This window comes from Lactuca serriola, chromosome 8, assembly GCF_051521515.1.
Source record: "Lactuca serriola cultivar US96UC23 chromosome 8, Lser_US96UC23_V15, whole genome shotgun sequence".
Classification (NCBI taxonomy): domain Eukaryota; kingdom Viridiplantae; phylum Streptophyta; class Magnoliopsida; order Asterales; family Asteraceae; genus Lactuca; species Lactuca serriola.
This window is the reverse complement of record NC_136415.1, coordinates 115,353,380-115,425,468: the sequence shown is the minus strand read 5'-3', so window position 1 is coordinate 115,425,468 and position 72,089 is coordinate 115,353,380. Positions and strand designations below refer to the sequence as shown.

General features: G+C 35.6%; 5 protein-coding genes across 5 annotated transcripts in view; 2 read left to right on the top strand and 3 right to left on the bottom strand.

Moving 5' to 3' along the window:
* Window positions 1–2,087, bottom strand: part of LOC145070608 (Polyketide synthase, enoylreductase family protein) — a 2,803-nt gene extending 716 nt beyond the window's left edge. The window contains exons 1-8 of the mRNA XM_079017558.1: window positions 1,862–2,087; window positions 1,678–1,775; window positions 1,058–1,189; window positions 811–954; window positions 633–735; window positions 439–538; window positions 248–324; window positions 75–153 (exon numbers count right to left, since the gene is read on the bottom strand). Of these exons, the coding sequence (XP_078873684.1) occupies window positions 75–153; window positions 248–324; window positions 439–538; window positions 633–735; window positions 811–954; window positions 1,058–1,189; window positions 1,678–1,775; window positions 1,862–2,037 (909 nt within the window). The 5' untranslated portion in view covers window positions 2,038–2,087. The remainder of the gene's footprint in view (window positions 1–74; window positions 154–247; window positions 325–438; window positions 539–632; window positions 736–810; window positions 955–1,057; window positions 1,190–1,677; window positions 1,776–1,861) is intronic.
* A 16,131-nt stretch (window positions 2,088–18,218) lies between these two features.
* LOC145070397 (uncharacterized) lies at window positions 18,219–19,645 on the top strand. Its single transcript, XM_079017342.1, has 2 exons — window positions 18,219–18,460; window positions 18,948–19,645. The coding sequence occupies exons 1-2, from the start codon at window positions 18,241–18,243 to the stop codon at window positions 19,370–19,372; spliced, it is 645 nt and encodes a 214-aa protein (XP_078873468.1). The 5' UTR covers window positions 18,219–18,240; the 3' UTR covers window positions 19,373–19,645.
* Window positions 19,646–19,662: 17 nt separating this feature from the next.
* On the bottom strand, window positions 19,663–21,626 carry LOC145070396 (uncharacterized). The gene is made up of 3 exons (XM_079017341.1): window positions 20,587–21,626; window positions 19,954–20,496; window positions 19,663–19,871 (listed from the first exon to the last, which is right to left on the bottom strand). The coding sequence occupies exons 1-3, from the start codon at window positions 21,400–21,402 to the stop codon at window positions 19,770–19,772; spliced, it is 1,461 nt and encodes a 486-aa protein (XP_078873467.1). The 5' UTR covers window positions 21,403–21,626; the 3' UTR covers window positions 19,663–19,769.
* A 3,858-nt stretch (window positions 21,627–25,484) lies between these two features.
* LOC145067318 (putative respiratory burst oxidase homolog protein H) lies at window positions 25,485–30,201 on the bottom strand. The gene is made up of 14 exons (XM_079014485.1): window positions 29,832–30,201; window positions 29,582–29,744; window positions 29,202–29,250; window positions 28,985–29,098; window positions 28,068–28,871; window positions 27,888–27,977; window positions 27,675–27,790; window positions 27,439–27,541; window positions 27,258–27,340; window positions 27,031–27,178; window positions 26,834–26,950; window positions 26,608–26,736; window positions 26,436–26,514; window positions 25,485–25,972 (listed from the first exon to the last, which is right to left on the bottom strand). Exons 1-14 carry the CDS (start codon window positions 30,199–30,201, stop codon window positions 25,863–25,865), a joined length of 2,475 nt encoding a protein of 824 aa, XP_078870611.1. The 3' UTR covers window positions 25,485–25,862.
* A 3,126-nt stretch (window positions 30,202–33,327) lies between these two features.
* On the top strand, window positions 33,328–35,305 carry LOC145067317 (uncharacterized). The gene is made up of 7 exons (XM_079014483.1): window positions 33,328–33,442; window positions 33,540–33,588; window positions 33,710–33,835; window positions 34,182–34,272; window positions 34,406–34,563; window positions 34,649–34,943; window positions 35,120–35,305. Exons 1-7 carry the CDS (start codon window positions 33,328–33,330, stop codon window positions 35,303–35,305), a joined length of 1,020 nt encoding a protein of 339 aa, XP_078870609.1.
* Window positions 35,306–72,089: the final 36,784 nt, after the last annotated feature.

Genomic DNA, 72,089 nt, shown 5'->3' with positions numbered 1-72,089 from the left:
AATACGAAAATATTACAAAATTTAGAAAAATCAAATGAGTCAAATGTGAATGAATGATAAAATTGATTACTTACTTTAAATATGAAGGATGAAGTTGATACAGTTACAGGCTTCTTAGCCATTCCACCATAGGTCACCATTGTTCCACCTTGCCTGAAACCATTATTCGTATTTTATTCCAAAGAAACCTTAAAATTATATGAAATTTATATAATTAAACACACACACACACACGCTCTACTCTTACCTTAAGAATTTAAGAACCAAAGAAGCAGCATTACCACCAACACAATTAAATCCCAATGCAGGTTCGGGTAAATTATCCTACAAAATGAACAAGTGAAAAAAAGAAAAAGAGTAAATCATATCATACCTTGACAGATAAAACAATGAAAAAATAAAACAACACAGTTTGTAGGTTTTTCAGATGAAAATTACCAAAAAGCCCTTGACATTTTTCACATCAAGCTGGCTCTCGGTAAACACGACATCAGCACCAAGTTTCTTGAGTTTCTCTTTCGCATCATCTGACCCTGGCCTACATGTGAATAAAATCCACCAATCGAACAAAATTACAAATAATCAAGCACTGAAGTATACAAAATGGGCAAAATGGGAAATTGTTTGCTGACCTGTCCCTTATAATATTAATGGTATGGATGCCACGGAGTTTAGCAAGCTGAATCACACACTGTCCAACCATGCTAGTTGCTCCATTTTGCACAATTGCATCCCCTACTTATGTATAGACATAAAATCATTACATAAAAGTACACTAAAAAGTAATGATAAAAACAGACATTTTAGCACCTGATTTGAGATCCACATAGTCTTCTATCATCCTAAGTGCAGTCAAAGGATTTATTGTAACTGTGGCAGCATATTCAACTGGTGTATCTCTATCGATTTTGTGCCAGAAATCTTTATCTTTAACAACATGTGTCTGCCATGTCCCTAACAAGAAAACCTTTATTGATTCAAACACATGATTTGTATGTGCATGGGTTTGTAACTTGTACTACAAAGCTATCATCATTGATTGAAATCAAGAGTCTACCAGGTGATGGTGGAGATGCCATAACCAAATCGCCAGGAGAAAGACCTTGTACTGCTGAGCCTATTGAGTGAACTTCGCCAACTCCTTCATATCCTGCAACAGTTGGGAGTGGTGGCCTCACAGGGTAGACACCTACATGAACATGTAAAACCCCAATGCTCAACATTATGTGTATATGTAACATTATCAAAAGTTACAGTGATTTCATATTGTTGGATTGCTGATTTCATTGATACTAGATGCCAAAAACACTTTCGTTTCAAACTAAATCTGTTACTGGAGAGGAGATGCATTTCATCAGGTAATGCATTGATTATTTGAATAAATGTAAGAGGGAGTTTCTAGTATTTGGTTGACTTTTTGGTATTTCGATTCAAAAGATAAGAATTAGGTTAAGCAACTAGCATCCTCGATCCGTGATTCATGGAGATTTGAGGCATATGTGACAATCACATCATCCTCTTTCCAGTTTTAACAATCAATCAAAAGAAAATTTAAGGATTTATAAAGGAAAATTTACGCATACCGGTAATTACGAGTCATCGTCTAGTGAGAAAATTCATAAACCGGGAACCAATAGCAACAACAAATGAATAGGATTAATAAGTGTCATTTCAAACCTTCGATTCTATTAATGTCAGATGGATTGATGGGGGCAGCAAGCATTTTAACACAGACGTCGTTTGCTCCAACTGGAACCGGTGGAAGTTCGATTACTCTGCACACAAGTTTTTTTTTTTAATGAGTTCATCATTTGGTAATTAAAACTGTAACAGAGGCCGAATTACTTAGAGAGAATATAACTTGGTGACAGTATCCGGAGGACCGTGTTTCTCGTAGAACACTGCTGTAGACGGCGGCGACTTGAGGGCGGAGAAAGCCCTAACGATGCCGGAAGTATGAATACGAGGGCTGAGGAGTTGCGAGTGCGTCCACGTTCCATGGATGGCTTTTAGAGTGACAAACCTCGTACATGCCATTTCTATGGAGCTTAATCTCTCGGTTCTGCAACTCTCCAAATTGTTATATCAACACTTTGTTTGTAATTAAATTAATAATAAAGGGAAAATGACTTAAAAATATAATAATGTTTCAAAAACATACAAAAAAAACATCATTATTTTTTTTAGAATGTGCTTTAATAACCTTCATCCATCAAATTAGGGTTCAGATAAAGAATCAATGAGTTTCAGAAAAGACTTGGATAAATTAACTATGAAATACAGGAATCTCAAATGTTGTATGTTGTTGTTCTTTGTTATGTTTTTTATGTATGTTATGTTGAAATGAAATGAAAATTGTAATGTAATGACTTTGGTAATGTATTTAGAAAGTTTGGTTAATTAAAAGTCTTGTATTGGAATTGATTCAATGTTTTATGGAAATAAATTTAGTTTTGATAAAGGAATGGGACCAATGATTCTTAAATATAGTTGAGTGCTCATACTGGAATGGAAACAGTGATTCCTGAAATGGAATGGAATTATTAATTACTGCTTAATATTGATTCTTCACACAGGAATGGAATTAATGATTCCTGATTAATTGTTATTGTGTAAATTGAAATGGAATTAATGATTCCTGGTTAATATTGATTCTTCACACAGGAATGGAACCAGTGATTCCTAGAATGGAATGGAATTATTGATTATTGCTTTATATTGATTCTTCACACATGAATGGAATTAATGATTCCTGATTAATAGTCATTGTATATATTGATTCTACACCAATCACTCTTCTACACCCCTCAATCATCCACAACTCTTGGAGGCTTTGTGACAACTGTCAATTTCCAGTCAAGTCAAAGTCAACTAAAGTCAACAAGTCAAGCCGGTCAACTCATCTAACCCTCGTATACTAGGGTTTTCATTTTGTTTCTTCTTAAACAACTCGCACTCTTAATGCAAAGTATCACTTAGAGTTTTCATGTGTTCGGAAACTCTAAACCCTAATCAGGGCAAGTGATGAAACTACTCGATAAAACATTATTCCTTAACCCTCGGGGCATATGACAGTCATAACAAGACTTAACGAGGTTTGTGAACCTTGAATTACAGAGCCAAACACTCAATAAGGTCTCAAAAGAAGTCTCTCTCAATCTCTTTCACTCCATCTCTCCCAAATCTCTCTCTATATGTGAAATCTCTCCCAAATCTCTCTCCATATGTGAAATCTCTACCAAATCTCTCTTTGTATGAGAAATCTCTCTAGGAATGTGGAATCTCTCCCAAATCTCTCTCTATATGTGAAATCTCTCCCAAACCTCTCTTTGTATGAGAAATCTCTCCAAGAATGTGAAATCTCTCGCAAACCTCTCTCCATATGTGAAATCTCTCCCAAATCTCTCTTTGTATGAGAAATCTCTCCAGGAATATGGAATCTCTCCCAAAGCTCTCTCTATATGTGAAATATCTCCAAGTATGTCAAATCTCTCCCAAATCTCTCTAAGAATGTGAAATCTCTCCCAAATCTCTCTCAAAACCTCTTTTGATTTATTTTAGTCATTTAGGGCATCTCGACACTTGACTTGGTGAAAAACCACTCGAAACGGGAAGATTCCATGGAAAATTAGCCTTTTGGACCGAAGTCCCTCTATAAGGACCAAGCCCTTCTTGAGCCGAAGCCCCAAGGACCGAGTCCGAAGTCCTCTGGTCTAGCTGCAACCAGCGAGCCGCAGCCACCGACTGCAGCCACTTTAGCTTCAGACCGCATCGGATCTCGCCTTCGGACCGCAGTCTTGCGACCAAGCCACTTCGGATTTAGGCTGCTGATGACCTAACCCCCTCCTGACTTCTGATTTGCCACTTTTCTACCCGGTTTTCGACCACAACTCCGTTTTAAGTCCGTTTTTAATTATTTTAATGCAGGATTTTCTCCAAAAATCATATTATAACATATAAGACACTAAATATTCATAATTTAAACATATTTTTTATGGAAATATTTATTTAAGAATAAAATCTAGTGGGTGAATATTTGAGGTGGAGTGTTGACTTTACCTTAGTGTTAGACATAAGCAACCACCCCCATACCCACTCCATGACTAACCCACACCTCTCCCCACCATACTTGGTCATTCAAGGGTACTTTCCCCACCATTTGACCAGCCATACTCTTAGTCAAAGGCTGAAAACCCACCCTCTCTCCTCACTCTCACTCATTTCTTTCATTTCCACCAAAGATCAAACACATCTTTTCTCTCAAATTCTCTCATACAATTCCGAGATTTCCAAGTCATTTTTCAAGCTTTCCATCTTCATTTAGTAAGTATCATCACCCTCCTTATGGTTATTACATTCCTTTCACTCAAATTATTGATTCCTTACACAAACTCCATCATTATTGTGTTAGATTCTCAAATCTTCAAGTGATCCTTCAAGTGTTCTTGAGTTGAACACTTCACATCTTCAACAATCACCCACTAAAATCAAATAAGGTGAGTTCATACCCCTAAATTTTCATGTTTTCTTAAGTTTTTAGGGGGGGGGGGGGGGGGCGATACAAGTTAAAACACTAAGAACACAACTAAACTTTTTCAACAACTTTCATCAAGAAAGTTTAACTCCATTCACAGACTGTTTTGGTCAACTTAAACATTTTAGTTTTCAAAACTGTATTAGATGCAAATAGTTCAGGTTTATACCTTTAAAATGACTACTTGCACATCTCCATAAGATTTTTCTATGATTTATGATGATTTTTACAAAACTGCCTATCATTTCAAGAAAACATCTGGACCAGTTTGTGATTATGGTCTGTTTCACCCAAGTTGGAGATTACTAAAAATCATGATAAAATTTATGAACAAACTAGACTCATTTTCCAAACCCTCAGAATTTACAGATTCTGATTTGGACCTTTAATGATTTTTCTATGAATTTTCTAAGAACATAATAGAAATGGTAATTCTAGAAAAATGCTTTCACTTTCATTTACACCTTGTAACTTGTTGAGCAAGGTGTGTAACCTTCATGTTATGATATGTTACTACCATATATGTCGTTTGTCTTGTCATATAGACATACATCAGTTAACAAATGGACTTTTGCTATATTAAGCATAGTAATTGATAAATTGTTATAAACAAATCTACATCCATTAAATACAAACATTGGTAAACTATGACAAGTATAGTTTGTGCTCACTACCCCAACAAATAATTGATAAACTATAATAGGTATAGTTGATGATTAATTTACATAACAAACACATTACTAAAGGTATTACATATACAAAAAGGGTTACTACCACTAAGAATAATTATGATAAACTATAATAAGTATATTATACCCCCCCCCCCAAACGAATACGCTAGCTATAATCGGTACAGTTAGGGCGTATATACATTACAAACAATGTGATAAACTATAATAGGTATATTTTATGTTTCATCTACACTACGAACTTATTATAAGAAGGGATTCACCATCACCACCACTTTTGATAAGCTATAATATGCATAGTTCATGTTCACTACCACTATCACTATTTGATGAACTGTGATATGTATAGTTTATGTTCACCATCACCATCACATTTGATAAACTATAATATGCATAGTTCATGTTCATTACCACTATCGCTATTCGATGAACTATGATATGTATAGTTTATGTTCACAGCCACTACTGCTATTTCATACACTACACTATGATTTGGTTTCAGTCTTTGGTTTTAAGACTATATTCAATCTAGAATTGTTAGGTTTCAGCTATAATTTCTAAGTGTATATGCTAGAGTTATATAGAATCTAGTCGTGATTGACTTAGAATTGGTGGGTCCGCCTTATTTCCTGTTTCTTGTTTGGTTGTGGGCCTAGGGCAGACCCATTACATTCGACGTTTTATCTAACCTTAAGTTTATATAACTTATATATACAAGGAGATTATAGAAGGAAACTATAGGGAATTCTAGGATGCACTATTTCATAACATAGAAACTTACATTTCACATTTTGAGGAAAATATCGGATTTTCTGGAACAACTTAATTGCTTTTACAAGGAAAACAGTTTAGTTCTCAAATAAAACTCTTATGAACTCACCAACCTTTGTGTTGACACTTTTTCAAACAACTTGTATTCTCAGGAAATTACTAAACAGGCAATCAACTGCTTTCGAGGACGGGACGCTAAGGCAATAAATTCAAAACTTATTTTGTCATCATGATGTATTTGATTTTGAAACATGTAAACTTACTCTATGTTGTAACTCTTTCAATTATATTGATGATGGTTGTGTTTGTTTTCTTCACTATTATACTCGTTGTTATGATACTATACATGAAGTCATCCACCCCCGAATGTTTCCGCCGTTCTGGTTTGGGGGTGTGACAGGCTTGAAAAATTTTCTTCTAATGAAACGATCATCAGATGGCTGTAGTTGTATCACTTCATCATCAAGCTCATGCTCCACGAACTCATCATCTGAAAGCTCAGAGTATACATCATCATCATCATCATCATCCGTATTACCATCTATCGATCCATCTTCAGCTATCTCTTATTCAATCCACTCCATAACTGGATATTGACTGTGATCAATGTACAAATTGATCATACCCCCATTCTCATATCCAGCATCAAGGAAACGAACATAATCATTTTCATCTTCCAAGACTCTTAACCCATCTCTCAGTGAACGTTGTGGAAGACAATAGTACACATTGATTGTTCCATCCTTGACCAAGTTCTTCACATACGAGATGAACTCCATGAAACTCATGTTCTGAAATCGACATTGCTAACAACCATTTTTACTGGATTGAAATACACAATTGGTTTGGGGACAAAAGAACCTGTATGATTTACTTCGATTGTGAAGTTGGAATCTATTGTGATTCTGTGGAAAGGATGAACGAACGAAGTAGAAGGAAAGAACCCTTGATTTTGGGGGAAATAACGAAGGGTAAGGGCACAATTATTCTCATAAATCTTTTAACCGGCTAACCTATAATACCCGATAACATGGTATTTTTTTCACTAAAAAAATAATAAGGGTGTTTTTTGTACGTTTTTGAAACATTATTACCTTTTTAAGTCATTTTCCCTAATAATAAAACATTAATTATTGGGATATTAATTAAAATAACCATAAACTGAAATGTATCTAATGAAAATGATTTTTTTAATTGGCAAAATAACCAAACGGAATATTTCAGACTCAGGTCTTGCCTACTCAAATATGGATTTGATTGACCATTTTAAAGCAATTCCAAAATATACACGGAAAAAGAACATCTCGTGAAATATGACATGCGATCATGACAATATTGAGATTTTACTGGTTAGTTTTTGTTTTCTTAATTGGTTTTTGCGTTTTTATGGAGTATTAACTAAAGAAAATGTAGTCTAGAATGCACAAAACATGTTCAGGATAGTTACTTCATATCCAAACCCTTAGAAAGATACTTATTTGTCATTATGACAATAACATAAAATCACTTAATGTGTGGATTTACCTTTTTGTGGATTTTAGGTTCATGTAATTTTTTTTCGATTTTACCATTTTGCAGATTTACCGAGTAAAATCGAACATTTCTATCTTAATGAACCAAAAAACCAAACTTAAGGGCGTTATGAACCAGAAAAAATGTAAAATCAAACATTTCTGTCAAACGTAAGAGTTTTAATGAACCAAAAATATACAAAGGGTAAATTAAAAAAAAGGTGTAAGTATCAGGTATTAGTTAACCTAAAACCTACAAAAAGTTAAATTCGTACTTTATTCCTCAATTGTTCACAAGCCAGCTACTATGACCTTTACACTTATTCTTACCAACTTTATACTTGATACATGAATGGTTGTATTTTCACATACTTGCTCACTTCTTTTTATTGAGAAATCACACACTCCCCATGTTTCTAACTCCTTATTTCTATATGACACTTTGTCATTTCATCATCTATTGGGACTCTACACCTAACCTTAGACTCTTCTCATGAGTCCACTATCTTCTCACCATTCTATCTAAATTCACAATCTTTCTCTAACTATCCCTTATACACATAAGGTCTAATATTTCTTCCTTTTCTAATAGTTACTCACAAGTTTACTGTTACATAACATACACATATCTACATACTCTTAAGGGTCCATCTTTTTGTTGGATTAGTGTCTAAGTCCATAACTATTTTGGTATGTACTTGACCCGATGGTGCATGGTCCTTTTGGGTTGCCTTCACCAAAGCAACTTGATAGGATGAATTATGGAGAGAAAGGATTAAATATGATTTATTAATATATTATGAGAATAATATATTAAAGGAGAAATCATATTGTTTAATTAATATTAGTCAATAATTAATTGGTAATTAGTTTTGTGACTAAAAGAGATTAATTAAACTTAAGGGACTGGAATTGTAATTATGAGATAATTGCAATTTGGGCCATGGATTGTCTTATATTAAGGAGTGGACGAATTCTATGGGGAAACCCTTAAGGAAATCGTTCAAGACCTTAATTAAAGGGATCCATGGGTTGCTTAGGGCTTAAGCATCCAAAATTAGGGTTTCCTTGTTAGATAACCCTAATAGCCTCCTATATATAGATCCCTTAAGGACCAAAAACGGGGCTAAGCTTTGTTCTAGGGTTTCACACGTTTATGGGCAGCCTCCATCCTCTCTCCTCTTCATCCTCTTGCTTATGGTGTTTGTGAACCATTAGAGGAGTGACATTTGTGACTCTAAGCTTTCTAAAGTCAATACAAGGAGATTTGGGATTGTTATTGCTACATAACAATCAAGGTAACATCTTAAACCTATTCTCATGTTAATATGATTACTTGAATGCTAGAATTAGGGTTTATAGTCTTGGATAACTTGCATGTACAATAGAGAAACCTAGATCCAAGAATTAGGGTTTGTATGAGCACATAGGATGTTCTTAGGACCAAAACCCATCACTTTTCTCACCCTAGGAGCTACACCTCATCTTCCTTCTCTCTTGTGGATACACTACCAATGTATCCTCTTATTATACATCCTATATACCTCTTACTTCCTCAGAAGTCATAACACATCTTCTCATGTTTCTTAGTCCTCACTTGTCTTCATTGGAACATTCTTACTACCATTCTCTTAAGTGTCAATCATGATTCTTGACGTGCCACTTTCTTTCTATCTATACATCTATCTCATTTCTCTTCTAATCTATCTCCGGACAGTGCTATTACTATAACATCAATGACATGGTGCAAGCTCTACTTTTCATATCTCTTAAACCATCCATATAATAATAGACTTTCTTCTCTGCATGGCTACTTGCTTGTAAGCAATACCAATCTACTCTTGTACTCACTAGTATACTCTGTGACCCTTTGTCTCTTTGACTCTTTCATTCTTGACCCGAGGGTCTTTCCCAAGATAGACTTTCTCTATCTTTCCTTTCTTTCTCTAGGTATACCAACACTCTTTACTCTTTCTGTCCATTTTCTTGCCATTTTTTCTTCACATTTCTATCTCCGTTTCTTCTTGTCTCTCTTTTTTGTCCCTCTTTCTATCCTCATTATCTATCTTTACCATCTATTCTTCATAGGGAAACATACTCTATCTATTGTTCATCCATAAGGACACATCAATTCTAATTTCTAACACATCTTTCTTTCCTGATACCCATGGTATCATTCTTTCTACATACTCTTGACATCTCTTTAACTAGAGAGCCCATTCTTATCATTTCACAAAATGAAATTTCTTTCTTTCTCTTCAACATTCTAGACCCTAAAACCTCTTAGTGGGTCAATCTGCTAAACTTATACTCTTAGCCCATTCTTATCATTTGAAGCTTTTGAGATCCATTTGAGATTCAAAATTGAAGAAGACGTCTTGCAAACCCATTTATTTGAAGAAAAAAATCCCATCTTCTGAAAATGGTATCAACTTCTTAGTTGGAAAACAAAAATTACCAAATATCTCATTGAACCAACCAAATACCCTTTTCTCTTTTCTCCGACTTCTAACATCTGTATCTGAGCATATTTTTGAAATAACATGCTTGATTTGTACTTTCTAAAATTTTTCACAAGCATGAGAAACTTGTACTTTTGGCATCCAAACCTTTTTCACCTTACTCTTCTTCTTCTTCTTCTTCATTTTCAGATTTTCAGACTTCAAATATGATTTTCGGATTTGAACCTGTTCATCACATTTCATGATCTGAACATTAGAAGTCTTTTGAACACAATCATTTAGAGTTTGGTAAATCTGAACATCTTGAATAATATGTTTTCTATAAGTCACCATTCCTTCAAAATTATCATTAGAACATAAAAAATCTTCTGTTTGAGTTCCAATAGAACAAAACATCTTTACTTTCACGATTTCTGAATTTTTGCATTGAGATTTGTCTTCATAACTACTAGATTCGGATTGTAACACTTCTGAAAAACTTGAATTACTTGACTCCCCCTCAACAAGAACATCTGGAGTCACCTTTTCTTCAGAAACTTCAAAAACTTTAGGAACTTTACCAAGAACATCTTCTTTTTCTTTTTCTGCTCTTTTCATCTCTAAAATATGTTGTTTATTTTCCAGATCTAAATGTGCTTTGATAATACGAACTTGTTCCAATAAAAACTCATCTTCATCCAAAAATTTCATATATCTTGATTCTCTATTATGGAAATATGCATTTTTACAAATCTTTCCATCTACATAGAGATTATACAATTCAATGGCACTTTGCGAAGGTTTTATCATACCATATACAAGATACCAATGATTGTATTTGAAAGACTAATTCGGATCTGTAACTTTCATTCCTTGTTCTTTAATCGAAGTAAACAACTTTGAAATTGATGAGTCCATCATATCTTCAACAAGAAATTTGAACTTGAAGAGAGAGAAAATAGATTTGATAAAATTTATATAGAGAGAGAAAAAGCAAATATGAGATGATTTCTAGAGAGAGAAAACGAATCAAAGCACATATCTGATAATAAAACTCGAATTTCTTCTTATATTTCACTTTCAAAACTTGAATCAAGAATAAATCAGATGATAGAATGTGTATAAAATAACAGATCGGAATTAAGTTTTGCAAAGACAAGAGATATTTCACTTCTCTTTTAAGAACACTTATAAAAACTTGAAGAACAAAGTGAGATTCATGAATTTTTTTTCCATATCTGATCGATTCTTGCAATAATCACTGAGATCTACAAGAACTCGCTCTGATACCACTTTGTTAAGACGAAAAACAAGAGGATGAACGCAAAATCTGAAGAACAATCATGAATCAATCACCATAAAGTTGCAAGTAATGTGTCAAAGTTTTTGTATATCATTGATTTTGGAAAATTGGATGTATAAAGAAACTTTTTGAGGAAAAGCTTACCTAACAAGCTAAGCTAATGACTATATATGGGAAAAAACATTTACCAAAAATACAAAACCCTAAAAAGTCTCCAGTAATTAACAAAAATTCCAAATTGTAACATCCTGTTTCGGATCATCCGTGATCAGGGTTTGTGGACTGCAAACCGGGCTTGAGGAGGTATCGGGGTTGCGACGAGTTTCTAGAAGCATAATGGATATCTTCAACTTTGCGTGAGTTTGACGTTCATGTGAATCGGGGTTATATCGAGGAAGCAATGGAAGTTTGAAGTTGTGGCAGGATAAGTCCCTTATTTGAGATTGGTGGCAGCTGAGTACGCTGGACGTACATATGTGTACGCTTAGCGTACTCGTGTGCGTGATTTTCAAGCGAAGCCCCCTAGTACACTGGGCGTACTAGGCACGGAGTGAAAACCCTAATTTTGGTTGTGTTCCTATATAATGAATGAGATGGCCTCATTCCTGACCACCATCCTCAGATTTCAAACCCTCCTAAACCCTAAACCTCTGTTCATGGAGTTTGTGGATGCATTTGAGAGCCTCTGAGTGTTTTATGTGTTCTTGGAGAGAAGAAGAAGCTTTGAAGAAGAAGGAGTGAGAGTCCAAGCCCTTGGATCTGAGCATATCTATGGTGGAAGCTTCATATAGAGGTATAAAGCTTCAAGCTTTCTCACTATTTTGATTTGTGCATCATAGTGGAGTATTTTAGGGTTTTTGTCCCAAAGTTGGAGACTTTATGAGTTTTTGAGCTCCAGAGACTATGACCAACCCCTTTGAGTGTATATAGTGGTGTTGTGTAATAAAAATCAGGTCTTGGATGTTGAAATCGAGCCATGCAAGAGTTATGTGCATTTTGAGCTAAGAAAGTGTGTGTTTTGGGTGTTTGTGACCTCTCCAGCCATGAAAAGGCTTAAAGTCACTGACTTTATGGAGTAAGAGCCATTAAGGAGTCCAGATCTGGGATTTGAGTTAATGTCTTAACGGGTTAAGACCAAAGGAGTAAAAAAGGCAATCCTGGTCGTACGCTGAGCATAATTCCTGTACGCCCCACGTACTGACCAGATGTCCCTGATGGCTAGTCCGAATTCGTTAGGACGTTGAGCGTACCAAGAGAGGTACGCCCCGCGTACCAAGAGAGGTACGCCCCGCGTAACCTTACTGTGGACTTTTGGGCTTGTTGCAATGGAGTGTTGGACCAGAGGAATATATATATTAGTGCTTGGGCCCTTGAGTTGGGCTTGCCATTTAGTTTTGAGAGTGGGCCTTAGGTGAGCCCATTTATTATTGGGCCTTGGTGGGCCCAATGGGTTTTAGGCTATTAATGGGCTGGTTAACGGTCTTCCTTTAGACCTAATGAGTGAGAGTTTGGACTTAGTTCCTAATTGGGTTAATTGTTGTTTTGGCTTAGAGATTAGAGGTCGATGCGTAGCAACAACGTTTATAGGGGCTATTCATCATCCAAGGCGAGTCTTCTCACTATACTTTATCATGAGTGGTATTTTTGTGTGACTGAGATGTCTAATGTGCTTATCTGTGTATTGTGATATCCTGCATTATTTCTTTGTGATTTATGTTGTGTATTACTCAGAGTTTACAGAGTTAGGACCGGAGGGTCCACAGAGTTAGGACCAGAGGGTCCACCATAGTTGTGGGACTGGAAGGTCCCACTAAGACACATTGACCGGAGGGTCATACAGAGTTATATCCTCGAGTGGCTAAAGAGTTGTATGTGGTATTTTGGGGAACTCACTAAGCTTCGTGCTTATCGTGTTATGTGTTATGTGTTTCAGGTTTTTCTCAGGATCGCGGGAAGGCACCGGCTCGATTGTACACCAGAGAAAGAGTTATGTTTGAGGATCCTGGATTACTAATTAAACAATATGGAGATGTGTTTTATAAATTAACTAAGTGAGATTTTGTGGAATGCGTTATGACAAATTTAATGATTTTAAAAAGAAAAATTTGTTTGGAAATTCACGGTGTTACAAGTTAGTATCAGAACCTTGGTTTGAGGGATTCGGATACACCTTCGGGTATATCTAGACTCAAACCGAGGATTTGAGAAATTTTTTCAAAATAAATGATTTTTCTAAAATGAGCAAGAGTTTCTAAGAGAAAAACGAGGAGGAGCAGTGTGTTTAGGTCCATTTGGTGAAAGTAGAATGTTAAAGTAAGGTTTGGGTTCTTTTGAGCCATATAAAGGTTCAAAGTTCATAACTTTATGGATTAAGACGTTACTATAGACTTGGATCAGCAATTTGGGTGTTGGAATGCATATATTAAGTACTTAAGGAAAAAGTGCTTAATGGGCGTGTACGCGATCATGCATGCAACGTAGTACACAGGGCTTACGCCTGGTACGAGCAGCGTACCAAGCCTGATCTTGGGCTTTTGCGATTTGGGCCATATTGGATTATTGTGATTTTGGGCCTTATTGGGCTATTAGCCTTTTTGACTTTAGGCCATTGTTATACTTTGGGTCTTCCTGAATTTGGGCCCAATGGGTTTTGGGCATCATTTAGGAATTTGGGCCATTTTGGGCTTTTGGAGCCATTGGGTTGGGCCTCGATAAATTGGCAAAGAAAGGAAGGGGTAAAATGGCCTTTTACCATGGGAGTTGGACAAATAAATTAGATTCATAGTTATGTTTTATGGCCCAACTATTAATTGGGGTGTTATGTGAATGATTAGCACGGGGATTTTCCAGATCAGCAGTCCAAGCATTTAATTGATTTTCAGCAGTCTGAGGTGAGTCTCCTCACTGTGCTTGACAGGTCGAAGGCACCAATTTCGGCCCATGATTTATTATGTTTAAGATGCTAGTTGTTTGTGTGACTCTTGCATGTGTATTATGTGATATGTATACCGAGTGTAGTCCAATGCCAAGCGAGGCCTGATGGGTGTATTGTATGCTATTTATCTTAGTGATTATTGCATGTGTTTATGTGTTTGTATGAATTTCGGCAGGGCCTGATGAATGTGATGGGCGGGGCCCATCTCATGTTATGATAGATCTGTTCCGAGCAGGGCTCGATGCCGACGAGGCCCGATGGTTGTTGGGCATGACCCATTGTATGTTTGATATATATGGTGTGAGGTATTTTGAGGAAATCACTAAGCTTTGTGCTTACGATTTTCAGTGTAAGTTTCAGGTACTTCCGGATCGAAGGGGAAGGGCTATGGATGATCGTATCACACACACACACACACCATGTTGTTCCACATTTTGTTGACTTGATGTATTTTAATGATTATTGACACACTATGATTTTTTATGGTTTTATGAACACGTTTTGGATGATGATTTTATTATTATAAAAATGAAATTTTTTGTTTTAAATTTTAGAACGTTACACTAAACTAGCAATGGTGTTGGTTTACAATAGGAACTGATGAGAATAAAGGAAGAGGAGACAAATAGTATTATCTGTGGAAGATGAGACATCGGTGAATGAGAAAAGGAAGAGGATAGTTCCATAATGGGAAAAAAGGGTAAGGTTGAGTGGGTGACAGATGGGTTGTCCGTTGGAGGAAGGACGCGTGGTTGTCGTAGGAAGGCAACCAACACTTTTAGATTCCAAATCGACGATGGTGTCTTCTGATTTGCATTTTGGAGCCTTGGAGACATGGTGTGGGGTGGGTGGGAGATGTTTTTATATTAAAATTACTTAAAAGAATATATTAAATATAACAAAAAAATGTATAAAAGTGATTTTATGTGCGCCAGAGACCAATGACACAATATTTTGAAACTATAGGAACCATCTGTGTTACAGAAAACGAAAACGGTTAGGAACGAAACTTACAAACCTAAAAGAGGACCATTTATGTAATTTTGTCTTATTTTAAACTTAGATATAATTATATTTTACATGCTTTTTCCTGTAGAGTGGACATTGTTACATTTTGTGTTATTTCTATATTTTTATGTGATTAAAACACTCTTTTTTTTACATTAACTTGATAATTGTACTATAGTAAAATAGATGTGTGCCTGTGTAAAACGACGACGATAAATAGTTTTTTTGTCGAATAGTTTTCTTACGGAAAAATAATTATTAGATTTTAATAAAAAATTACCATTTTTAATAAATAAAATATTTATGTTTAAACTTTATATCTATATTGTTTGTTTATACATTTGATTTAGTTAACGAATATCACTGTCCAGGTTAAGAAATTCAAATTAATTTATATACATAGATTTAATATGTGTTCCAAATTAAATTTGTTAATACCCTTTCTTAATTTAAGTTATTAAATTTTTGACAAGTATTAATGATTTATTTATTTATAATTAATTTGTAAAAAAAACTTTATATCTTATACTTCTTAAAATTTAAGATATGACTAATATACTTTATATAATAATAATATAAGATTTAAAAACCTAACCTAATTAGTATCCATCCAAATCTATTCCTAATAAAAGACTCTTAAACCACCCACATAGACTCTTAAACCACCCACATGTCAACCTTTTAAGCACAATCTCATGCCACATGTGATCTTCTCCTAAGCCATTGATTTTATTCCCCGCTTATTTTTTCATCCAAAAACATTATTGAAACCAATTTTTAAATTGGAAACTATTCTATTATTCCAATAAATTAGCAAAATATCAGGCAATAAATCAGCAAACATAATCTTTTAAAAAAAATTAAACTGATGACCCAATTACTCCGCTATTATATTCCTCTGTAATTTTGTGATTTGAACATTCGTCTATATTCAATTTCTTGCATCCTACGTGCATTTAATTTGTGGCATCAATTTCAATATTCATTCTTCTACAAGATTTGAAGATACGTATTACACTCATAATTCTAAGTGCTTAGCTTCAATTATTGGGAAGTCAAAATCATGTTTCATTTTGGAGTTTCATGCAATATCTTGAACACTCTTTAACCTTTTCTCCATTCCTTTTGTTTGTGGATTTTGATGCACGGAAATATCGGGAAGTCAAAATCATGTTATACGGAACCATTTATTCCGACAACATAATGCACACTAACTCTTTGACGTACTGCTTTGTTCTTTCGACAAAGAAAGTAGTAAAATTTGTTTTGTTTTTTTTTTTTGTTTTTTTTTTTTTCATAATTGCTTTTGTTTTTATATAAATTTGTAATTTGTGCACTAAATTTGCACTAATATGTCACTTTGAATTGAGTTGTGCTATTACCAATGCTCACACTTTGACAAATAGTTGCCTTGCTTTCCGGCATGAACAACCAGTTAATATTTGAAGTTCATGGAGATTGAAGAATGGTTCCAAAATAGCCAAAAAAAGATTACTCTTGGTGGTAGCATCATGAATTATCATCTTTAAAGTTTAAGCATTGGCCTTTTTATTATGAATTTGAATCATCATGCATATTCGTGATATTGTTTTTAGTTTTCTGATTAGTATTTTTTTTAAAATAACATCTTATATGATGAAAATAAACAATTTTTAAAAAGCTTGCATTCAAACTTTAATTAGCTCTATTTGGGATGAAAATGAAGATCAAATAGAATCCAAAAGTTTATTATCAATGTCCGTCGTCATAGTGTTGTGTATGTCTTACACATGTGTGTTTGTATGTGTTTTATTAATGAAATTAATATATTGTTTAACGAAATTTCCTTGTGACCACCAACCACAATGGTTTCTTATTTGTTGATTAGGAAACTTGAAGACTCTTCTCTGTTGGTGATTTTTGATCATCAATGTTATTTAACTGTAATGAGATTACTTTGTGTTGACCAAAAATGATCTTGATAAATATTAAACAAGTAAGGAAGGTGTGGAGTACACACTTGTTTAAGTTTGATCAAGTTTCAAAGTACACTGTCATTTAGGGGCGAAGCCCCTGAACGAACGGGGGTCCGGGGGCAGCGCCCCTGGGAGCGGGGTCTAAGGGGCAGAGCCCCTGGCTGGGATCGAGCTGCCAGGTCAGCGCATAATTTTTTTTATAGGGTATGTTATTATATTAAAAATGCATCAGAAAATTGATTTTTCAGATAATTGACCATTGGTTTGACCCTTATCCATATATCCGTTTTTATGATAGTTTTTATGGTTTTATGACAGTTTTCAGACAAAGATATTAAAGTTGGTTTTGGTCTCATTTTCTGGTACACACGAAAATATCATCAAACATTCTCGGTTCTTGTCTCTCTGAGTCTTATCCAATTGAGGATTTGGGAGTACCACCAAATACTTCGATTTGAAAGTGATTATCACAATTCTCAGAATTTCCAAGCCTTTCTACACCCAAATTTCTAACATTCTCAATGGTTAGCTAAAATACCACTATATTATCTATTAATTCCTCATTTTAGTTAGATCCTATTGATTACATTTAGCCCAATAAAGTAGAAAATGCAAAATATAGCTACATACTTTTGTTTGTTTATCAAATTAGCATCTTACTTTACCTATATTTTTACAAATATATTTACCGTGGTTTCTTAGGGTTGAAACCTAGTATATAATAAATATCTAAATTAATAAGAGAAACATATGGACACTTTTGTTATCAAATTATTGAGGTTAAATAATCGAAACAAAATAGATCATTCTTTTTGTGTGAAAAACTTGTATACACGTTATAGTTAGTGGGTCATATTAAATTTCGAGTCAAGACAAACGGAGCCGGGTTCGATTTACACTTTTCACCCGGTTCGACTTGTTCGCTCTCACTTGTCTCGTGGTTAGCACGTGCAATGATTTTTGGCGCCTAAAAACGTTAAGAGGCGATAACCAAAACTTTAATTTGGTCTCCATCGATTTGCTGAAATCAAATCAAAACACACACTCATTCACTCACCCACAGACCTCCGATCGAAACCCTACTCTTTATTGGATGCAGCATTTTCAGATGCCCAAGCGATCATGGCGGAAGAGGTCGATGTCTGTGACGGACATCACCGGCGAGCTTCCCATCTACAATCCTGCTTCCACCATTGGCCGGAGAGAGAGTCAGAGCTGGAGCACGAGATCAGTAGTTAAATACAAACGGATTCATCTCATTCCTCTTGTCGTTATGCTGTGCTTCTTCATCCTCTGGTGCTTCAGTACTTCCGGTATCTCTATCTTATCTCTGTATCCTTTTATTACCTTAACATCAATCGTAATTTTAAATCTCGGTTTATTTTTCTTCCTCTTAATTATCGTTGTTGATGTAATCTATCTATCACTATGTCTGTGTTACATTTCACTATAGTTTATTTGTTGAGGAAATTCGGTCCTGATAATGACTAATTGATTGTTGTAATATTAAATAATGGCAAATGCGGAGATCAATTTGATTATACAACGATTTCAAAACCCTAGGAAACTGTGACCATATGTTAATGATGAGAAAGTTCTAGGTGCTAAACACTGGAGTGAGTTATAATCTGTTTGTTGTTATCTAGAACTGTGGATAATATGTGTGGTCAATTCGAAACAATTCTAATGATGCTTTGTGCTATGAAAGTTATTTTGAAAATTTCCTGTTGTAGTGTTTCTTATCTAAATTGTTCAAATCAAATATCTATACATCTGATGTTTATTACTTGTTTTTGTTAGTGGAGTTGGAAACCAAAGATGGGAGAACTCATTTTGTCCCAAGAACCAAGAAGCCGAAGCAAAAGAATGCAGAAACAGATGTTGATCTTACTGTGTTGGCATTAGAAAGTCCACCAGATGGTTTCTTGTCACTTTCGAATGGACCATACGCCTCATTAGCTGTTCTTCATCAGCCCCATGTGTCATTCTTGGATTCTCATGATCACAATGCACCATTAACAGCTTCTCATGAGCCACATGCCTCATTTCCAGTGTCTCATGAGCTAAAACCTCCATTGTCAGTTTCACATGATCCAAGTGCCTCATTCTCTGATTCTCGTGAACCTAACAAGTTGTTATCAGATCCACATGAGCTAGAAGCATCATATACAGTTTCCCATGATGCAATCTCATATCCAGGCATAAGCAATGAAGATGCACCATAGTGTATTAGAAAAATGATGGTCAAGGTAAAGGATCCTCCTCCAGCTTTTCACATAAGTCTTGTATGGGAAAACTGTTCAACCACTACTCATTTCCTTTTATCCATTTTCTACTACAATTAGACTAAAGTAGTAGTATACATAGAAGAAGAAATAGAAGATAACTCCATGTGGTTATACCTTAGCATTGAATAAGACAGTCCAAGGGTATAATGAGTATATCAACTGTAGATGCAGCATTTGTTATCGTAGGTATAATACAAAGTTTGATCTAAAGTTTACACACGAAATGAGAAAGATAAATTTTCTAAAATATTCCTACATTGATCAATCAATATTTCTTTTCATAGTCTGCTGATGAATATGTTTCTAGAAAACTAGGGCACCCCTTGTAAATAGTCTACAACTCAACAACCTCATTTTCATGACAATTACCAACCCACAAATATAAAATCCCTTTCTTATTAGCTGGCAAGACTCTACAACAATCCTTTCTTGGAGCCTGCAACATAAATAAAATAGAACTTATTGAATTTGAAATGAAAGATAATGAAAAAAGGATGAGAAAACAGAAAAAGACGTACCCTTGTCCAACGAAGACTATCTTCCTTCTTTAACACCACGATAGTATCAATCGATTCAGGGGATTCCATTTTCCATTTACAAAAAGGGTAACGCTCTTTATGAAGAGTATAAATCCCAATTATTCTCCCCCTTTCTTTATCATACCTCGTTGAACTCATGTAATAAACAAAAGGCTTCTGACATGGGTTCCTTGCAAATGGCCTAGTATTGAACGCATAAGCTGTATAATCAAGCTTTTTGTGCCAATTTAGAAACGTGCGAGTAGGTGTTTCAAGCTCTCTAGGTGATAGAATCCCCCTTACAATTTGAACTGCAAAACCCCATGACACCAGAATCGACCATTCCCTTTTCTTCTCATAGCAAATGGATTGCTGTATGACACTAGCGGAATCGAATTTTGCTGATTCCAGTAAATGTTTGATTCCTAGGGGTCTCGGCATTCCCGGGAATATCGGGTCGACAAAATCGAGGTGGTGGAGGGAGACTAATGGTGTTACTGGGTGCGCTGATAATAGACCTAACAGATTCCCATGCACATCATACTGCACATTGGAATGGAATCAGTAATTCCAGAATGGAATAAGTAATTCCAGAGATTTAAGTTTTAACTTTTAAGAATTTATAAGACCAACCTGGTGGAATCCGGGTTCTTTTGTGAGTGGGATATTTAGTTCAGCCATACACGCGTGCATTCTGTCGTCACTCCCGTAGTACCCAGGGTATCTTTGAAGACATCTGTCCTGCATCTTTTCTAACTCCACCGCCAATGGGTAGCTGATGGCGAACCCACCGCCGCCATACGCCATCCCATATGAAAACAATATGTTTTGGAAATGACTTTCTGACGTCGTTCCGATGTAATAAAATTGATTATGGTCGTATTTAGATAAAATTCTCACTAGGTTTTCAACGACGAATACAGTGTCGTCGTCTCCCATCACAAACCACCGTACATTCTCCATACCCAACCGGAGCGTCTCCGACACCACTCTGGAAATACGTATCGCGGATCTGAAACCATCTGGGTTTGTGTACGGAAACTTTGAGGTGTCGCCGGAGATGTGGATGTCCGGTAGGTTTTCGTTTTCTGTGGTTTTTACACGTTTGTCTAACCAAACAACACCTCTGGTCTCCCCCCGCCGCCACCATAGCTTGAGGTACTCTTTCCGGGACCGCCATAACCGGGAAGAGGCGGCGATGCCGAACGCGATGTGTTTGAGTTCGGTGTCAAACCGGAGTACAGATTCAGATGTGGTGGTGTTGCTATTGAGGTTTTCGGTGGTTGAGAAGTGGTTGCCGGAGTTGGTGGCGGTGGGGGCGGGTTCGAAGAGGACGGTGGAATAGTAGAGGATGTAGACGAAGAACAAGGAAAGGAGGAGCCAGGAGACGGAGGTGCGGATGGTAGGGCGGTTAGAAGGGTGGCGGTGTGGGGTGGAGGAGGGTGCCATTAACGTGGTGGTGATTGGGCGGCATACCCATTGCTAGAGGTAATAATTAGCGACAACTGGGTAATAGAATATTTGCAGAAAAGGGGTATGCATGGGCGAGTGAGTGATTTTCGGACATTGTGAGGGAGACAATCAGAGATTCGTTAAGAAATTTGTAATTACCGATCAAAAAATATAGGCTCCACTTATTTTGCTTATCACCATATCCTTACAATATTACCATGAAATACGTTCACACCTGTGCTCTAGCCACTACACTGTCAATGCCGCCACTAGGCCGGGGGCGGCGAGAATGATGGTTTTGAGTTGTTTTGACTTTCGAAGAATTACCGGCAATGAAGCGGTTAACATTTTTAAGGTATAATGATTAAAAGGGTAATAATACACATTTTGTTATGGAGTTTTTTTTTTTTTTTTTTTTTTTTTTTTTTTTTTACCATTCATCTTGTTAAACTGTACATATTTAATCTTTATGACCTGCTACTAGGGATGAACAAAAGAACCGACCCGGCTGGAACCGGCCCGTGAACCGAACTTTGTGAAAACTAGGAACTGAATCGGACCGTTGGTTCTACTGGTTCCGGTTCTTGTTGTGTCTTAAAATGTTGGAAACGGTCCTTGAAAAATAGCAACACAAGGTTCCGGTTTTTGCTGGTTTTACCGGTTCCGGTTAGGGATGTCAAAAACCTCCGTAGGACCCCACTCCCGCGGGACCCCGATATCGTACGGGATAAAATTTTTAAAAAAACCGGGAGCGGGAATGGGGCGGGGGAAGAATTAAACCCCATTTATTTTCGGGACTAGGGTCGGGAGTCGGTATTTCTGTCCCGTACTCCTGTGGGCGCCCGACTGTACATTTATGTAAAAAATATATATTTAATATAAAATACATATACAAAATAGATTTTCTAATTTTAGGTTTAGTGTAGGTTTCACTTTTCCGTTTCCAATTAATGGATGTTGAAGATGTAGCGAATTGATCATATATGTTTGGACATGTAAGTATTTTATATTTGTAATGTTGGATTTGTCGTATTTTATATTTGTAAGATTGTTGGAATTGTCGTTTTGTAATGTTGGATTTTTAATTTTTTAGTTTCTAAAACATTAGGTTTTAAGTTTTTAAAGTTATTAAAAATAGTTTTTTTTAGCCTAAAACAAAGCAGTTTTTTAGCAAAAAAAAAAAAAAAAAATCGAATTTTAAGCTTATAAACCGGGGGAACGGGGGCAAGATCGGGGGCGATGGAGGTAACAGGGACTATTTAAACGGGGGATCCGGGGGCGGGGGTAACAACTGATTTCGGGAGCGGGGGCGGGGGCAGCTATTTCCGCTCCCGTTTGGTCCCGTTGACATCCCTAGTTCTGGTTGGTTCCGGTTCCTGGTTCCAAAAATCCACAAGAATATCGTCCTGGTCCCGCCCGACCGGTTCCATCGGGTACCGGTTCCGGCCGGTTTCCCGGTCCATATGTTCATCCTTACCTGCTACTCTAAGTAAGCCGATAAAAATGACTTAATAATTTTATATATTTCTTATTTTGTACACATTTAGTCCTTAATATTTTTGTACACATTTAGTCTTTAATATTTTTTTTGTTGCAAAATAAGTCATTTTTGCTTTTGTACTCATTCGTACTTATGAATGCTTTCTTTAGATTTTTCTCACGACATCTTACGCGAGACAATCATTAATAAAGTGTTTTAGGGCTTTTCATGTTTATGTCCATCGCGATCTCGACTACTTGGTTGTTTAGGTCATATGTTATGAACGTCATAACTTCTTCATATGATCTCAAATTTAAATGATCGTTATATCCTTGCATTTGTATTTTAGTTTACTACAACTTTTGTTTAGATTATCCCCGTTAAAAAGTAATATATTTTTACTTATGATCTTTATATCCATACGTTTTTTTTATGAATGCATGTATATAAAGATCGTTAAAATCTGATATTGTATGAAGAAGTTTCGACATTTAGAACACAAGACCTACTCAACAAAATAGTTGAGATCGTGATGAACATAAGCATCAACAACGCAAACACCTCTTTAATGATTGTCCCACGTAAGATGTCGCGAGAAAAAACTAAAAAAATCATTCATAAATACTTGAGTACAAAAAATAAAATAAAAGACTTATTTTGAAAAAACAATATTAAGGACTAAAGGTGTACAAAAATATTAAGGACTAAATGTGTACAAAATAAGAAATGTATTACCCTCTTAAGCAATTTTTCTTGGCTAACCTGAAGTAACCGGTCATAAGGACTGAATGTTTACAGTTTAACAAGTTGATGGGGGTAAATGTGGACAAAAAAAAACTCAATGACCAAATGTGTACAAATCAATTTGTACACATTTAGTCAATTAGTTTTTTTTTTTTTTTTCGTTCACATTCACCCATTCAACTTGTTAAACTATACAACTTTTTTTTAGATTACTCCCGTTAAAAGTAATATATTTTTACTTACGATCTCTATATCCATACGTTTTTTACGAATGCATGTATGAATTATTATTATTATTATTATTATTATTATTATTATTATTATTTTGGTATAAAATCGTAAGTAAAAATATATTGCATTTTAATAGGAGTAATCTTAACGAAAGTTGTAGTAGACTAAAAAATCGAACACATGAATATAAAGATCGTTAAAATCTGATATCGTATAAAGAAGTTACGACGTTCAAAACACAAGACCTAAGCCAAACCACAAGACCTACGCAACCAAACAGTCGAGATCGCGATGAACATAAACATCAACAACCCAAACACCTCATCAATGATTGTCCCACGTAAGATGTCGTGAGAAAAACCCAAAAAAATCATTCACAAGTACTGAATGGGTACAAAAACAAAAATGACTTGTTTTGAAAAAAAAAATTATTAAACACTAAATGTGCACAAAAATAATAAGGACTAAATGTGTACAAAATAATAAATATATTATCCTATTAAATTATTTTTTCCTAAATATGTAAAAATCAAAAAATATATTAGCTTTTTATGTCATTATTTTTTTATTAAATAAATAAACTAGGTGTGAAACCCGTGTATTACACAGGTTGATTTAAAAAAAAGATTAAACATTAAAGTGTAAATATAAAATATTTTTTAATGTATAACTTTAAAATAAAGAAGATACATATTTATTGCAATTTAATATCATATATATATATATATATATATATATATATATATATATATATATATATATATAATACTTTACATATATAAATATATGACTTTAATTTTAAAAATTGAAATAAACCAAAAATTGACAAGTGGATAATATTTATTTCAAAAATACCACAAAATGACAAGTGTCAAAATTAATGAGAGGTTGACATGTGGCAAAAAAACCTTCATTTATTAAGGAGGATATATTTAATACTTTACATATTTAAATATATGACTTTAATTTTAAAAATTGAAATAAACCAAAAATTGACAAGTGGATAATATTTATTTCAAAAATACCACAAAATGACAAGTGTGAAACTTAATGAGAGGTTGACATGTGGCAAAAAACCTTCATTTATTAAGGAATTCCTGCAGAGTGGTCACATTTCAATTCATTTATTTTATCGAGGGACTGCATGTACACATTGACAAATATTATAGGGGCAATTTGTAAACTTCAGTTGATAAGTAATTCACAACAAAGTATAAATTAATGCCAATTGGGATTTGGGAAACTGTTCACCTCCGAGAATGCAGTTTTTAGTCGGCGTCTACTTACCTTTACAACCATCTCCGACTCCGGCGTTTTACCAGCTCGTATACCTCAATGAATGTATTTAAGAAAAGCGAGAAGGGGTAGCTTGAGGAGTATCAACAACAATGATGTTGAAGTTCGAAGCTGATGATTGGGTCTGAAAATTAGGTATTTATTGTTATTTTTGTTGTTAAATTGTTAGTTCGTTACTGATTGAAGAATTATTTTCAATTGTGAGAAATTGGTTTAGTTCTATGCTGTTTTGATGGTGAATTTGTAATGCCGTTATGCAAAAGGAATTTAGTTCATTGGTATACCTTTTTCATTTGCATACCTCAATCACTATACCTGAATTGCCATAACAGTGTAAATTAACCAATTAAAAAGTTAAACTCAAGGTTGAGGGATTTTATGAGACGATACAAATCATTGCCTGATAAACTAAACTAAGCATAGATCCTCATTATTTTATTTTATCTTTCGGGATCAGGAGAAGAGGCAGATTTGATTAAGCTACCAACTTGGGTCTTCAAAACACAAAACAAGGTTGCCCAAACATGCAACAATTCTCCAACAGCAGCACAAAGATCTGCTACCAGTCTCTATATATAACAAAAGCTCTTGTTCTCAAAAAATAGCAATTAATCCCGCTGTCATTAGAACTTTGATAGAGACCTGCAGATCTACAAATGATCTCATGTCATAGCGAAAACTGTTGGTACATTTTTTTCGTCTTTTTTTAGAAATTCTCCTTGTGGAAATGAAAGCGAGTCGTGTTTGTTAGGCTAAATTCTTTGCAGAGATTTCTTAGTTGTTTTGTAAGTGCCCGGGCCCCGCAATAGAAAACACCTGCAATTCGATGGAAACGGAAATTGTAAAATGATGATAAGCACATACAACGTAGATCTATTGAGATTTGTTGGCTAATATTTAATATGGAATTTTTATAAAAAGGTGGAGTGGTGCTGCTCTCAAATATGGTTTTAAGTATTTGTTTGTTTCATTCTTTCTTCTCTTGCCTCATGGTTTAGAAAGGTGTGAGTTGAATCTTTGGAGGGTGTGGGTGTAATTTGGGGCTGGTTTGAGAGATTAGTCTATGTGATTGTAATAATTTATCTGATAGTGAATTTTTCTCTCTAAAGACTAGTTTTTCTCTAGTTTTCGACATTCAAGTTCTTTTTCTTTTCATTGGACGCATTATTGAGAATCTATGAGACCATTTTACCAATAGAGCCCGACACTAGAACCAAATATATAACCATTATGATAATCAATATTAGAAAAGATAGTAGTAATGAGTGTGATGCTTTACCTATTTTAGAACCTTTATGCGTAGTTGCCAAGGTCTGGAATACCTTTCTCCAGTTAGGTCTTGCAAAATGTGTTTTAATCTGCCGTGATTTGTTTGTTGTTAGAAAATAAATCCTTGAAAATAAAGAACAGATTAAGTTTTAAGTCATCATATATTTCAAGAAAGTTTATACCTTACTCTGAGAGACAACATCAACTCCATCTTTAGCAAGTTGCAGAGACTGCACCATAGAAATAAGTGCAGATCTCACGTCACCTTGTTCATACACACTCGTTAGGTAGTTATGCATTTCAATTATGTTCTGCAATAATTCACATACATGACCTATTAATTAAATGAAATGGTATGCACTGATAACGAAAAACATAAAATACTAAAAGTTAAGGTTAATGACCCACATTGTGATCATTTTCTGCAATATCATCCATTACACCTTTGAACCATTCGAAAGAGCCTTGCTCCCTTGTTACCCAATAAAAGTAAGCTCTTTTATTCAGATTAAAATCCCCCAATCTCTGCAGTTAAAACAAGTGTACTCTCAAATTTTTTTTTATTATCTAAAATGTTTCCTTTTCAATAGCTATTTTTTACTTACCGATTGTTTTAGGTGGTGTAGCAGGTCGTTTAAAATACTGATGAATGGAGTGGCTCCAATACCCAAGCCAATAAGTAACAGGACTTGGTAATTCCTATAATGTTGAGCTGGTGCTCCATAAGGTCCTTTGATGTAGATTTTAGGATACCTACCAAAACAAAAAGTGAAAATTAAAATAAATTTATGTAAAAATGGGTGATTTAGCCTTAGTTTTTTATGGAACTCACTTTACTTGTGATTCTTTGGCATTAGTTTCGATTCTGACAAGATTTCCTTCTACACTGTTCTTCTGCTGAGCCTCACAGCTGGCCTGCATTTCTGTGTTTTAGAATTCAGATTAAGAGAGAACATGCAGTTGATGAAGAGGTAGAAGTGAATGGAGATGTATATATTAACACATTGTTTGACCTTTGCAAATTCTTCTCTAAGTGCTTTTGTCCAGTCTCCCAAAGTACGAATATGCACACTTAGGTAGTCATCTCCAGGTGCAGAAGTGATAGTGAACGGATGCCTGTCATATATAGTAAATCCACATTTATGAATAATTCATTTTTGTCAATTCAAGATCCAAGTAGCATGGTTGCAGTCTCATCTGTCTCTATATATGTTGGATTTTATCCTATATGAATCTAATTGACACTTACCATTCAAAACGTGATATTCTTGGACATTGTACAAAGAGGTACATTCCACTCTTGTACTTGAATCCTGTAGGTTTAGTCATGTATAATGCTAGCACATTTCCCGTGTATATGATAGCCTGCATTTACACAACATGTACAAAAGAAATTAGGGTTTTCTAGCTAGTAGAGAACAAGAAACATAAGGACTTGCATGAGAGTTATATATATAGTCACCTTAATGGTATCAACTTTCAGTGTATGATCAGTTGTAAGGATTCTTTCACTAGCATAACACACCATTGGAATCAAGAGATACATCCACGTCTGAAATTTTGACAAAATTTTGTCAAACTTTTCATCAAAAGCAAAAATCATTTGTGTGTGTATGTACAGAAAAGCTGTAAAGTGACATACAGTTTTCCTATACCATCCAACGGTGAGGATTAAGAAGTAGCCATGAGCGATGAACAAGAAGTAAACGATAATCAGCAGATGATGAGTGTACCAAAAGGAAGTAAACCCAGCCAAATCACTAAATGGCCTAGGCAAATTATTGACATTTCTCCTAAAAGAACTTGTAGCGAAGAGGAAGGAAATAGCCATTAAAATCATCATTACAATTCCAGTCCACCCGGGGATGCTTAACAATAGGTCCATGTAAGTTGGTTGTTCTGTAAACAAAGCTCCAAAAACAGCCATGAACTGGTTATTAGGGCAAGTCGACAGCCTTATAAAATTGCACGACAAGTGGGCCACTGTGTGAACCACACTCCCTATTACAATTGCAAGGGCGATGATTTTATGGAAGTTGATGTTCTCATCAACAGGTAGTAATTTTCCAAGGAAAGTTTCTCGAATGGATGTAAGTGTTCTTCTGCATACAGGAAGGAGAATGAGAGCCATATTGAACTTTAGGGTTTCACCCGCGCCTTTTGCAGTGCAGCTGCAATATCCCAGGACTTGAAACGATGGCATCAAGTTATACTGGTGGAATTTCCACATGAACAGTGCGATGTTCATTTCCCAAAAGAGAAATAATACCCACATTACTTTCCAATGTTCGAGCCCTGATTCAAACATTTTTGTACAGAATTTTCTCATGGGGTTTCTGTAATCTTCTGGAATCATCGTTTTTGCTAGATCGGTCGTGTCCTCAGCGGTTAACTTGCATGTTTCCTTAGATGTCGTGCTTTTTAACAATGTCTCAAGTTGCCACATCTGTTAGATAATCAAATTAATTAAAAGAATATGATTATTAGATGTTTTAAAATTATATAAAAATATAAGTAGTAAGTTGATCATCAACTATATAGTTATTAGGATATAATTACCTCTATGTGGCCGTGCTGGTCAGGGTCGAGTCTTTCCATGATTAGAGCTGCATATGTTCCCGCTTGTTTCTTGAAAGCCGAAAGTTTGTTGGCTGATGCACTCATTATCAACACCTTCAACATAAGAAAAACCGAAAACTTTAAACAATGATATGTGATTTAGATTGAGAAGAACAAAGAAAATTTATCAGAAATGGCTCCTTTATATAATATCTACCTCTTTTACATCCTCCTCCGTTAGCAAGCCGTCCCCGTTCTTGTCACACCTGAAAAAAACTTTAATTATTAGCCACTAGGTTTTAGTTTGACATTTTTCTGCAAAAAGATTATTCTTCTATTAATATTAATCCTAGAGCTACCCGAGGAGTATCATGTGAGAGGTAAATCAGATCAACAACAACCCGCTTGGGGGCTAGCATAAGTGCCCCATTGTCCACAAGGAACCAAATCCACATTGGAATTAAAACTCTAATACTGACAGATGTTGAGACTTAAACTCTTCACGTTTAATGCAAGTATACCAACTGAATTTCCTCTAGGAGCTTGTTTGACAATCTACATGAAAAAAACTTGAATGAAATCGAAATGTGATCTTACATGTCGAAGAAAATATGAACTCGAGTATCAAGATCCTCTTTTGTCAAATCTTCCCAGAATATTTTCACTTGTCCTAACGTGATCCCTTCGGACACATCTATCCCTTTCCGTCTCGCAAGGGCATCAAACAATTCTCCCGAGAACTCGCTCCCATCTCCCATTCCTTAAAAAAAAGCATAAATAGTTAATCGAAATAAGTCCATAAAGAAACTATTCAAGATTCAAAAAAAAAATCTTGAATCAATCTAACCGATACAAATCCCAAATTTCTCTCTTTGTAGCTTCCCATTCTTTGAAAACCGATGAAACCGTTTCTCAACACCCATCCATGCATCCCCTTCTTTCCCAGTTATGACCCTATCAAGAAATCGCAAGCCACTAAGACCTCTAGCTGCACTTGATACTTGCCTTTCCAACATTGGTCCATCACGCCTCCTTATACTAGTAGCTCTCTTGCTTGCGTTTCTGCTTAGGATGCCCGGGACCGATAACCTCGTGTCCTCTAACTGAAGCATTGATTTCCGAGTCGAAAATTCTCTTGAAAGACCTCCACTTCGAATTGAAGACATTCCTCTTTGATCACTCATTTGGGATCGTTGTTCAGATGGATCAAGATCCATTTTATTTACTGTTGTGTTGTGTCTTTCAGAATGTAAAGAAAGTTATACTTGCATTCTTTATGTTTCTGGAGTTCTTTTTTGGGGGGCAACGAATGAGATATAGTTTGAGGAAGTGAATGGGATACAATCTCATTGAGTAATGAGTGGAAACACTTATAATTAGTTTTGGAGAAAAACATGCATCTACTCCTATTCTTTAGGATTTCCAGAAGACTTGAAAAAAAATCGACAAAAGTTCCATAAGCCAAGTGCTAAATAGATGGAATTAATTAAACAAGACAAGACTCCTTCTTGTCTTTACTTTCCGCAAAATCGTGGTTTTCATACATTTCCCATGACGATAGAGGGCTGGTTTTCATTGTTATTGTAATATCTAGAAGAGTTTATTAATCTTTGATATTTTTTAATGTTCTTTTTCCGGAAAATGTATAAGAACGATGGATCCTTTTAGCAGCATCAATACAATGGCCATTCCGTCACTTATGTTCAAACAATCTTTAGTCAGTTTATAGAACCTATAGGAAATTAACTACAGTATCTGTGACCCTCGGAACCGTCAATAATCACTGTAGGGAGCCCTTACCGACGGATTATGTCTGTCAGGAAAAAATGCCTTGCTAACCAATTCAGTGACAGTTTTATCACCACTAATTACTCACTACAAAAATAAACATCTATAGGGACGACAAAAGTCGTAGCGATGGACGATCCTGTAGGGACGATATATATATATATATATATATATATATATATATATATATATATATATATAGAGAGAGAGAGAGAGAGAGAGAGAGAGAGAGAGAGTTGACCAAACACTTTTGACTTTTTATGCTAAAGTGACAACAAATCGCCTCTACCGGTAAAGCGGGAACGAAAAAATGTTGGTGGGATTCCAAAAAGCTATAGGGACGACATATTGTCGCAAAAAGAAATTAAATTAAATATATATACAAGTTTTTATTTTGTTTAATTAGAATATAGGGGAGACGTTGTTTGGTTTAAGGGTATAGGGACGACAAGTCGTCTCCATAGGGGTTTGATGCTCACTGAAACCAGAAATGTATCCATTTCTCATTAATTGATCCTCCTTTGGCTCTCACTCTCTCAAGCGGCGATTTGCTTCATGCCAGCCACCACAACGACGACCAGGTAACCGCCGGCCTCCACAATGACCACCATCTTAGCTGCGATATTGGTCTGACGATTACTTATCTCGATCACATAGCCCCCCTTCACCTTTCTCTCTCTTTCGATCACAAGTTTTCTTCTTGTCAACTATCTCAAAGAAGACCAGTTTCCTGTCGGCCTCTACTCCTTCTCTTCCGGCGACCTCATTCCCCTGAGATTCCCCGCTTAATTAAGAAGACGAGGAGATTGGGAGAATAACGAGGCTACCTTTGAGTTTTTTCTTATTCATTAGTTTTTTTGGTTTAAAAAACGTGGATACCGATAGGACTAGGGTTTTTAACAATTATGCTTCTATCTTTGATTTGTGTCGTATTGAGGGGCAGAGAATGAGGACCGGGCATAGAACATAGGTCGAGAACTTCAGTACAAATTCAAGCATTCAGGTTTCTGTCATAACTTTAAGCATATAGTATCTTAGATACTCTTCTCTCTAATAGAAATTTGGAATTGAACTTAAGGATCTCACATATTGAATTCTTGTGTATCGTTTCTTAAAAATGTTTTTAACTTCTTTCATGTAACTTTATCTTTAATTGATAAATAAGACCCGTTTTTTGTCTTCTAAGTTAGAGTCAATGTTTTTTTTTTTTTTTTTTGGTTATTTTAGTAGTTTACTATTTAGATTTATGTATGATCAATTTGTTTGGTCTTGAATGTTTAGTTTTCTTAATTTGAAATTGCTACATTGAAGGTGATTTTCATAAAATTATAAAAGAAAGGGTTTTAGTACTTGCTAAATTGTTAGATTAGAATGAAGTTACCAACAATTCAACTAATTATTAGGTTCACTGCCTTATTTTGTAAGGTCGGTTACATTCGATAAGTCTGTGAATATGGAAATGTTGAATTGTTAATAGGAATGGGGTTAGATTGTTTGATTTTTTTTTTGTTTTTTGTTTTTTGTTTTTTTTTTTTTTTTTTTTTTTTTTTTTTTTTTGTAAAAGTCAATTTAGCTTCAATTGAGTAATTATTACACAACTTCATAGCTGTTTGGTTGAATTGCTAAATTGCACCTTTCTCAGACATCAATGTTGTTGGAATTTCTGATGCAAAGTTCAGTGCATTTGGGATAATAAATATAGTGAAGTTCGCTATTTATAATCATACTAGTTTATAACCCGTGGGAACCACGGTTATAAAATTAATCAAACTTTTATAGTAAAAACTCAAAATTATTAATAAGTTATTTTAAATAAATTATTAATTTAAGAGATATTTTTTATTAGTTATGTGAAATTATAATCATTGATTCAAATACATATATAAAATTAATTTTTAATATATATTAGATATTTTTTTATTTGTGAATTAATGAAAACAATAATTTAAAATTTAAAATTTAAAATTTAAAATTGAATCACATTAATGAGGAGGTCTAATAAATTTAAAATGGAAAACTAATAGATTGACAAGTGACAACACATTAATTAAAATGTCTAATATAGTGACACATGACAAAATAGCTACTCTTTTATTAGTATAGATTTGAATTGTTTTCTAAAATTTTATGTTTTCCACTAACAACACATTAATTATGATGTAATTGAGATAATAAATATTATTTTTCACATTTAATTGTTGTATAGCATTTATGACATTTAAGGGTTTTAATACCAATTAAGCTTTCTACTCATGAGCTTCCATTATTTTTAACATGGAGTAACTAAAGAGCCAAATATTTTTTGATTTACAAATATTTTATACTAATAAAGAATTCAAAATAATTATTCCGTTAATATAGATGTACCTAGTCTTATTAGAAGTAATATTTCAAATTATATTTGAAAATTAAAACTCCACACTTAATTAATATTAGTATAATGTAATATAATATAAGTTGGTTAATAAGATTAAATAAATATCAAAACATAAAGTGTAATCATATACAAACTAAATTTCAATATTAAAAGAATATATTTAGTTCTACTTAATAACATGACTTTTGTACACAAGCTCGCAACTATACCCCATGAAATTCTTGAATATGTTTTCTTCTTCACACCTAACGAGACTCATGAAGAAAAGGTCAACAACAATACACTTTTGACGGGTAATGCTTCTATCTTTTTCCTTTTATTTCAGAATTTTCAATGATTCATATTAATGGATTTGTTTTCATTTTATTGTTGGATTGATATATGTTGTAGATATTATTGGATGTGTGGTTGGTGCCGGTGAAATTGAATATTATGACCCGTTAACACATTATTTAATTTGACTCATGTAATATGAATGTATCATTGATATACAATATGTATCATGAAAATTATGTGTTTGTTTATTGTTATAATAATACTTCTTTTTCACTTTTGAATAGTGGTGATAAGAAGGTCATGAAGGTGAGGTCGTGGGGGAAGACTTCAGAAATATTTGATATTAAGTCTTACGAGGATGTCCGCACACCACTTATTGCAATTATAACATCTACTATCGTTAAAAAAAGGTGTGTTACAAATGTTATATTCCTAAGAATTGGTGTTTATTTTTATAGTAATATATTTGTATAACATTCAAAACATATTTATAGGTGAGTTGAAGTACGCTTCAACCACAGCTACTAGGATATACTTCAATCGGATATACATAAAGCCAAAACTATAAGTTCAAGGTTTGTTGTTACTATTACCATGCCAGATAAATATTTTTTTTCTAATATTCTTCATTTAGTCATAAGTTTTTATTATTATACAAAAAAACCACATATATGTATTTTTGTTAAGACTAATGATATTTGGGACTATTATTTTGATAGACATAAATACTAAAGTTTGTGAACATATCTATGTTAGTTTTGCTGAAAGAAATGAAGGCATTAGAAAGTTAGAGAGTCAACAGACCGTACAAGTTCCTGTAGCTAAGCAGATGTTCATTAATAGGAAGGTTATTTCAGAAATAGTCGACATGGCATGGATATCTGACGATCAAGCATACTTTCCCTTATGTAATAAATTTAAATAAAAAAACAATTGCATATACAACAATAAGCATTTATAAGTAATTTATTATTGTACAGGAACATGTGTTTATCGTGCTAGCAAAGATAGTAGGCATTGATCATGGTTATGGATGGTGTTATGTTTCATGCAATCAATGTAGCAAGAAATTGGTGCCGGACAATGGTTCATTTGTTTGCAACACTTGTAAGAAAGAATGTTGTTATCCCATCATTAGGTACATAAAAATGATAATCCTTTAGCTTTCGGTAATACGTATGTGAAAAAATAAATGTTATGTTATCATCATTTGTTTTTACTAGGTATAAAATACATGTGTGTGTTACTGATGAGAGTGGGAGCACAACATTTGTTATCTTCAACCAAGATGCTGAGAAATTGATTGATAGTTGTGCAAACAAGTTTATGAATCGATTAGGTGTTGGGAGCAATCAATTTCCAGAAGAGATAACTAATTTGATAGGGAAGTCATTTGTGCTCAAAATAAAACTTACAGACTACAATTTGAAAGATGGGTATGAAAACTATACGGTGGTCAAAATTTTTGAGATCGACGAAAAACTAGAAGCTAACTTTTGTGGTTTCTCAAGCTTCACAGTATGTGTATTTCCATTATTGTTTGGATTGTTATGTTATTTAGAAAGTTAATTAGTTTCCAAAAAACTATGTCTATACATTCATATATATATATATATATATATATATATATATATATATATATATATATATATATATATATATATTTATATTTAAGGATTCTTTGGGTTTGGCAGGGTGTTGAAACAAAAGGCAAGAGAAATGCTAGCACAATGCTTGGTATGCAGTATGATGATTCCCCAAACAACAATCATGCTTCGACTGAAATGAAGGGGTCTATATGTGAAGGAGTTGGTTTGGAAGATCCTGTTACTCCTCAAAAGGAACCTCAACAGCCGAAGAAATCAAAAAATGTCAACTAAAATTTCACCAACTCCCTTTTATTGTCTGGTCCATTCATTGGCCGTAGTGAAGAATAAAGTTTGAAGAATAAAGTCAAGTTATTTTTAAGTTTTTTTACAACTTTCACATTTAGCAATATTGTTAAACCTTTTCCCGTCATTTTTATTGAATGGTTATGATTTTCATATATGGTGGCCTGCCAAGATTAATTAAGTACGAAATAAGATTATTGCATATATATCATCAAGTACGGGTTTATCAACTTCAAATGGTCGGCTTCCCTACCAAAATCTCACTGTTTCGAATTACAACATTGACCAACATGGCTTTACTAAGTCATTAACAAAGAATCATTGCTATAGTTGGGTAAAAAGTGAAAGTGTAATGGTAATAGTTGTTACTTGATAATGGTGGTTGTGTTTTGAAGCAATCATTTGTACCACACACATTAAAATCAAGTGAGATTGGAAGTATTGTTGCATTGGACAATTATGATTGGTTGTAGTTTCAATCCCTTCTTTAGACACAGAGTTATGGATAAATTGAAAGACACATAATGTAGTTGACTTAAGTCATGAGTATGGTTATTATACTGTTGCCAATTCCACAAAACCATTGTTGTTTTTAAAATTATGTTAAACTATGTCAAAGAGTCAATTTTACTTATAAAGCGGTTTCATAAATATGTTGTTTTATAAAATTGTTAACATTTGTTCCTTCATCACTCATTTTACATTATATTTTATAGTTCAACGGTTTCTGTCCGACTCACAAGTCCACCAAATTTCTTAATGGGACAATGGTTAGTTAACTTCCGATTTTTAAAATAGGAAACTGGTCTACATCACCAATACATAATGACACAAATTAAATTAATAGTAGTCATAAAAGATGATATCTTCATAATGATGCTTAATTGTTACATTAAATATGGTCTTAATAGTTAATATTATTAATGGAATTGATTAGTATCATGTATCTCCTATTATGTAAAACCTATTTATTTACCCACTTGCATAATATTTAGAGGAGACATTAAATATCCTCCTACTTTTGTTCCTACAAATCTTCCTACCCAATTAAATGATTACATGTGTCATCTTATTATACTTAGATATCATTAAATGAACATTAAATGTGACACATGTCATCATTTAATTGGGTAGGAAGATTTTTAGGAACAAAAAGTAGGAGGATATTTAATTTCTCTATTTAGAGATCAGATGAATTATATCCCATAAAACTCTAAACAGTTTTTAACTAAATCATCAAAACATAATGACACCGATTAATATATTTTATTTCCTTATTGAAAGTATAACAGTATGACTTTCTATCCCACTAAACACAAATTATTAGACCTTTAACTCATATTATGTAAAACCTGTTTATTTACCCACTTACATAATATTTAGAGATTAGATGAATCATATCCCATAGAACTAGAACTTGAAACAATTTTTAACTAAATCTAAATACCATACCAAATTTACTGGTATGGTATATGAAAATGAGCGTAGGATACCTGACAAGATTACAAAAGATGTGTTGCGCAAGAAATCAATGGTCATGAAGTTGAAGAATCAATCGAGACAATTAGATGGTGTTGTACGTGGACAAACGATGGGACTTGAAGATAATATGGCCGATGTTGATAGGCTTGAGAAATATAGATGTGCAAGGATGCGTCGTCGTTTCATTCTAGATTTAAAAAGAGTTAGAAACATATCCACACGAGCAAAGAATACCCAATCATGCAACACTCAGCAAAATACAACAAGAATTACAAACATATCTACATCAACAAATAATACCCAATCATGCAACAGTCAACAAAATACAGAAGGTAAGTTTATAAAATTGGAAGGGGTGTCATAATAAAAAATTCAATAATCGAAAACAAGTGTTAATCGTTTTATTCGACAAAAAAACAAACTAATTTTCCGTATCAACAACCAGGAGGCTTCTGAAAACCCTAAAGAGGTTCCTAAAACTGCATATACCATGGACTATTCTAGAATTTATTCTTTTGTTTAATTATTGAACAATTACAATTCAACCCCTGCACCTTTAATTAATTCCAATTAATCCAGAATTAATTCCAAATTAATCTGATTAATTCTTAATTAATTATTACTAGTTTTAATTAATATATTATTCATATAATAAATTAACAAATCATTAATTAACAATTTCTAATTAATATATTAACAAATCATTTATCTCTCTCCTTTGATTTAATCTAAGTTATTTCATGGTTATGAGGGCAACCCAAAAAAGACTTTACATTTATTCATCAACGCTACACCAATTAAGTTAGGACCTTAGACACTTTAATTCAACACATATATGGACTCAAACAAGTGTCTCACACTTTGAATCTTTGCTTTCGTGAAGAGGTCAAAGAGTTTGGATTTATAGAAGTGAAGACGAGTCATGTGTATATGTCAAAGCTAGTGTGAGTGTTGTATTCGTTCTAGTATTGTATGTTGATGACATACTACTAATAGGAAACGGTATCCTAACGTTTCAAAGTGTTAAGAATTGGATTGGTAAATGTTTCTCTACGAAGGACCTAGGAGATGCAACATATATCCATGGAAAAAGAATATATAGATAGATAGACTAAAACGTCTAGTAGGACTTAGCCAAAGTAAATACTTGGATAAGATCTTGAAGAAGTTCAAGATGAAAGATTCTAAGAAAGGGTTTCTACTCATGGAACATGGTATAAACTCGAGTAAAGGTCAATATCCTAATACTAGTGAAGAACTGGATAGGAGGCAAGTCCTATATGCTTCTACTATAGGATCAATCATGTATGCCATGATATATACTCGACCTGATGTCTCATATGATTTTATCATGATGGGTCATTATAAGGACAACCCTGACAATATTCATTAGACGGCAGTAAAGAACATTATCAAGTATCCGAGAAGAATGAAAGATATATTCTTAGTCTATGGAGGCAACGGAGAGCTGAGATTAACATGTTGCACAAATGCAAATTTCCAAACTAATAGAGATGACTCTTGTTTACGATCAAGATGGGTATTCTTGATCAATGGAGGAGCGGTAACTTGGAAGAGTTCCAAGTAGAAGATAGTGTCAGACTCTACGTGTGAGTTCGAGTATATAACAGTTAGTGAAGTTGCAAAAAAGGTTACATGGTTGAAGAACTTCATTGGTGATCTTGGTGTCCTTCCTAGCATAAATCATCCCATTGAAATCTTCTATGATAATGAGTGTACGTACAATCGCTTTAACTAAAGAACCTATGGATCATAGGAAGTCGATACATATACTTAGGAAATACCATTACATTCGAAAGCAAGTTAAGGATGGAGATATCATTATGAATAGAGTATCATCGGAAGAGAATCTGACTGATCCCTTCAAGAAGCCATTATTAAGGGCCAAGCATGAGAGTCATTCTAGGTCCATATGTCTTATAGTTTCAAGGGATATGGTTTAAAATGTTTAGTTGTTAGTTTGAAAATTTTAAAATTTAGAACAATATAAATTGTAACCAATTTGGTGATTATTTTGTGGTAACTTAATAATAAGTTGGTTTGCTACCATTTGTGTGTTCATTTATTACTTTGTTTCATTTCAAATTTTTGGAACCCACTTCATGAGTATTTGTTTACTCAAACCTCCATAGTTGTTCATACTCTTGGATGTAAGTAAGTGATTTAACATTGTCATGGAGTGTTAGTTGATTGTTCAAAGTGATTAGATATAACATAGAGATTGTGACTAATACTCATGAATACTTAATGGAGATTTAAGTATTGGAACAACCTGCACTTAGATATTACTTCATGGATCAAACCACAAGTAATTCTAAGATAATAATATCTCTTATTCTTCAAACTGAGATACATGGGGTTTTTTCTTTACAAGTTTGTTATGCATTGGTTTAATCTATCGTTGTTCGTAACTAGTAGTCATATAGAGTATGTCCATGCATGATATGATGATCAAACAGAAACTATGTAGTCAGATTTTATTTGTTCCTTCCTCATTAATAGGAGAAGCGATATATATGAGCGCCTCAATGATTTGGTGCTAACATCTAAAGTGTTTGGTCGAGCCCTGACTAAATTTACGAGATTCAATTTAGTAGTATAATGTATTCATCACAAATATTTATTGAGAAACTTAATCTTGGACACTAAGATTGATCTTTATCCATGTCTCAAGTTCATATAGATATCTTGTAGAACAAAGGAATAGTTGGTCACTTATCTTAGAGTTAAATCCAAATTCATAGTTCGACAGTTACATTGGATGGATACCTCTTTGTGGATTATTTGAGAAGTATTAGACCTCGAATAGTTGATGAGTTATCCAAGTGGGAGACTTTTAGAAAGATTAATATCAAATTTCATTAACTATTGGTAATATTTCTAACAAATAACAATGTCCTTTTAGGTCGCCCTCATGACCCATTTGAGAAATTCAAAAAGAAAGGAAAATATGAGAAATAACTTTACAAATTTTTCATGGTTTTATATATATATTAATTAGATGAATACCCATGTGTTGCGCAGAATACAATAATATATTTGAGATCTTTACAAATATATGTTATTCAAATATATCAGTAACGTTGTTGTTAGCTCTTATTTAATAAATCATATAATAAGTTAGTATAAACATTGTTTGTTTTGAATTATTTGATAATGTAGACATTTTTTAGAATTCTATAATCTCAATTGTCTTAATGGTCTCTACCCGCGGGTTACTCATGAAAAAATTAAATATAATACATGGTTTAATGATATTTATAGTTGTTGTTATGATTAATTAATTTTAAAAAGTTTATTTGCTGAAGATTTTAATTTCTATCATTGTAATTATTGAAACACCAAATATTAAACATTGAAATTAAGAATGAAGTCATAAAACATATATCATTATACATAAATGTCATAAAGAGTTTTAAAATAAGTCGATTAGTAAATATGATATTTAATTTTAATTACATATTTTGCAAGGCATACGTTTGACTTTTAGTTGGTGCGCCGAGAATCCTCTTCCATAATTTGTACCTAAAAAATTAAGGTGAATAGGAATATAAAATAGATATTGCTAAGCATTAATATAAATAATTAAAAAGGATATCTGGATCTCCTACCACCGGTTAAAGACAACATCCATCTCTAGTGGTATCGATTCCTATGTGAAATTGAAGTAGTCATTCTATACACACCTTTTTTTCTAATTACATAAACAAATATGAGTAATCAAACATAAAAATGTTATCTTTATGTAGGAAAAATATTTTAGTTAACTAACAAATTAAATAATATAAGTTTAAGAGTTAGGAGTTTCAAAACATTACTATTTTTATTAATCAATCAATTAAGTAATGCTTGTTGAAATATTTACAATCATTATTAAAAAGCATTTGAAATATTAGATTTTAAATGAATTTTGGTTGAAGTGTTTTGACATCTATTATATATATATATATATATATATATATATATATATATATATATATATATATATATATATATAGAGAGAGAGAGAGAGAGAGAGAGAGAGAGATGGAAAGTATAACATATGTATGAGTTTTAATTAATTATCTTTTTGAAACGGTACAATTACAAAACAAAAAAACATATTGATAATATTTAATTAAATATTTTCGACACTTCCCTATATAATATATGATCAATATATTAACGATTAAACTACAATATACAACGACTATATTATAATAATCCAAAAATGAAGAAAATATAAAAACGAATTAGTATAACAAACTTACAAATTTAAAGCTCTAATATAATAGCATATCTCCAAAAGTGGTTATAAGACCTCAACCTAACACAAAAACCTTTAAGTTTGTTTTCTTTCTGAAATTTGTATATGATTTGTATGCATGTATTCCCAAAAGATTGGTCTTTTATAGTAAAATTTTCACTAAATACTAATTAAACATAATATAACTTATAAAACTTTTGAGTGTTAAATCATAATTAAGAAAATTTTTGAGTTGCATTAGTTAAAAAGGGGGGGTTTCAAATGAATGTGATTTGAGGAAGTTAAAAAAGGGGGTTTCAAATGCATGAGATTCAAGAAAAAATGCTAGCTTTATAAGTATGTATGTATGATATATATATATATATATATATATATATATATATATATATATATATATGTGTGTGTGTGTGTGTGTGTGTATTGTAAAATTTACGATTAGTCCCTAGGCACAACCCAACCGATAAAATGCGTCCAACGATCAATCTCTGCCAACAAAATGAGCAAAACAATAGCAAACGAGGAAATTTTAATATTTTTGAAGAAGTTATATCTCAATGCAAATTATTTGAGAAATAATTAATGTTGTATTAATTATATTAACCTATTTTGTTATGTTATTAGTAGTATTTACGATATGTGTTATGATATTAGTCATATTTAGTTTTTTTAAAATTCAACGAATTAGCAATGCATGTAGGGTCCTCGTTTAATCTTCGCGTAGCCGATTAATCCCTTAACCACAATCCAACGACTAGCTAACGTTGAACGTTTTTTTACAACCATTATATATATATATATATATATATATATATATATATATATATATATATATATATATATATATATATAGAGAGAGAGAGAGAGAGAGAGAGAGAGAGAGAGAGAGAGAGGTAAGTTATTATGAGAATGCTTAAAAGGTTGAGAACACGAAAACATATCACATCCATCTAAATCTTATAAGTAATGGCTAAGAAAATAGGTCCATTTATGTCAATTGATAAAAAACATGTGTTTAAAATGTAAATTTTTTACATACAATTTTTTGATTCCTAAATATTAGCCTTCTGTCTATTCCTATCTATATGTTTAGAATAAAAGGAAGAAAGGAACCCTAACTCTTCGTTACAACAACGATCGTCTTCTGCCAAAATGTTCGTCACCACCATCATCTATGGCCACCTTATCTGAACAACCACCACCGCGTCGTACGACTTTTTTTTACCTCTGGCACAAGCCTAATACTCCTTCTTAGTCGCGCCCCATCGATCTTCACATCACATGTATTCCCTTTCTCTCTTTCTCATGTGCACCACAGACAACCACCATCGCGACAAAATCATCATCACAGGCTCCTACACCTCTAGCATCTTTTTCCCCGTAACCTGCAATTGTCGTTACCATCACCCTCAACTATTGGTGTTGAAAAACGACGAGAAGACGCTTCTTGCAGTGACAACAATCACCCATCATGAAAACATGTTTCAATATGTTGTATACAAACCCTGGCTCGGTCCCTCAGCATACACGAGGCAAACCCCACCTTTTCTGTATCAGGGAAAAAGCTCGTGCGCTGGGCATTCTCCATGTCTGCCCCAGCGTCGACTAGCTATCGGGTCCCTGACCTCGAAAAACTTAGGCGCTCCACACACCTTGAACTCCCTAAATGAGGGAGTTTGGGCCCGACCTGGCCTGCAGCAATATCGGCTCGGAAGAACCTGAGCCGCTCATCCATGATCTCCATCATCCCTTCCTTGATCGTCCCAAAAATCACTGGGGTAGTGTCAAGGATGCCCCTCGTAACCTCGGCTGCAATAAGCTCGCGCAGCCTCTCATCAATGGGCTTAGTACCATCTCCCGACCCATATATGTATCATGATCCTGATCCCCCAGCTCCATGTCGTGTCACCACCATACTGAACTGCAATACCATAAAACATAATGATCAGGATGTCCAAAAAGGGGATCCTTCCACACCGGTTCTCCTTAGAGCTTCCAGATCTAGCATTAGTTCGGGTACAGGTCCTGTGCTTTTAGTAGTACGGACCCAATACTACCTTCCACACCTACCTGAATGTTCCCCCAAAGATCTACATGATAAATCTAATTCGTCCTAGCACAAAACATATCTCACAGGCTCCTGCATAACTCAAATCCTAGGCTATCCTAAGATTTGCTCAATCCCATCAAATCAGAATCATAATAGACATAACAGGTTGCCTTATGCATGCAAATTATACATAGAACAGGATCATATAGACTTTCGAATAACAGACTATACCCTAAGACCACAACCATACAAGGAACAGGAAATAAGGCCAAATCAATCATTCTGAGGCTATAAGACCCTAACATTATACAATTTTGAAAGCATACACATAGCAAGATTCATACGATTATCATAATCCAAACATCAGTATAACATGGCTAACATATTGGGGAACTACTTACTTGGGCTCGGCTGATCATGTGCATTGCACTCTCCCCTTTTTCCATATTAAGAAGTTGTTAACTTTTAATTTTTTGAAAACAATTTTACCATTTCCTTCATTTGAGTCCTAATACACTCGAGAGTGTGCCCGAATCCCTCAAACCAAGGCTCTGATACCAACTTGTAACATCCCAAATTTCCAAATAATTTCTTTTCATTTTTAATTAATCAAAACGTTCCCATAAAATATGAAATCTCAATGATAACTGTTTCAAAACCCATAACATCAACATTTCATTTCAAATATCAGAGTGTTCCTATATAAAATGTCGGAGAGTGCATGCCGCGTCATCCAACCTTGACCTTGCCCTTAGGCTCTGAAGTACCTAAAACAAATCAACAAACTATAAGCTAATGCTTAGCGAGTTCCCCAGAGGATAGCCCCACACAATCCATATAATCACATAATCCATATTAACTATATAAGCTACATAATCCATGCATACAAACATATAAGGATGTTGTGGGCTCCTCCCAAGGTCTTATACCTACATGTCATGGGCTCCACCATGGTCTTCACTTATTTTCATGAGCTCCCCCACATGGTCTTTACCTAGGAATGCCATGGGCTCCCTCACATAGTCTTATATCCACCTGCTACGGGCTCCCCCCGGGTTTTCCATGCAAATTACATAATAGTCAAATATCATAGAAATATCTATCATACTACATAACTCATACATAAACATATATGGATGTGGTGGAATCCCTCCAGGGCGTTACTCCTATGTGCCATTGGCTCCCCCACATGGTCTTAACTACTTGCCATGGGCTCCCCCACATGGTCTTTAACTAGCAATGCCACGGGCTCCCCCACATGGTCTTATATCCAATTGTCATGGATAAGATAAGTCTAAGAGGCTAAAACACTCAAAACTAAGCTTAGGAAGAGGTTTAGGGAATGGAGAAAGGCCAAAGCTTCATAAAGTCGATGACTTTATCACTTTAGGGTCCTAGAGAAGTTCATATCTGAAGTTGCAACTTCAACTCATGCCCCTCTTCCAAAAATGGGTCTAAAGTGGCTAAAAGGAACCCTAAACTCTTGATTTGAGAGATCTATCAAGAGAATGATCAAGGTAACAACTTTTTACCTTCAGATGGTTGCTATAACTGAGTATATGTTGGATCTATAAGCTCCTTTTCGTTCCAAGCTCTTTAATCTTCAAGTTCTCCAAAAAATGCACCAAACACACACACTTTAGCCTTACACTCACTCAATGTGGAAGGTTATCTCGATTAGGGTTTGCTTCTGGGCTATAAAGATGATGAGGGAGGCCACAATGAGCCATAAGTTCTTCATATAGGGTGCAAAACCTGGAAAAATTAGGGTTTTCCTTTCCAGCTCCTACTCGTCGAGTTAGGCCTCCCAACTCATCGAGTAAACCCTTCATTCTGCATCCAAAATGATCCTTACTCAACGAGTTGTAGCTCCCCAACTCGTCAAGTCCCAGTCCAAAACCCTAAAATGTTAGAGAAATAACTGATACCTAAAACAAGCGTTACAGGCAAGGCAAACTTTGTAACGATCCAGACGACCGTGGGAGTCAAACTTGTGATGATACAACCAACGACAACCCACAATATTAGCAGATGAGGGTTTTGTAACAAGATCTCAAGTATGATTTGATAGAAGAGCAAACATCACGGAGTCCATGGCTGCTCGCCAATTTGGATCACACATAGCCCAAGAAGTGGAGCGAGGAATGGGAGAGATGTATGATGTGGCTGAAATATTGAAGATTTGTTTAGGTCTTAGTGGACCAGTATAAGATCCGATAACCATAGGGTGACTAGAAGGAGGAGAGACATGAGTCGATTGCATGTTAGACAAGGGAGGCGAATCAGGAGCCGAGGATCCAACAAGAGATGGAGGAGTATCAGGAGCCAGAGATGGAAGTGGAATGGTAGACAAGGTATATATTGAGTCATCAAAAGTCAAATGAAGCATAGTCAAAGGGGGGAGGAGCATAATGAAAATTAGAATTGGGAAGTGAGATTCATCAAAGACAATATGATGAGATAAGATTACTTTTTGAGTGATAAGATCTAAAAAATGATATCCGCGATGATCAATAGAAGGACCAAGATAGACACAAGAAGAAGAACGCAGAGTTAGTTTATGAGGGGTCGTGGAAGAGGTATTTGGGTAACATAGACAACCAAAAACTCTAAAGATGAGAGTAGCTGGGAGAGAATCCAAACAAAATCTCAAAAGGAGTCTTGAACTGGAGGATGGAGGTAGGAAGAAGATTTAATGTATGAGTGGCAGAAAGAAGGGATTCGACCCAAAACTTGGGAGGAATAGAAGCTTGAAACAACGAAGTACGAACTATATTAATAATGGTGTGAATAGTGCGTTCAATTTTGTTGTTTTGTTGTTAGGTATATGGACAAAAAAACCGAATTTTTATACCATGATTTAAAAAAAATCCAAAAGTGGTTGATTATTAAATTCACATCTATTGTCACAATGAAAAAGTTGTATATCGGTTTAGAAATTGATTTTACACATAAGAGCGAAATTTTTAAAAATCAAGAAAACATCAAACTTTGCACATAATGGAAAAACCCAAAGAAAGTGAGAGAAATCATCTAAAAAGAGAACATAATATTTAAAACCATTGATACTTGAAATTGGAGAAGTCTAAAGACAAAATGTATAAGATCAAACACATGATACGTGGTAGTACATGAAGATGTAAATGGTAAACAACAATGTTTTCCTAACTGAAAAGTGTGAGATAACTTAGAGTCTTTGTTAGAACACAAAATAAAATTATGAGGCTGAAGAAATTGAAAGGTAGATGAACCAGGGTGTCCAAGATAGCGGTGCTATTTGTCATACCAAACAACAACATGAGCAGAATAAGATGTTAGAAAATAAGGGATCGAAATAACAATAAATACAAACTTAGATAGATTCAAGGACCGTGTTTATCAAACACTTTCTGAAATCTGTAATTTGTCTCTTTTGCATGGGGTACACGAATTCATAAATGAGATAATCCACGAATAAACCAATCCGAATTACAGGTCTAATTCGAATTGAAAACACATAATACTTTGCTTAATGTGTTCTTGAAAGATAGAGAAATTATGATATAATTTCAAGTATATGAATGTTCAATCCATTTTGGAACATCCACATGTTATTTATACTTGAGGGAAAGATGACTAAAATCGGTTAAACCAAAATTGGCACAAAAACATGAAAGTTATTGGACATAACCGACACCTATATAATCATGATGTCATCAGTGAGTTTTTGGTGGGAAAATACATGGTTGGAGTCTCACCTGATACAAAAATCCGTTTAGGATTTGAGGCGCTGCACCTAGACCCCGCCAGGGGTGTAACTCCTTGGAACCCTACACCAAGGGGCGTTGCCCTCAGACCCCCATATTCCCGAGTTAACATTTATCACTCCGAGAGTGCACCCTACACCTCCTAACTCGGTTAGTAAATGGAACTCGATCTATCTCATTATTAATAATAATTACACCAAAATATGTTGATACACACTAAAATCACCAACATTCCTCCCCCATTTTATTGTAATCCTTAATTAACTAAAAGCAAACACAAAATCAAACTTATGCATAAATGAAAATATCTTGAAGATGGAATTTTCACATTAGTATAATATACATGTCAAATACTAAAGAATCAGGGTGTCCTAAGGATTGAACCCTTCGACTCATTTGAGTAACTGAAGATACTATACACATAAGTTAAACACAATATCTAATGTTTCATACTTGACACTTTTACATCCATGTGTCCAATCCATTCATGAGTGCATAAAAGCCTAGCCCAAGATTTATAAAGCGGCAACACTTCACACTCACATAGGTAGTCCTTCTATATCATGCACCAATTAATGCACTTTTTCAAAATAACTATCAACAACTTAATCAACCTACTTTAATAATACATGTTATAAGCACATACCTTGGGATGTAGTAAAATAATTGTGCTTCAATCTCCATAAGCAAGTTTTCCACACTGAATTCAACCTCTAACATTATATTAGAAAGGAATTGGATATCTCACCCATAGAGATATCAAGTGGGCCATAAACCCATCCCTACAACACAATTCTTTACCAAGTCTCTAGCTAACCCCTTCGTCAAGTGATCAACTAAGTTTTGTTGAGATCGAACAAACTCAATAGAAATCATACCACGAGTAATGAGCTCATATACCATGTTGTGCCTAAAACCCATATGTTGTGAATTTCCATTATACACTTGACTATATGCTTTTGCCAAGGTGGAAGCACTATCACAGTGTATAGAAATAGGTGATATAGGCTTTCTCCACAAAGGAATTTCATAGATCAAATTCCTTAACCATTCTGCTTCTTTTCCAACAGTTGCAAGGGGTAAATATTCAGATTCCATAATTGAATTTGTGATGCATGTTTGTTTGTTAGAAGCCCATGAAATGGCACCTCCACTAAGAAGAAACACCCAACCACTTGTAGAAGAGTGTTCCTCAACATTTTTAATCCAACTAGCATCTGAATACCCTTCAATAACTGAAGGAAACCCTACATGAGTCAAACCAAAATTCATGGTTTTCTTAAGATACTTCAGCATTCTCCTACTGCTTGCCAGTGATGAGTATTAGGATTGATAGTAAAACTACTTAGCTTTCCTACAACAAACTCAATATCAGGTCTTGTGCTGGTCATAACATACATCAAACACCCAATGACCTTTGAATACTCAAGTTGTGAAACTGCTTCACCAGTATTTGCCATAAGTTCCATACTTGGATAAAAAGGAGTACTTACAAGAGCACAATATAAACAATTGAACTTCTTAAGCTATTTTTAATATAATGATACTGTGAAATTAAGATTCCTTGATGTTCATGCTTAATTCTTATTCCAAGAATCACCTCTACCTCCCCCATATCCTTCATGGAGAACTGAGATGATAAAAACTCTTTGGTCATGTCAACTTGCCTTTGATCAGTACCAAAGATTAACATATCATCTACATACAAGCATATGATCACTCCTTTTCCATACTCATCAAACTTGCTATATATACACTTGTCTGATTGATTCAACTTGAAACCATGAGACTAGACAACATCATTAAATTTTTGATGCCACTGTTTTGGTGCTTTGTTTAGCCCATACAATGATTTAACCAACTTGCATACCTTATGCTCATTTCTAGGCATAATAAAACCCTCAGGTTGTTTCATATACGCATCTTCCTCTAAATTACCATTTAAGGATGTTTTTTTTAACATCCATTTGGTGAATCACCAAATTATGAAATGCTATTAAAGCAATCAATAGTCTAATGGTAGATATACAAGCAACTGGAGCATAAGTGTCAAAATAGTCAATGCCAAGTTTTTGTCTAAAACCTTGAATAACTAATCAGCAACTGGAGCATAAGTGTCAAAATAGTCAATGCCAAGTTTTTGTCTAAAACCTTGAATAACTAATCAATCCTTAAACTTGTCAATTGATCCATCAACTTTCACCTTCCTTTTCAATATCCACTTACAACCCAAAGGTTTGCATTCAGGAGGAAGATCAAACAACACCCAAGTATTATTCCCCATGATCGAATCTATATCATCATTTATTGCTTCTTTCCAGAAAGAAACAACTTGAGATTTCATTTCTTCATCAAATGTTTTAGGACCTTGCTAGGGGCCCTGCCCCTAGACCCCGCCAGGGGTACAACCCCTTGGAACCCTGCACCCAGGGGTGCTTCCCTCCGATCCTCGTATTCCTGAGTTCACATTTATCATCCGAGTGTGCACTCGCACCTCCTATCTCAGTTAGTAAATGGAGCTCGTCCTATCTCATTATTAATAATAATTATCAAAATATGTTGATAACACTAAAATCACGAACATCGGAGACGGGCATGACTGGCGAAGGGAGAGCATGATACAATTCATGATGGTCACTATTGCATCGTTGTAAAGAGATACTTGTTTTAATATCCTTCATAGTGAAACCAAAAGGAACAAATTCAATAAAAAAATTATTGGTGGTTAAGCGACAAACATAAATAAGTTTTTTAACAATTTTATTGGAAACAAGAATATTTTTTAAAGATAAGTGATTATTGGAGAACGGAAATAAAGTTTGTCCAATAGATTGAAAAGGAAGGAAAATACCATTACCAACCATAATGAGTTTAGAAGTACATGTAGTTAGAGAGTGCATTATACCTTGATTAAAAGGCATATGTGAGCTTACACCAGAGTCCATGTAGTAATTGTTGTTGGGTGGCAGTTGAACGGACATAGCTTGAAATATTGATGCGAGATCCATGAGTTGAGGTTGCCCATATTGAGAGACATGACCACCAAAATATGTGTTAGGTAGCTGTGGAGATGAGTGAATTTTTTTTTTGTTGAGGAGATCCACAAATTTGCAAAAACTGGCTTGAAAACGGTTGTGTTTGCTATCCAAAAAAAATATGCTGTGGGAGTTGTTGTGGAGAACCGAGAAGGGAATTTGGTTGCAACTATTGGGGATCACATGAGGGAGCATCGAAAGGAGTAGCTACAACAAAGGTAGTGGAGGGCTGCTGTTGGGCAACAACAGGAGGCTGTCGCATGTGGGCAACACCGTAGACTGTTGGGGAGGCTCCAAGAATGCTTGTTGGCTGAAAAAAGTGAGCTCCGGGATGCGTTTGAGTACCAAAAGAGATCTAATTTTGATCTTGAACTCCTTGTGTACCTGAAAAAGAATTAGAGATAGTGGAAACATTAGTATTACCCTCCCCTGGAATCAAAACACCGATTATTTTTACCCCTATTAAACTTATTGTTTGATTTGCCACTGGTGGATGCAAATATGTACCATACACCAGGAGATGTAAATGTTGAATCACCAATTGGATCAATCGATTCTTCACGAGATTCATGTAGGAGGAGCAGGTTCTTGGCCTCAAGAAAAGATGGAAAAGGACTAGTATTTGTGATGACATCCACAATGTTGTGATGGGATGGTGGGAGTTGGCGGAGGATTTGCATCACTAGCTCAATTTCATCAATATTTGATTCACAATCTGCGAGTGCTTCATCCAAATTCTTTAATGTATGGCAAAATGTTGTGATAGAGAAGGACCTTTTCTTGGTATTACAAAATTGCACTTGAAGTTGGAGCATTCAGGAGATTTTGTTGTTGAGGAAGAATTCAACAAGTTTGTGCCAAAGGTCTTTAGCTATGCAATTATCACTAGATATAATTTGTTAAAGGTTAGTATCACAGGTACTATAAAGCCATGATTTGGTCCATGAATCAATGGCCTCCCAATCTTCAGCATCATCACCTTAGGGAGTAATTTGCCATTTATTTGATCACACACCTTATCCCCTTTACACATGTCTAAGAATATTGTAACAACGTAAAATTTCCAATTTAATTTTTCATTTTTAAACCACAAAATGTATATCATATCATAATCTCAAATCCATAACAACAGTGTTTTCAAAACAAATCCCAAGATCTCTCTAATGTGAACTCCATCGGTGTGGGTGTGTACGAGTCAAGCTGTCGCCTTCCCACGGTCCTCGCTGGTACCTGAGACATCAAACACAACAACTGTAAGCATAAATGCTTAGTGAGTTCCCAAAATACCACATACCACAAATACGCCACTCGAGGCTAAACCCGACCCTCCGGTCAAGATGTCTCAGCGGGACCCTCCAATCCCGCAGCTCGTCGGACCCTTCGGTCCAGTCATAGCTCATTAGGCCCTCTGGCCCGGTCTGAATCGTTGGACCCTCCGGTCCGGTCTATATAATCATACAACATACAAATAACACATAGCATGTAATCTCTAATATAACACATAATCTCATACATAGCACACAAGACCCTCTGGTCAACTCAGAATACCACTCAAGGTAACGTATAGTGAGAAGACTCACCTCGCGTAACTCGGTAACTCGGAAAACCTCGAACTCGGTGAATAGGACCTAGCCTCCGCCTAATCATATGAAATATACACTCGTCATCAACATAATTTCCCAAGGCTAGACCAAGCTCTCTAAACACTCTTAGGAAGGGTAAAAGACCATTTTACCCCTTGCTTGGCTCAAATACACTAGAGTTGACCAAACCCTAAAAGTCAACAAAAGTCAACCCTCTCCAGGTTACGCTGCGCGTACCAACATGTACGCTGGGCGTACCCGGAGCTTCCACAGAATCGGGATACGCGACACTCTATGCCGCGCGTACTGGGATTACGCCCAGCGTAACACCCAGTTCCCTTATTCCATTCATTCAGACCTTAATATGTTAAGACTTTCGTCCAAACTCCAAATCCAACTCCTTTTATACGACTTAACCCATAAAGTCGAGACCTTTATGCCTTTGCATGGCTGTAGAGGTCACTTTGTGCTCAAAACACCATTTCTCTTTCCAAAATGGAAGTATAACTCATGCATGACACTAGATCCACGACCAAGACTGGATTTTTATGAATCCTTAACATCAAACACACTAGAAGAGGCCAGATTCATGCTCATGGAGACTATTTTCACACAAAGTCTCAAACTTTGGACCCAAAAACCCTAAAATGGTCCCAAGAATAAAAACTTAAGAAGAACAAGGAAAGCTCTGAGCTTTTTACCTCAAAAGAGATCTCCAACCACTGTAGAGAACGGATCTACACTTGTTCTTCCACTTCTAGCACCAACAATGGCTCCTCCTTCCCTTCTTCACCTTGAAAAGTTAGCTCTAAGCTCAAAACATACACACACACACACAGGCTAAGGCACGGATCTCAGCTCTCAAGGGACTCACTCAAGGAATATGGTGGCTAGGGCAAAGGGCCACATGTTCCTTTTATAGTGCATAAGCCAGAAATTAGGGTTTTCATCTGGGCTCACTACGCCCAGCGTACCCCTGAGTACGCCCAACGTACTCTGTCAAGTCCGCGTCCAAATTAAGCGCATGAGTACGCGCGGCGTACACCCCAGTACGCCCAGCGTATTCACCAATTCAACATACAACTCAAGGGACTAATCTTGCCAACTTTCAAAATAGAAGGGCCATAAAGCTTACCTAGATTTTGGGCTGTTACAAATATACATTTCCATAGCTTGTATTTATACCCATCAACTGATAATTTGAAGCTAAACTGATTGTAGACATTAGTTAGTGCAAAGACGAGTTGACTAGCAGTGGGAGATGTGGTGGAGCTCAATGATGTCAAGGTGGACATGCCAGCAAGATAAAACTCAAAAAGTAAATTTAAAAAAGCTAAAAAATAATAAATATAAAGCTTAACCATAGGTAAGGAGAACTTAAATCTACGAAAACAGCTTATTTTGATGAAGGTGAGGGTAACACAAGAGAAGGCAGGAGTGTTAGGCCTTGAACCAGTCGATGCCAGCGATCAGTACACCGATGGAGTGTTGTTGTGATCAGAAAGACAGCACATGGAGCAGTCACTACCAGGAGGGAAGAAGTGAGCAACAACCAACGGCTATTGAGCAGCGAAAGATGACAATGGATGAAGATGTCAGAGGTAGCAGCAAAAAAAAATCGTATGATGCTTTAGGTTGTACGATCGCTTTGCAGGCTTGATACCATGTTGAGTAATGTGAAACCATGTTGATTAAGGTTACGTGTATTGAAACAATATATATAAGATACAAGTTACACAAAGGTTCCTATGCTATACAAAAATATAAAAGAGAAAACCAAACTATTTAACTAGAAATAATGTGTAATGGATTCTAATATAGCTAAAAAGTAATACCTATGGTCATATAATTTGTTTAGATGACCATATGTGTCATTTAGCAACATATAATAAATGTAACAAATCAAGTGTTGTAAGTAATTTATGGTCAAGTTATATTATATCATGTTTGGTTAATAATTAGTATTTTTCATGATAAAATAATAAAATATGTGATGGTAAGTATTTTATGGTGGCGTTTTTATTAATTGTTTGTGTGTCTATATGTATCGGTTAGCCACTTACTTGTAACACCTATTTTCCAGAATAGGTAAGTTGAGGACCTAGAGGGACAAAAGGTAAGATTTTTGGGGAAAAACTAGTTTCATGACGTGGTGAATGGAGCACCACGACGTGGCTACCAAATGCATGAAACGTGCATTTTTAGATTGCTGCCATGACTTGGCAATAGCAATGTCACGACGTGGCAGCTGTTGTAGCCCCAACCCATGATTTTTAGGGTTTCCTCCATATATAAGCACCTAATCTCAAGGATTAGGTTATCCTCTTTAGCCCCCAACCCTTCATCAAAGAAACCCTAGCCTTCATGGTTGTTTAGAAGCTTGTTTGCTTGATTGAATACCTTGTTCTTGGATTTTGGTGGAACTTGAGGAAGGAGAAAGATCATTTTGGTTCAAAGGAGCAAGGGACCAACTTGTAATCATCATCGTCTTCTGATTTCTGAGCTATTTGAGGTATAAAGTCATAAATTCGCATTTCTTCTTATAGATTCAAGTTTGGGGTCATTTTGGTGGTTTGGTCCTTCCATGGATGCTCTTGGATTTTAAGGAACTCCAGAGCTTATTATGGTCCTCTTGTGGTCTCTATGTTTGTGGTAATTGAGAATGGAGTCTTGGTTGGAGTTACTTTGTGTCCATGTTCAAGATTTTGCCTCATTAAGGAGTTATTGGATTTAGAAGTGTATCTATTGCATTGTGGTGGAGTCCTAATGGATAAAGTTGGAAACTTTATCCATTAAGTCATTAAAAAGGACTAGATCTGAAGTTATGGGTTTAGATATGTAAGGATTAAGCTCTTAATGAAAAATATGGGAATCTACCGATTCCCACAACGTGGAAATGGGTTTGCCACAACATGGTGGTTCTCTGTTTCGCAATTATTTTGCCATGGTATTCCCACGACGTGGCCAAGATGTCTCCACATCGTGGTGAGTGTTGACTTGGTTGACCATCAAGTTTTGTTGACCGTTGACCGTTAACTTTTGACCCATTTGAATTTGCGTCAAAACTGAAGAGAATTAGGTTATTGATTAAGGATTTATCTGTATTTGGTGCCAGTTGGTTCATAGTGGTGATCGGTGTTAAGAGTGAGGGAGTTGATGTGTTTCCTTGGGTCCTCGATCTCGGTTAGTTTCTTCACTATATTATGTGTTATAGTATATATATATCCTTGCATGCTAGGATATAAGAGTAGTTTTTGCTAGTTAGAGTACTAGGGTTCGCTGATCGTCTAGTTAAATGCCCTAGGAGTTGTATGTAGTTATGTAGGATAGCCTGGAAACTCTTGATCTAGGCTTTCTTACATGATCCTTGTTTGGTTGTGGCTCTAGAGTGGGATCACATGTTTGACTGCCTATCTCACCTCTAATTATATACAACTATGCATTCATTAGTGATCTACCAGTAGTGACGTAGAGCGTTGTATGAGGCTTGGTATTTGTAGTGAGTTGTTAGACATGTATACTAGTGTAGATAGTTGCATGTGTTTATGTTCTTGTTTGATTGCTTGTTTGGTTTATATGTCGACATATTGGGTGGTGGGTTGAGGCGGTCCTGCTTTGTACGGTAGGCCAAGATATCCGAGCGGGCCAGTGGTGTGTTGTAGGCCAGATGCAGACCAGTTATAGGTTGTAGGCACAAGAAAGGGGACCATAAAGGGACTAGAGGCCTAGGTGAGTGGTCCATGTGTACTGTAGGCTTTGCGAGGCGGTCCAGTCAGACTAAAGGCTCGTATGTGTGTATGTGTGTTCATGCATTATATGTGTGTTGTGGTGTGTAGTATTATAGGGGAACTCACTAAGCTTTGGCTTACAGTTGTGGATTAAATGTTTTTCAGGTACCATTGGTGATCGTGGGAAGGAAAAGTCATGTTTGTACACACTCATAAGACTGAAGGCCTCACGAGGCGGTCCAGTCAGACTGAAGGCTCGTATGTGTGTGTGCATGCATTGTATGTGTATTTTGGTGAGTGGTATTTTGGGGGAACTCACTAAGCTTTGGCTTACAGTTGTGGATTAAATGTTTTTCAGGTACCATTGGTGACCGTGAGAAGGAAAAGGTGTGACTATACACACTCATCAACAGCATTGGGGATTCTGCATTTATTATATTACTCTGGTTTTCAAACAAGTGTATTTTGGAACAAATGAGTTTTCTTAACTTGGGCTTTATAAAAATGGTGTTTTATCTTAATTAAAAATGATTTTTTTTGTGAAAATGGGACGTTACATTACTAAACTTAACAAAACATGTGATTGTAAGTATATTATGGTGACGTTTTTTAATTGTTTGTGTGTCTATATGTATCGTTTAGCCACGATCGAATAATGTGGCCAAACATCACCATTTGCCATGTGTTTGTGTTTGTGTTTGGTTTATAGGAAAGAATGTGTAATGGATTTTAAATAAGATGATTCAGAGATATATCCATGGATTTAAATCAAACATTTCAAAGTTGGGATCATCATTTTATGAAGAAAGCATACAATATGCTTTTACATCAAAAAGAAGATGAATTTGTGTGTACTAAGAACTATTAGGAGCATAGTGACATTCTTAATCTTATATGAATAAGATATAATTTATAATAAAAAAAAGTTGATTTAAGCATATAAAGTAATTAAAAAAATAACTTCTAATAACCATGTGTTTCTTTGATCTGGAACTGCACCACAATAAGCCAAAATATATTGTTATTATGGATAAAAATGTAAGAATGTTGTTATTATGGGTAAAAACAAAAGTACACTGTTATTATGGGTAAAAAACAAAAGTACATTGTTATTATGGGTAAAAAATTAACTTCTATAAGCATGCGACTTAATTACCCGTAAACCTGTAATTTTTCCCAATCAATCCCACCAATGTATACCTCCATTCTTCCATCTGGCAACACCTTTCTACTTTGATGGACCATGAAAAAAGGAAGCTATCATTGTAAGGTAAAATACTGTTGGATTAGTGTCTAAGTCCATAACTATTTTGGTATGTACTTGACCCGATTATGAGCATGGTCCTTTTGGGTTGCCTTCACCATAGCAATATGTAGGATGAATTAAGGAGAGAGAGTTTTAAATATGATTTATTAATATATTATGAGAATAATATATTAAAGGAGAAATCATATTGTTTAATTAATATTAGTCAATAATTAATTATGAATTAATTTTGTGGCTAAAAGAGATTAATTAAACTTAGGGGACTGGACTGCAATTATTGGATAATTGAGTTATTGGGCTAAGGAATGCTAAAGGAACAAGGGGTGAACGAAATTATGATGGAAGCCCATCATATTTTCGTCCATGGCCTTATCTAGAAGGTTCCATGGGCTGCTTAGAGTTTAAGCTGTCCATTAGGGTTTTGACTGAAACCCTAGCAGCCCACACAAGTATATAAAGGACCCCTTAGGCTCCAAAAACGTGGACAACTGATTCTCTAGGGTTTATAGTCGTTTTTGGGCAGTCTCTCTCTTCTCCTCTTCATCCAAGTTGTATATGGTGTTTGTGACTCCATTAGAGGTGCAACACTTGAGGCACTAAGCTTTCTAAGGCCAATCCAAGCAAGGAATTGATTGTTATTGCTATATAACAATCAAAGGTAATTCTCTAAACCCTAATTCAGTTTATAATATGTTAGATCTAAGTTTATTAGTCTTGGATTCAAAGCATGTACAATAGAGAAACCTAGATCCAAGCATTAAGGTTTGTATGAGCACATAGGATTGTTCTTATGCATAAAACCCATCAGTGGTATCAGAGCCTTGATTGGTTTCAGTTGTATGTGATGCTTAACTGCTTTATTTGATGAAAAACGAGTTTTTTGGCTTCTGCCCGACCTGACTCGGCGAGTCAGTGGATGAACTCGGCGAGTCCAGTCCCTGACTCGGCGAGTCCAGGGGTCAGACAGAGGGAATTTCGGGTTTTTGCTGCTGTTTTGACTTGGATTTGATGCCTAATTCGTTTTTTAATTTTGAAGTTAAAATCCGATTTTTATCTTAAATTAGTGAATATCCTTGCCAAAACAATAGATAATTTCAAATCTTTTAAATATTGGTTGTTTATATGATAAATATGGATTATTTCAAATTATTTGGTAATTATCTAGTGCCTAAAATAAGATTAGGTCAAATATAGATAATTATGAAATTAATTGTTTAATTTGAATTATTTGTTGTTTGATCCTTAATGTTTTGAAATGTTTCAAAACTTGCCCTCAAGTTTTGGAATTTAAAATTTGACTAAAAGTTTAATTTTGTAATGTTAAATTCTAAAACCCTAGTAATTTGAAAAGTTCAAATCACACCCTTATGGTTTTGTTAATTAATTAAATGCACAATTAAAGGTGATTTAATAAACCCATATAGTTTTTGGTTTACATTTAATTAAATTAAAAGTATAATTTTACTAAATTAAACCACCTAGTATTTTAAAAGTGTAAAATACACCCTATAGTATATATAACATTAAAAGTCTAATATTATATATGTATGAGTAATCAGTCAGTCTTACCGTTAGTAGGCCTCATTCACGAAGCTGGTCTATAAGGGGTGTTTAAGGAAATTTCCTATAAAATGGCGATTAAATGGGTATCCACTCTTACCCACCGTACTCTTGACTAGTGGAGGGTCGTTAGCCGAACGGGTAGGATAGGACAGAAACCTTCCATTATAAGTATAATGAAGTACAAAGTAACTAAATGCCTTTTCAAATTCCCAAATCATAGTTACTTTAGGAAAAATGTGAAATTGTATGCTAATCCATAGAATTACACTTCGTACCCCTGTCAAACGTTAGTGGAGCGTGTGTGGTTAACCGTCACACTAATTTGGGGATGACATTGGTAGCGAAGGGTGAGTCGATGTTTGTCATAGATCAATGGAGCGTGTGTGGCTAACCGGCACATTGATTAGGTGATTGTAGCATTGGGTGCACCACGTGATTCGTATGGTTATTCACACCTTGTTTGTGATCCTCGGCATCCCAGTCACAAATAGTAGGGCATAATCGAGATTAAACATGCCATTGAAAAGTTCAATGAGTCTCAAAAGATCTAGGAGTTTCAATTCATTTAAAACTTAATCTTATTTTTCGTTTTTCATGGTGGAAATTGGTAAATCGTCATTTACCTACCTTCAAATATTCTGCAACTAGATTACGACATCCCTCTTCTAGGTTGTAGAGTATTGTGTTGGATCCTAGCTTGATGTTTCATTTGGGTGTTACATCAAGAATTCTAATCAACATAACTTGAATTTTCTCCCGTTTTGTAGATGTCTGAATCTTACAATGGTCTTCCCAAATCCCATGGAACAAGTTTTCCAAATGAAGATGACGTTCCGAGATACGATCAAGGAAATGAGAGTCATGCTTCACTTCCTCCACCTCCTCCAATTGTTCTCCCTGACCCACAAGTTCAAAGGATTGAAAAGTTCAAGCTCACTCAAGCCCTTTTGGCAAGTAAACATGAAGATGGGAAACCTGTGTGTGCGCACGTCTTAGAGATGAAAACACACATTGATAGGTTAAACATGTTGGGTGTCGAGATTTCAAATGAGTTGGCTGTTGACTGGGTTCTTCAGTCACTTCCTGAATCATATAGTGAGTTCGTTAGAGAGTACTATATGATGGACCACGACGTGACCCTTATTGATCTCACCTATTTGCTTATAGCTGCTGAATCAGCAATGATTTGGCGTGCTAATCAAGCAAATTTTTCTGGTGAATTAAACTCCCAAACTTCAATGGACACTGGCAACATTGGAAGTCCAGAAAGAACTGAGTCTGTGATTGTCCGATGTGCTGTGCCAAAGGAGTCCATTTGCTTTTATTGCCAAGAGAAGGGGCATTGGAGACGAAGTTGCCCTAACTACCTGAGAGATCTAAGAGATGGGAGAGTCAAGACGTATGGCTCTACTTCAGGTAAAATCCATTATCTAACTCTTTTAAGTTCCTATTCTAGATTCTTAATACATGATGTGATACGATTGCATTTTGATGTTTTGTAGGATCGAAGAAAAGAGAGGAAGCTTAAGGGAAGAAGTGAGCTGAATCTAATCGTGAAGAAATGGATTTCGATCGCATTACTTGAAGAATGGATTCTTGAGCTACTACTTGGAGTTAGAATAGATTGTTAAGAAATATGTAATAACATAGTTTTTCAATTGAATTGCATTGTAAGGACAAAATTTTTCCGCAATAAAATGAATTTTGATTTTATCTTATTTATTTATCCTTGCAATGGCATGTATGAAAAATTGATGTTTGAATGTTTCTATTATTAGCAATAATGGATTTTGATTCTTAATTATGTTATTTGTGGACATATCAAAAGTTTACCAAATAGGGAGAGTTTCTCATCGCCCAAGTTTCAATTGGACAGAAACTTGGAATCATGCAATGTGTATTGTATGATGAATGAAAAACTTTCACATTTGGGAAACTTAGACTAATTCTTTGACAAAGTGTCAATTGAAGGACTAGGAGATCAAGTACAATGAGTTGTGCGTTGATCAAGTCCACCACAAGAGTGACAAAGATATTCGTCATGATTTACTAAAGTTTAATAAATATGATTACACTTATCAGATTAAGTGTAATTCTGAGTTGATTGAAAGAGTTTCAATGAATAGTAGAACGAATAAAGAAGAATCAAGTAGGCAGAAAGATAAAAGTTTCTCTATTCTAAGAAGAAGGGAGAGTACCTTTTATTGTGTTTTATGATAAGTCTTAAAGATTAAGAACCATGTCTAAATAGATCCTCTAAGTGAATCTTAGTACAATTGCATGTCTAAGAAGAGGAATCAAGTATTATAGAAATGGTTAAATCAATAAGTCAATCATACTTCGTTCCAATATCAAGTCTTAGAGTCAAGATTGTGACATTGAGTGAAAAGTCTTAAGTAGGTTTATAACACTCATCAAATGTGGAACTTGGAAAAGTTTTCTTATTCTTGCACATTTGAAATTGGTAAGTTGTGCTGTCTTGGATAAAACAAAGACCAACTAGGACCAATTATGTGAAGTGTTTTGTCTTGATAAGAACTACACTAACTATTGAATATTTGATTTGTCAAGAAATGTTTCTTGACAAGAGAATTTTATATATCAAGGAGTCAGTGGGAGTCTTAATGGTCTTGAAGGGTTTCAAGAACAAATCAAGAATAAACCTTATAGATCATCACTAGCACACGACTTAAGGTTTACAACTTGTCGTGCTGACATTATTTTGTTTCTTTGCCATTCCAATTGAGTTAATTGTGTATGTGAGCTCTATGAGTTCTCATTTGATTGCATACTAGAGCCTTAGTCGATGAAAAATACATTGATATGTAAGGACAAGTTACTAAACTACTTGGAAGACATGGTGGGCACTCGTGTTACCATAAGGCAAGAAATCAAGATTAAGAAAGTTCAGTCCATATGAGTTTGGATTTGTCGCAAACCTTGGTTTTGGCTAATTCACATGGATAGGAATTCATACACCGTAAGATCTAAGTATCATAAGATTCCCTCCTTCATGAAAATGACTGTGAGGAAATGCTTTCACTAAGAGAGATCTTAAGAAGATAGCAATTGTGAAAATTGTATTCTCAAATTCGATTATGGTTACGACATCCCTTTCCATAGTTCGAATTGTGAGATTTGGCAGTTAGTTTGAACATTTAGAACTTAGTAACATAAATTCTGAATTGTTTAAGCACACATATGAGCTATCTAAGGCAAAGGTGTATAAGTTTAAGAAGCTTAGATAAAGGCTTATCGAAGCATCTGGTATTAGAAATATGAATTTCAGAAATTCAATAGGCATTGTTTTCTGGAAGTTCATTTGTTTTCTGAATACATGTCAAAGCTAGTGGGAGCATAAGTGTTATGCTTATATAATAATAATCATCATGATAGTGGGAGCATAAGTGTTATGCTTGTATGATTATTATGGCAAGTATTGCAAGTTAGCAATATTAATTATAGAAAAACAAAGATTCAATTTGCAAAGTTGCATGGGTTGAAAAATTGTTTTGCTATAACTAAGGGAGAGAATATTATACTTCATTTCGATATCTAAAGCTTAGATTGAGAAATTTTAATATTTTCAGTCAAAGGATACATTGTGTGTTCTCAAATTTCGATTATGATTACGGCATCCCTCTTCATAGTTCGAATTGTGAGAATGTGACACATAAAATATTATGGCAGAAGATTGATAAAGTATCATATCTTTATGTAAGACATTATGCATCGTGTCCCGTATGCTTCGGGTATAGGATCGATTGCAAATGCTATAATATTTTACCATTCTAAAAATTTTCCATATGTCTAGCGCATTATAAGGGAAAAAGGACTAGAATTGGCTTTGACTAAAATTATTAAACAACTATAAAAGGACGATCCAAAGTTCGCTGAGGATTGGTCTCTTGTGAGTAGTTGGAAGTATGGTATTGGATGGACCATATCGACATTATTATGAATAGATAAGATTCTATTAAGAATGAGCTGTCATATGGCAAATGTGGAAATGTTTCCATATTGGGAGTTGGATATTGAGATTCTGTGTCTAGATTAGAAAACTTTATGCAAGAAGGACGTTCAAAGGAATATACTTTGAATGTGAGACTTCACGTCTATGGAATTGTCTTGTAACAATTTCTAAGAAAGTACTTTGTAATTTCATTAGCCAAGTCTTGGTGACTTTTGTGCTATGATTTTACGAAAGGATCGTTGCGTAAAATGTTAGAATCTAGCATATTCTAGTAGTGGAAGAACCTTGTGTTCTTACACTAATAATGGGGATTGAGGAATTGTGGAATGAGAATCATTGGAAAAGTTTTCAATTGTTCTATTTCACAAAGCATGGACCATAGGAAACAAAGTGTGCATGCTTAGAGCATGGGACAATTGTTGTTGTAATTCAAGTAATGAGTTGATTATCCAAAACATTAAATGATAAATAATGAGTGATCAATATGGTGGATAAATAGAAGTGTTTTATTTACTCTCACAAGTTTGGGGCCATATAAGATTAAGTATTATTGTCATGTTTCAGTTTGCATGTTTTGACTTCCAGAATAACTAGGTTATTCAAACATCCACAGTCGGTCATACGTTGGGAGTAGGTATGAATAAAGACTGTCATGAATCTGTCTGTAGATTGTCTGAAGTGTTTAGACATGGCACAAGTTTGCTGCAGAGTTCATGAGTGCTTTGATAAGATTAGAGTATTGGATTAAACCCACGCTCACTTGGATCACTTCATGGTTTTATCACGAGTAATTAATGAGACGATAATATTGTATATTCTTGAAACCGAGACGTGTGAGTTGTTATTTGTTGGTCGGTTACACATTGATAATAAGTAAACGCACCAGTAACTTGGTGTTATAAAACTTATTGTTGTGTGTGATTTGATCAGTAAATGCAAGAGAAAATTTGAGTCAAAGTTTATCCATTCCTTTTACCCAAAGTGGGATAAAAGTGATATCATTGGGCCTCTCGATGATTTAATGATGACACCTAAGCGCTTGGCCAATCCAAGCAAGGAATTGATTGTTATTGCTATATAACAATCAAAGGTAATTCTCTAAACCCTAATTCAGTTTATAATATGTTAGATCTAAGTTTATTAGTCTTGGATTCAAAGCATGTACAATAGAGAAACCTAGATCCAAGCATTAGGGTTTGTATGAGCACATAGGATTGTTCTTATGCATAAAACCCATCAAATACAACTTTAACCCTTATACTTTTTTAAATACACATACCTGAACAAAATTAGTTACCAAGTTTATTCTTTCAAATCCACATAATGCACAAAAAATGAAAAAAAATTAACATGAGTATAGGCACTTCCTTTATCATATTTAGTGATCCCATAATTATAAGTCAAATATTTTATATTCTAGTTCATAATTCATCATCCTAACAATGTACTACATAAGTAAATAAAAAACAATAACACGATTCATTTTATCCATATATATTAAATAAATCAAAAAATGGATACATTGTAATAGTGTACTACATAAGTAAACTTTTTAACTTTTTATATTTAGCTTTTGAGCTACGCACCAAAATCCTAAAGTTTATAGATTGGATGTAAAAAAATATAAAGTTTACAAATGGGATGAATAAATATTAATATTTGCAAGAAAGACTCATACATTTTCATTCAAGACAATGGAATGATCAAGATGTCCAACACCAAGCATTACTTGAAACAGTTTCTTAAGTGTGAGCCCTCTTTCTATTAATTCATACTTATAACCATTATGATCTTCAATACAAGAGGCATGGTATAACTAAGCATCAACATTAATAGAAGGGTGAGTTGCAGAGACATAGAATATGGACCATGTCATTTGGTAATTGTAGCCATAACTTGTTTGGAACACAAGAGAATTGTTTGTATACATAGATTTGATACATAAAAAAGAAAGCAAATTCAAGGGACTTATGACTATTACCTATGTAGACATTGCAAATACCAAACTTACAACCAACTTTGAGTAGAATCACAACACCATCATCATTACCGCCATATCACCATCTCACAACCTATGCTTCCACCAATAAATCAACGCCAGACTATGTTAACCAAACCTAGATCTAGGGTGCATGTACACTTAGGATTAATTTTTGAATTCTTTCGTTGCCTTAATCTAGTGTAACGATGCATAGAAGACCCAACATAAAATTCTTAGGGGAGTTGTTAGTAGAGATGCTAATTTCATTAGCAACTTAGCCATAAAGAGAGCCAAAAATGCTGTGAATTTGATGTGCCTTCTTCCACAATTATCTTGCCCCAGAGTGAGCTCCTTTTGCTTCAGTCTTGTATGGGTATTGCTAAACTTTTCTTTAGGTTGAGGACACACCAACCCATTCACATGGAGGAGGCAACGTTGCTCTTTGACAAAGGATTGTGCGGAGCGATAAAAGACATTGTGGTTTATGGTGGCCCTTTCTTTGGCAACATACATTGGTGAATTGCTTCCCTAGCTATTAAGTTTGGTAGTTTTGGTTTGTACTCGGCAGTAAAGGTTACCTCATATGTTTTTGTTGTCTTAAAGGTCCAATCTTGGGTTAGGTCTTACAAGACCACATCTTACGGGATAACAACTATTATGGATTATGATTATGCTTGTTCCTTGGATTCTCTTCGTAACATATTTCCAAGCATTGACTTTAGCAGTTTCACTAATAAGGACCCCACCCCTTAGTTCTACGCATACATTGGTGAGTGTCCTTTTTAGTAAAATTGTCCAAGACATTGAAATACATTTCCACATGACATTTCGACAGAAAGTAGTTTACGAGCACCACATGCTTAATATTTTCTTCTAACTATCCCTATAGATGGACTTGGCTAACATATGTCTCATGTGGAGTATCGTACTATCCTTAAATATCGAATGACGATCCCAATAGTCCTAGTTGACGAGATATGTTTGGTTTGTCGCAATGCATGTTCAGACTCCTTTGGTGAAAGACCCTAACTTTCGTATTTCTGAAAGACCCAAACTTTCATACTTGACAATATAGTTACTCCAAAACATGCTACTTGCATATTCATAAAAAACAATATTTTACATTGATAAAGAGGTTACAAACTACTGGATACAAACCGACTATTACAAAGTGTTATATATTACATGACTACCTAGGATATTGTAATTTATACAAACATAAACTAAAGTACAAAAGTACTATTACAAACTATTCTAAATCTTCCAATAGTATACGATCATACTGATTACTTATCACCTGCAATTGTTAAACATTGATAGGGGTAAGCGGTGACGCTTAGTGAGTTCAATAATAGATAGAATATAACGTTATGCCATATATATATATACTTCAATATGGCAGAAGCAAAGAGAAACAAGGAACAACAAAGGCATATGTGAATCATGTGTTAAGCTTTCCATATCAATCAATGACTTGATTCAAAGGTATACAATCAATGAGACATAACAATTTCCGTACTTGATATACATTAATAAAGCTTCGGCCTAAATGGAACAGAAGACATAAGATTTCTGATTAACATCTTGGTAGATTTCAGGCTTATAGCCCAGTCTAACCATTTGCCAATGCTATAGAATAGAAGTCATTCTCTTACGGACACATGCTCTACATGGCCAGAGGCTACGTACCAGTACCAATGTGAATCTAAATCCTTTCACTGATCACATGGTCAAAGGTATTACTTTTGCTATAAAAATAGCGAATAAAATAACACGGGAAAATAACCCGGAATAATAATACTGAAAAGCACATAGCACATATAACACATAACATACAATTGTTCCTATATATATTGAACTCATATTGAATTAACCGGGGCTCAAAATAGTAATTTGGGCAGCACTTCGACTTTAAATATGATTTTCTATGTTGAAAACCGGGAGCTTTATTGAAAACCGGGCTCTGCGAAGGTAGAGCTTCAAAACTGAAAATATAATTTTTTTGGGCTTCACGGGCACTTCGGGCGTGTTTCGGGTGTTAGAAATGTTACCGGGGCTTTGCGGAAAGTGGAGATACTAAAAATATGGAAAAAGGGGCCAAAAATCGCAATTTCTTAAATTAACCAGGTTGGTATAATAATAGTTACCACGCTTCAATCAAAATGTCACCATATGAAGCATTATATGGTCGCAAATGCCATACGTCGTTATGTTGGCGTGATGTAGGACAAAAGATCCTTGGAGGTCCTAAAAAATTCAAGACACTACTAACAAGATTCAAATCGTACGAGAAAGAATGAAAGCAGCCTAGGATCGACAAAAGTCCTATATAGAAAAGAGGAGGCGACCCATAGAATTTCAAGTGGGTGATTTTGTCATGCTAAAGGTATTCCCATGGAAAGGCCTTATGAGATTTGGGAAGAAAGAAAAGTTGAGTCCCAGATTTGTTGGACCTTTCAAAATCATCCAGAGAATTGGAAAGCAAGCATACCGCTTAAAATTGCCTGAAGATTTGGTAGGTATTCATGATGTGTTTCATGTGAGTTATCTGCACAAATGCTTGAACATCTATGATGAGACAGTTCCATTATCCGAGGTGAAATTGGATAATAAATTAAGTTATGTCGAAGAGCCTAAAGAGATCGTAAATGAAAGAACGACTGAGTTACGTAATAAAGAAGTAGAGTTGGTGCTTGTCAAATGGAAACACCATCGAGGCCCAAAATATACTTGGGAAAATAAGAATGAGATAAAAGCGAAATATCCCCATTTGTTCTAATCATTGTAATTTCGGGGACGAAGTCCTCAAAATTAGGAGGTATTGTAACATACACGTTTTGAAATCGTGTTTTATAATGGATAATATTGTGAAATACTATGTGAATTTGAGTATTGAATTCTAACATATAATTTTTACTAGAAATGAAGTAAAACTATGTTTAGAATCACTCAGAAAATATTAGAAGTCTTATGAGATTCCAATTAAAAGCCAAATAGTGAAATTTAGAGAAAATATAAAATTTGAAATAAGTAAAATTTTGTTATTGAAAGTTGTAGATAATCTCGTTAGAAACATGTAGGCGAAAACCTCATCGAAATCCGAGTTATAACGAAGAAGTTATGATCAATCGAAGATCCGCGACAAAACCGGCACGACGCCGAATGACGTAAAAAGTGAGTTTTTGATAAACTAACTTTTAGCCTTAGTGATCTAAATGAAAGTCGTAGTATTCGTTAAACCGAGAAGTTCGATAAAAAGAACACCAAAATCTGACTTCGTATGAGGAAGTTATGATTTTTCTAAGTTTCAGCTTAGCAGTAGACAACTAAAAACTCGAATTTTAGATCGAGTGATTTTTAGCCGACACAACCTAAACGAGAATTGAAGATCTCATCAATAGTAGTACAACGGTAAAAAGTATGACGAAGACGGATGTCAGATGAAAAAGTTATGAATTTTTAACGGATTTACCAGTTCCGGTCTGTTAAAAATAATAATATTAAAAATAAAGTCAAAATTAGCCGACAAAGAAAGTTGTAGAGCATAATTTTACCTACGCGTGCATATAAAGAACATCAAAAACGGAGCCCGTATGCAAAAGTTGTGAATTTTAGAAGTTTTGGGCTCAATTTCGGAGAAATTTAGCACGAATAAGGTCGAATCTCGCATGGACGGTCCAGAATTGGCCACGTCACCTTGTCCGAAGCAGCTGCGTCACTGAGTCGTGTCGTGTCCGAGGTGCGACGCGTGTCACCTTCCGAGCCTCGTTGGCCCCTCGCTTGCGAAGCCACCTGGAGACCCTCACACGCGTGCCACCTGCTTCGCTCTGCTGCTGCCACGTGTCTTCGCTGCTGACTCCTTCCTTCTCGGCCGACCTTTGCAGCCTCCCTAGTTACAGGTGAGGTCCAAAGGTCGGCCGAGAAGGAAGGAGTCAGCAGCGAAGACACGCGGAACCAGCAGAGCGAAGCAGGTAGCGCGCATGCGAGGGTCTCCAGGTGGCTTCGCATGCGAGGGGCCAGCGAGGCTCGGAAGGCGACACGTGTCGCACCTCGGACGCGACATGACTCGGTGACGCAGATGCTTCGGACGAGGTGATGTGGCCAATTCCGGACCATCCGTGCGAGATTCGACCTTATCCATGCGAAATTTCTCGGAAATTGAGCCCAAAACTTCTAAAATTCATAACTTTCGCATACGGGCTCCATTTTTGACGTTCTTTATATGCACGCGTAGGTAAAATTATGCTCTACAACTTTCGTTTAGACTTCGTCAGCTAATATTGACTTTATTTTTAATATTATTATTTTTAACAGACCGGGGCTGATAAATCCGTTAAAAATTCATAACTTCTTCATCCGACATCCGTCTTCGTCATACTTTTTACCGTTGTACTACTATTGATGAGATCTTCAATTATCGTTTAGGTTGTGTCGGCTAAAAATCACTCGATCTAAAATTCGAGTTTTTAGTTGTCTACTGCTAAGCTGAAACTTAGAAAAATCATAACTTCCTCATACGAAGTCAGATTTTGGTGTTCTTTTTATTGAACTTCTCGATTTAATGAATACTACGACTTTCATTTAGATCACTAAGGCTAAAATGTAGTTTATCAAAAACTCACTTTGTACGTCATTCGGCGCCGTGCCGGTTTTGTCGCGGATCTTAGATTGGTCATAACTTCTTCGTTATAACTCGGATTTCGATGTGGTTTTTGCCTACATGTTTCTAACGAGATTATCTACAACTTTCAATAATAAAATTTTACTTATTTCATGTAACGACCCAATTTTCGACTCCAAAAATTTAATTTTTTAATTAAACACTTTGCAAAACATTAGTAAATAAACAACATCCAATCATATCATTTTTAAAACATATTTCGTGTCTGAAAACCAAAACATAAAATCAACCATAGTGTCAGAGTACAAATCCCAGAATAATCTCATAGTGCGGAAAACAAAAGGTGTGTATGAAGTGCCGCTACCGCGCCAGCTCCTTCCCCTTCGCTGAAGAGGTACCTGAAACCAAAACAACAAACTGTAAGCACGAAGCTTAGTGAGTTCCCCCATCGTAGCACATAACATACATTCTGCCAGGCAATTCTGGGGTGCCCGACCTACCCGATACGACCATTCTGGGGTGCCGACCTACCCATGCGGCTATTCTGGGGTGCCGTCCTACCCGTGTCAAGCCATTCTGGGGTGCTGACCTACCCGTCGGTCCTAAAAACCGAACTTGGGGACTATTCCCCTCCTACTACCGCTATCTCATATAACATATCAAGCCAGCATTTAAACATATAATCACGTACTGTCAGACATATCTGGGTTGCCTGACCTACCCTTCGGTCCTAACAACCGAACTCTACCACTATCGTATATCATGCCAGCATACAACCTATCAGGTAGTAGCAAACCTAGATGATATCACAAAGACCATCATCTAACATACAACTCCTACTGGTGGGCTGGCATTGTGGTCGTAGGCCCACCGCTACTGGAAGGTAACTCACCTCGTAGTAGCTGCTGATCTGTGCGGGAATCCTCTATCTGCTGCCGCTGCTGCTCCGGAAATCCTCTGGCTATAATTCCCACAAAACACTTAGTTAGAACTGGTATCTACTCTTAGGGTAAAACAACCATTTTACCCCTGGCCAAGTTAAAGTCAAAGTCAAAGTCAAATACTAGTTGACCTGACTCGCCGAGTTGGCTCGCCAACTTGCCGAGTCCCTATCCTTCCATTTGTCCTTATACCCGTCCCTACTCGTCGAGTTAGGCGATGACTCGACGAGTTTTCCTTCTAAATGAACATCGACCGAATCTTCATCCGATTCGTCGAGTTGTATGAACAACTCGTCGAGTACATCTTCAAACTATAAACAGGTCTTGTCCATGACTCGCCCGAGTTGTATGAACAACTCGCCGAGTTCATCTTCATCCATAAGAAGATTGACTTGGACTTGCCGAGTCTACTCATGCACTCGTCGAGTCCCATGAACATCCCGAACAATGGCTTAGTCCAGAACATTGGGTCACTCTTTCTGACCTTCTATAGTCCTTCTAACACCCATAAGTTCTTTAGACCCTTAACAGATATGGGACTTTATTCCTTGGACTCGCCGAGTCCCAGAACAGACTCGCCAAGTCCAATCTTGACCAATCCATGCAGTCGATTTAAATGAGATCTAACACACCAAAACTATAGATCTGGCCTCCTAGTGTCCACTTTATGCGTAAAGTTCCAAACTTGATGCACATGCATGGGGTTTTTAGCTCAAAAATCCATATAAAGTGTCCTACAATGTGCATGGGGCTCTCATGGCCCTAAAGTTGGCACCTTTATGCCATGAGATCCCTCTAATGGTCCAGATCCGAAGTCAAAGTCCTCATAACACCCCTTAGTCCGAAAATGGCTTGAAAAGCCCCAAATGCACCCAAGATCCATATTCTAAAGATGAACAATCCAATGAAAGACCAAAGCAGGGGCATTTTACCTTGATTAAGCTGAAGATGGAATGAGATTTCTGGATCTACAAGCCCCAAGTCGAATACTCCACTTCTCTTCTTCCCTCCAAGCTTCACAAGTTCACAAAAGCACCAAAATGGCCTTAACACACACACAAACGGCTAGGGTTTTGTTATGCAGCTCTGGGAGAGTATTAGGGACAAGGGAGGCCGAGTTAATGAGTGTATATAGGGTGCAAACCCTCATATTAGGGTTTTTGTCCAGACAGCACAGACTCGTCGAATCCGGTCCATGACTCCGCTGAGTCCATCACTTAAGTTCCGTGTCTAATCCCGCTTCTACTCAGTGAGTTGGTCCTTTAACTCGCCAAGTCCAAGGCCAAAATGCAAATGTTTAAAGGGTTAATTACAAAGAATACGTACCAAGAACCAGGTGCTATAAATCTCCCCCACTTATTTTAGACTTCGTCCTCGAAGTCTGCTGCTCGATCCTGAAACAGCTCGGGGTAGTGTTCCGTTATCTCTTCCACCAGCTCCCAAGTCCACTCCGACCCCTTCCGGTGCTGCCATTGCACCTTCACGAGTTCCACCCTCTTGTTCCTCAAATCCTTCGACTTCCGGTCGAGGATTTCCACTAGCCTCTCAATGTAGTTCAAGTTGTTGTCCACCTGAATATCCTCTAGGGGTACCACCGCCGAGTCGTCCACCAGGCAATTCCGCAGCTGGGAGACGTGGAAAGTGTTGTGGATCTGACTGAGTTCGGCTGGCAGATCCAGTCTATACGCTACCTTGCCCACCCGGGCTACAACCCTGAATGGTCCGATGTACCTTGGGCCCAACTTCCCCCGCTTCCTGAATCGGATGACGCCTTTCCATGGTGACACCTTCGGAAGAACCATATCCCTGACCTGGAACTCCAGGTCTGAACGGCGCTTGTCGGCATAACTTTTCTGCCGACTCTGTGCAGTCTGAAGCCTGCTCCGAACCTGCTAAATCCTCTCGGTTGTTTGGAGCACCAGTTCGGTGCTCCCCATGACCCTTTGGCCAACCTCACCCCAACATATCGGGGTCCGACACCTCCTTCCGTACAACATCTCGAAGGGAGGACGACTAATACTCGCGTGGTAGTTGTTGTTGTATGAGAACTCAGCTAGAGGAAGATAGGTATCCCAGCTACCACCGAAGTCTAGCATGCACGTCTGCAACATATCGTCAAGAGTCTGGATGGTCCGCTCACTCTGACCATCTGTCTGCGGGTGAAAGACGGTGCTAAAATGCAGACGAGTGCCCAACTCGTCACAGAACTTCTTCCAAAAACTGGAAGTAAACCGTACATCTCTGTCTAAAATCACGGAAACGGGCACTCCGTGCCGCGCCACCACCTCTCGAATGTAGATATCGGCCAACTTCTCAGCCGAGATACTCTCCTGGATTAGTATGAAGTGGGCTCTCTTGGTCAATCGATCCACGATGACCCATATAGAATCTACTCCCCGTGCGGTCCTGGGAAGCTTGGTGATAAAATCCATCGTGATGTTTTCCCATCTCCACAGCGGAATATCCAATGGCTGCGTCTTGTCGTGTGGTCTCTGATGCTCGGCCTTGACCTTCCTGCAGGTCAAGCACAGCTCAACG

What these genes read in the sequence shown, in the direction of transcription:
- LOC145070397 (XM_079017342.1), top strand. Translation starts at nt 18,241, where the DNA reads ATGCAGCATTTTCAGATGCCCAAGCGATCATGGCGGAAGAGGTCGATG. An exon ending in CTGGTGCTTCAGTACTTCCG is followed by an intron (nt 18,461 to 18,947) that starts GTATCTCTATCT and finishes TGTTTTTGTTAG; the next exon opens with TGGAGTTGGAAACCAAAGAT.
- LOC145067318 (XM_079014485.1), bottom strand. Translation starts at nt 30,201, where the DNA reads ATGGATCTTGATCCATCTGAACAACGATCCCAAATGAGTGATCAAAGA. An exon ending in GAAATTTGGGATTTGTATCG is followed by an intron (nt 29,745 to 29,831) that starts GTTAGATTGATT and finishes CTTTTTTTTAAG; the next exon opens with GAATGGGAGATGGGAGCGAG. An exon ending in TACACCACCTAAAACAATCG is followed by an intron (nt 26,951 to 27,030) that starts GTAAGTAAAAAA and finishes TTTTAACTGCAG; the next exon opens with AGATTGGGGGATTTTAATCT.
- LOC145070396 (XM_079017341.1), bottom strand. Translation starts at nt 21,402, where the DNA reads ATGGCACCCTCCTCCACCCCACACCGCCACCCTTCTAACCGCCCTACC. An exon ending in AAGAACCCGGATTCCACCAG is followed by an intron (nt 20,497 to 20,586) that starts GTTGGTCTTATA and finishes TCCAATGTGCAG; the next exon opens with TATGATGTGCATGGGAATCT. An exon ending in ATAGTCTTCGTTGGACAAGG is followed by an intron (nt 19,872 to 19,953) that starts GTACGTCTTTTT and finishes TTTATGTTGCAG; the next exon opens with GCTCCAAGAAAGGATTGTTG.
- LOC145067317 (XM_079014483.1), top strand. Translation starts at nt 33,328, where the DNA reads ATGACTTTTGTACACAAGCTCGCAACTATACCCCATGAAATTCTTGAA. An exon ending in CAACAATACACTTTTGACGG is followed by an intron (nt 33,443 to 33,539) that starts GTAATGCTTCTA and finishes TATATGTTGTAG; the next exon opens with ATATTATTGGATGTGTGGTT. An exon ending in TGTTGTTATCCCATCATTAG is followed by an intron (nt 34,564 to 34,648) that starts GTACATAAAAAT and finishes TGTTTTTACTAG; the next exon opens with GTATAAAATACATGTGTGTG.